The sequence below is a fragment of the Theobroma cacao genome, chromosome 1, assembly GCF_000208745.1.
Source record: "Theobroma cacao cultivar B97-61/B2 chromosome 1, Criollo_cocoa_genome_V2, whole genome shotgun sequence".
Classification (NCBI taxonomy): Eukaryota; Viridiplantae; Streptophyta; class Magnoliopsida; order Malvales; family Malvaceae; genus Theobroma; species Theobroma cacao.
Genome location: NC_030850.1, coordinates 14039852 through 14107889, shown reverse-complemented (window position 1 = coordinate 14107889; position 68038 = coordinate 14039852). Strand labels below are relative to the sequence as shown.

Genomic DNA, 68038 nt, shown 5'->3' with positions numbered 1-68038 from the left:
TAAAATATTAATATTTAAACTATCAATTTTTAATATTTTAAATAAATTATACATTATTAATGTTTAAAAATAAAATAATTTAAAAATAAATAATCATTATAAAATTTAAATTATAAATAAAATATTAGTATTTTGTAATATTAATGATTAGATTATAAATAAATAATTAATATTTAAAAATAAAAATTAAATAATCATTATATAATAAAGGGTATTTTTGTCTTTTTTATTTTTATTCTTTTCTTATTCTAAAGTTATTTTTACCAACCAAACACTGTAATACGTCATAATAATCATTCATGCTCTATTCCATTTATCATACCAAAGTACGTAATACTTATTCTATTCTATTCTCATCTCATTCTATTTCCACATAATAACTATTCTATTCAATTCCTGTCTATTCCGTGCAAACCAAACGTGCTATAATTGTTAGATACCAAGAACAACCAATACAACTGCAAGCATGCGAAGGGGAAACACAGTCACAGTTCAATCAACTAACAAAGATCTCAAAGGTTATAGTAGCATATTTGCTAGCAATGGAATCAAAAACGTTTATGGTATGATTTTGCTTATGTACTTCTATATTATTAATATGAATTGCAATTTACATATTTCTAATTAACCAAGAATGTAGCTGCTAATGATATGGATATAACATTATTTTTATGTATGATAGATCACCGAGTTTGAGGTAATAGTTACTATTGTGACTGTAAAGGCACCAAATGGATGGTATTACAGTGTTTGCGACCAATGTGCAGAACTTTACAATTTTGTGTTGGAAAATTTTGCTGCCCAATACATGATGAAAAAACACCAGTTCTGATGTAAGAATACTAAAATTCATTTGTCATCAAACTTAACAAGAAGTAATCCATTTTACAAGGTAACGCTAACAGAAACTTTATAAACTTCCTACGGAATGGTTTTGGAACTAATAGTAGAGGATTCAACTGGTAGAATTTAACTGCTAGCATTTGGTCAACAAGCAGAAAAATTAATTGGAGCCACCATTGCTGAGCTAGCTGCAATTCGAATGATATACAAACTGACTCTTCCAGCTCTTGTTAAAGCATTGACAAACATTGAAGGAACATTAAAGGTAAGACTGATAGGACAAGCCATTGATCATGGATTGACAGTGTTTAAGATTTTTGACTGTAACACTGTCAAAAAGACTTTGGCTAGAAGTTCTAGACTGGAAGAAGGTACCTATTGAGCAAGCCAAGAACCCAAACTCTCTAAAACCTTGTTACTGACTATTAAACAGGCCCAAATGGACGTGCCAGCATCTTCAACAAAGGTACAAGTGATAAAGAAATTGTTCCCAGAAGAGTCTCCTGAAAAAAAAACTCAAAACCAAATAGGTAAATTATGTTAATCAATATACTTCTTACTAGAATTAGAATAGAATAACAGTCAATATACTAAACACGTTTCATGATATTTTTTCAACAGGAAGCCCAAGAAACTAGCAAGGAGGGTAGGCATGCCAAGAAAGGTTATGAAAAACGGATCAAGAAATTTTTACCACAGTTGGAGCAATGTTTTTTGTAACTCCATACTCTTACAATATCTATGGTAAAAATGAGAACACAAAGGAATAGGAATGTCATTTTGTACGAGACAACTAACTGCCATATTGTTCTGACCGTTCAAACAATGTCTTTTTGACACTTGATTGTATAGAGAACGTATGGCTGACTATGTGGAGGCTGTTTTTGTATGCTTATGGTAATCTCATTCTGTAAATCAATGGTCCTATAAAACAGGTTAATTGTATTGACAACATATGCAGGACTACGTGGAAGATGTGTTTGGAGCTCTGTTTTAAACACATCTATTGGTGAATGCTTTTGTACAACACTAATATATACACAATGTTTATATATGTGAATGATCAAATGTTGGTCTGTATTGAAGATATTTTAGATATTACTGTTTGTTTTTTAGACTGTTGCTAATGATGTGCCAGTTGATTCATTTACGGTTCTCTTCCCAAGCTCCTGATACAGCTTTTTAATTATTTTACTTATTACACGGTTCAATTTTTGCATAGATATTCTGGTTATTCTATTGTCCTTTATTGTATAAACTTTTGTGAGCGAAGTCCTTGGTATGTAATGTTCATTGTGTAAACAATATCATTTTATGGAGGTTTTCATGATGATATATGCAAACACCATCTATTATCCTGTTGTTTATTTATCACTGGACAGCTAAAATAATAAACAGTAGCATTATATAATTATTTTTCCATTTATTTGGCTATTTCCATTTATCAATATTATTCTAAATATTATAATATATTATATAATTATTTTCCATTTATTTGGCTATTTCCATTTATCAATATTATTCTAAATATTATAATATATTTACAAATAAATCGTACACTTTTTTTTTTACTATTTAAATAATTTTCACCAATTAACTAATCAGTACCATCGCGCGAACCTTTTACCTAATATTTATAACGACAACACAAATAAAAAGAAAAAAACTCTCCAAAAACTTCGTAATTAGTTACTATAACTTATTAAATAACAAGAAATGATTATTTCATCATATTTTTTCTTCAGATTTCACCTTCCTATCATGCAATATCCCTTTTGAATCGCCAACATCTTCCTCCTTCCAAGTCCTTGAAAATCCTATCAAACTCCTCACGAATAAAATCAATTTTCTTAATCGAAATCTGGCCTGAAAGTACACAACTGTGGTGTTTGGCCACATTAACACCAACTTTTGCACACTTTAACCTCAAGATTGAGGCTCCCCAGCATGTTTCAGACAAACGAAAGGCTAATGGCATGGACAAGGGAGTGATGAACTGGGGTATCCATATCATCTTCAAAAAATTCATCAACTTTTACTTTTACATATTTATGAAGTAGTACTCTATGATTAAGTGATTAAGTGATAATATAAACGTATTATATATTGACTATGTATAAATTGATAGACCAATTTCAGTTTATGATAAAGTATAAAAAAAAAAAAACCCTTTATCAAAAAAGCATAAAGACAATCTCAGTGCACCTTTTAAATTTTATTTTGAAAATTTTAAACTCATAAAATTAAAACGTATTTATTATTGAATTAAATTATCAAATGTTCCAAACTATTCATTTATCCTCTAAAAATTCATACATGAAAAGGGTTTTATTTTTTCAGCATCTTGCATAGCCAAAATTAATCATCATAAAATTCATGTGCAAGGACCAAAGACTAAAAACAACAATTATCATATTGGAGACTAAGTAATTAAAATATATATACAAAACAATAGGCAAAGATATATATATATATATATATATTGAGAAATTAATTAAGAAGGCTTCAAGAAGGATCTGTTTAATTTATGAATCCTTGTCATGTGAAACAGTAAAGCTTCTAAAGTAATATTAACAGCAAAAGACAGAAACATAACCTCAAAATTAAATCTGTCTTGATCCAATCAAATCAACATAATTTATCGCCGAGTTTATCAAACTCTTCATCGAAAATGAAATCAACTTTCGTAATCTCCACCTCAGCCACCGTTATTACAGTTCTCTCCGAACTATTTTCCATTGCACCACGACGTTTGGCTACATCAACGGCAAACTCCGCGATCTTCGGACTCAAGTAGTCGCACGCGTTAGCATCAACATCCAGGCTCTGGAGCATGTTCCAGACGTGGGTTATGCTTAGTTCTGGGAAAAGAAAGGTCAAAGGCATCGAGAAGGGATTGGAAAGCTCTGGGGTGATCACATCTTCTATCAACTCTTCCACTCCGTAGGCTTTGATGCGGAGTTGATACCTTAATCTAATGCGGATTTCGATGACACCAGCGGCGGTGGAGGATGCACCTTTTGCTTCAGCTTCGTAGATGTTTAAGGAGCAGGCAACTGTGATTGGTGCCATTGATATTAGCAGAAGAAGGTTTTTCAATTTGCCTTGCTCTTTCTTGGGGTTCGGCTTTGGACCTGTGTTTTCTGTCGCTACATATTATAGACAAGGGATTCTACATTCAAATATGGAAAGTGCTTTAATTATTTCTTTGAACCCTTATTGCTGTAAACATTATCTGCTAATACCAATTATATCAATAGACTTAAATGTGGGTTATAATTGCTGAAATTGAGAAAATCATGAACTCTTTTTTCTTTAATTATATATAAATGTAGGATCTGAAAGAATTTGCTTCAAATTTTGTACATGGTGAGTAATTGGTTAAGTAGGTTAATTCGGTCAGAAAATTTAATTAATCGATTTTTCATAAATTCGTAACCAAATTGACTGAGTTTTCTCTCTTAACTGACTTAACCGTTAACCAACTCTAGTCAATTAATTGGTTTATTAATATTAATAATTTTTAACTTTTTAAATTTATTTTATAAAATTATTGGCATTATATTTGTTTTCTGATTAATATAGCCTTATTTTTGGAAAACGAATTTTTTTTTGTTATCAAAAATCATAATTTTTTTAAGCTTTCAATATGAAATCTAAAAATTATGTGGAAGATTAAATGCTTGGGTTATTAATATATCTTCAATTAGAAATTTAAATTTTAAAATGAAAAATCAAAAGCATTAACAAAATGGAATAAATTATAGTATATTAATAGGTATATATAGCAATATACTATATGTATGGTATATAGCATTATACTATATATTAATATGGCATATCAATATATGGTATATTATATATGGTATATTAATAAGTATATATAACAAGATATCATATACATATATATATAGCAATATGCTATACATCACTATATATTGTTAATATATAGTATATTAGTATACTAATAAGTAATTAATATATGTTATTGACTAATTAGTTTATCAATAAGTGTACTATATTTAGTATATTGTTATGTATTATACTATAGTAATATTATTATTAATAATATATAGTAAATTAATAAGTTACTATATTAATATAAATTATATTACTATATTATAGCAAAATTAATACAGTAACTTATATTAATTCACTAAATTACTATAGCAATAAGTTATATTTATTATCATAAGTTATATTAATATATTAATAACTTAAAATTTTCATTTGATTTTCTTTATATTTTGCATTATTTTAATTTATATAAATGTTTTTGTCACGTCCCAAAATCGAGACAGGAAATGGCCATATTACCTTGGGACTAAGCCTGAAGCCTTACTATCTTTCATTCTTATAAAAGTCCTCAAATGAGTCATTCCGATTATTTCATGCTTACATTATTGTTTATGTAACTATTACAATCCTACTAAAGTCTTTAAGATGAAAAGTAAATAAACAACTAGAAACTGATATATCAATTATAGGTGGTAAAATCTTAAGATAACTAACAATGTCTTGACACCAAAGTAAAATGTTCAAATTGTTCTCTTAGCTCCCATAGCTTTAAAGTTATCATCTCTAGTCATATGCAAAATTGTAAATAAAGGGATGAGCTCAGCAAGTATAGCCACGCACACCTTACCAAATCAAACATCATTCTCAATATATCATATGCATCATCCAAGAGCATTTCACTAAATCATGCTTTCAAAATAGTCAAATTCATTATATTCAAAGCAAATAATTTCATAAATTCATAAATCATTGATTATCAAATACCATTTTTGAAATTATATTCAAGCAAATCATAATTTCAATCTTTGAAACTCGTAAAATTTCATCATGTTAGTTATGGTCACTATTATATCCCGTGACAAGGGTTGTATCGACTAATCATTCTTACGATTTTTATTGCTTAACTATTATATCCCGTTAGTAGGGCTATGTGCTAACTATTATGTCCTATTAGCAGGGTTGTAGAACTAATTCTGATGTCTATTATCCCACTTCCCAGAGATTATTTCATAGTTCTTAAAACATTCTTTAAAAATGATCAAGATTTCGTTTCATTCATAAATCGATATCCATTATATGAATAAATTAAAACATTGATAAAACAATGTTCATCATATGTATAAATCAAATCATTCATAAATCTAATTCATCATATTATTAAGCGAAAAATAGAAAATAATCATATGTCTGACCTTATTTTCATATACTAAAATAATGAAATAAAACGTTTAATTCTTTCAAAAAATATACATATAGGAAAGTTTCAAAACAAGTAAAGTGTATGAAAATATATTTACCTTCCTTTGTTCTAACAAACTCTTATCCCAAAATAATCAAAAGCCTAATAACAATCATTTAAACATATTAGAGACAATCTAACTTTTTAAAATCAATTTATCACTTGAAACTACACAAAATAATCCAAACTTTCCCAAATCAAAAATCTAGACAGTTTGCACATCATTCACTGAAATAACTATATCTTAAGCTATGAAACTCGAAATCGAGATTCGTTTAATGCATTGAAAACTAGATTAAATAGGCCTTCTATCCATATAAACTTTAACATTTAGTTCACTGTAGAAAAAGTGTAGAATATTTTCAAAATTGCCTCTAGTGTTACTACTAGATAGTTTTGCACTGTCTTTACAAAAAAAAAATTATATCTTTACGTAGGAAACTTGGAATATTCTTCCATTCAATTCATTAGAAAATAGACTCGTGTAAGTTTCCAACCATATAAAACTCAAATAGCAAAACTTCATAAATCAATGCAGAACTAGAGTTAAAGTGACGATATAGTGTACAAAACTTGATTTTTTTCAACAGATTTCATTTTTAGTATTAATCTAAATTCTTCTAAATCAATCAAATATTTTTCTTCAATTTAAAAAAGTATTTTTACTCACATTGTGGTGATAAATCCAGCAACAACCTTTGTTTGTTTATTCTTCAAGTTGCTTTTGTGAAATTCTTCTGAGCCTTTAGATTTTCTTCATGAAGGTCGCTACCTATATTTAGATTATATATTTATATTAACCCTAATTGTTTTCCAATAAACTTCAGCATTAAAGAACGGTTTAGACTCAATTATTTTAAAGGCCTATTTGTTTCACTGAAAGATATGTCAACATCTTAATTCAAATATTATTTGGGCTAAGGTATTACAGTTTTGTATGATTATATCAATGATATTAATGTTTAAATAAAAATTTATTATATAAATTGATTTTTGTACATTAAAATTTTGAATATAGACTTGGATTATATATTTATATACAAAAAAATGAAATAAAATAAATTAAAATACTAATGAGATTATGGTATTTATTATTTGTATTTTATTTTTTGTTGTCTGATGTCTTAATGATAAAATCTACACTCTTTATTCATATATAAATAAGAAAAAAATATGTGAAAGCGTACATGAATGAGATCTTTTAAAATCTATTAAATTCAAAGTCAACTCTTTTAAAATCTATTAAATTCAAAGTCAACTAAGTTGGTTAACTGACTTCAAATTATCTTAATCGAACCAATCCGATTTAATTGAGCTGAGTTAACTGAATTTCAACAATTAATTTGATTAAGTAAATTTTAACTAATTTTTGCTCACTCTTAAATTTTAAGCTTTAGTACGTAGTTTTACAATTTCACTACTTCTATCAAAGCAGATGTAATTGATTAATTAATTGTAAAAAAACAGATTTAATTTAAGGATTGAGGAATATTTTACATTTATTGCAATAGAAATGAATGCATTTAAGGTAACTAATTACATTAATCCTAAAATATTATATTAACCTTAATAGTTAGAAAAGGAATGGAAAACTTTCACGTGATTTCTCTCCTATTTCGTTTTGTTCCTTTTCCCAGCCCCTTCATTATTCTATAATTATTGAAATGCATCTCCCCTTAATTTTTTTTAAATTAAAAATATATACGTGCATTTTATTTATTATTAAATCAAATATTCACGTAAGAGACCAATATTGCTTTTCATTGCATCCATCTTGCATTTTATTATGCTCTTATCCAATTGATTGTACATGATTTACCTTAAGCAATTCAAGACAGTTACATGGATGAACAAGATTATAAAATTCATCAGAAAGGGTAACTCCATACTAGTTTTCATTCTTATTTATGGGCAGACAGAAGGAGTTACTATCCCTTTTGTGTTTTTTGTGGTGAGTACAGTAACTAGTCTTTGCAAGGATGAAAAGTCTTGAAACTTACGAGTGAAAGTGGCTTTGGTATTTACACAGTTTTACCTAAAAAGCGCCAGGAAAACCTTGAAGATTGTCATAGTTGAAGCCAGCATCGAGGTTCTTTGGTTCAGTATCATCCCAATTCAAAAAGGCTTCTATGGGATCCTCTTCGGCAGGCCGGACCCTTTTCTTCCCACTGCTAGCAAGTGGAGGGAACGGCTCCGGATATGAACTTACAGAATATCCGAATGAAGTCGAGGAGCCTTCAGGTCCAGGATGAAGAGAGGTTTGGGGCTGACAACCAAGAAGTACCTCTTGAAGGCCGAGATCAGCTTGGGCTGTCAATGTGTCACATGTAGGATATGGATTATGCTGGTTGAAATAAAACTGTGGCATTGTGCCCGTATTTCCCAAATCAGATGGGCCAGGTGTTGTTGTGAAAGCTCCTAAACTAGCCGAGGCTTGCCCATACAGAAATGCATTTTCTGTGGCTGCATCGCCTAAATACTGATCAGCAAGCTTCTTGCATGCGCGGTCTAGTGCAGTGTCTAGGTACCTCCTTTGTGCCTCCAAACACCTCTGAATGTGCTTCTCAGCCTGCAATTATGGTTTTAATATTATGGACACTGAACAAGAATTATATAAGACTTCCTTGCAGATTTGAGTTGAATTATTGAAATTCCACTTTCTACAAGATTATTGCTTTATCATGTTCAACATTTGTGGAATAGTATAGTATTTAGCTCTTTTTATGGGCAATGGTTGGCTGAATGACTGCAAATTTCAGAAATATATAAAGGATGGTCAATTCATCAAGGAGAGATCACACCACTGAGAATCCTATTATCGACAGGCAAAACTTAAAAACTCCCAACTTTAAGACTCTGATTACTTCCAACTAGTCAAAAAGAGATATTTCTGCTAAGAAATATTTGCTTCCTGCGCATGCTCAGCAGTCAGCACTAAAGTGGACTTAATGAGGAAACAGATCTTTCTAACTAGAATATACATATATCTCCTCATAATTTCGTAATCAACTTACCTCAATTTGCAGATAGAGTTTTCCTTGAATTTCCTCTTGGGGTTTTGGAGTTTGTTTAGCTCTATGACCTCTGCATATTGTATGTCAATAATCCACAATAGAAAGTAGCATTTATTAGCTCATTGTCATTTAGAAAATAAAACTTTAAACCAGTTAAGCAAAAAAAAAAGCACCTCACTGTAAAGAAGAGCATACCTGTTATACCCATTTGTGCGGGATGGTGCCAAGTTCAATGAAGTAACACCGCGTGAACCTCCAACAACTTGAGAAACTGAGGTTCCTCACATTCAGTAGCATTTGGAAACATATGGTCAGCTTGAGTACCAACATTTCATTCAAAAGTTGCTCATCTAAGTTAAACATCAGTGGAAATAAAAGAAGATAGGCCTTAATTTAGCCCCAGTTGCTCCCAATATACTTTATCTGTCATTTTGCTCTCTGAAATTTATAGTTATTATCAGAGATTTGGGGATGTTATCTTCACTAATACCAGGAGAATGTCCCACTCGCAACGGCCGAATGATCATGCATATTCTCCCTATTTGCTTACTTCAGAAATTCAACTCTTTCGTAAGTTTCTTAAACTTTCAGTTAAACAACCACATTAAGTTTTTTCATCCATTACAGAGGAAAAATACATATTTACACCAGATGTGCTTGAGTTTGGTATGTCTTGCTTTGATTGTATATTGCAGCTGAATGCGTTTCCTCAGAAGAACACTTCAATTTTTAGGTTACATGACCAGTAATGGATATGTGATGTTAGTTTTAAATTTTCAATTATCTTATTTAATTTCCTGCTTAACTATGACTCCATTAAAGTAAAGTTAAGAATATATGCATTGCAGTAGTAAATCATCACACTTCGTGGTGGCTGATATTTGATCATTATTGCACCAGAAATCTTTTCCATTATATGTCTGCTGATACACATATTGAACAATATAGCATTGGGAATAAGGCCAAGAAATATCATAAAATATTTTCCCGTCCATCACATCTTTTTCAAGTTTTCAATTAGAGAAAACAGCATAATACATGGTGAAGATCCCATAGAAGATTTCAGTTTGGCTTCTAGGTCTGGGATTTCAGTTTGGCTTCTAGGTCTGTACAATTTGGAACATTCAATCTAAAAATGTGCACTACAATAAGAATATTACTTGTCTTTCAATATCAAAATTATAATTACTTTTGTAATGAGTGAATAAATGTTTTAGTATTAATTGTTAGGAAATTTTTATGTCTTCACACAGCTTCGTTTCACTCTTTGACTCTCTTTCCCTACTAACCCTGTATAGGAGTTGTTTTTACTTTCTTTTCTTTTCTAATTGTTTCATGCATCGTATCGTTTCAGATTCTGTTTCCTTTAGTGAATGAAAATGTTCCCATCTTTGAAAGTTGGAGGCTTGAAAACCATGAGATACTCCTGTGTTTTCCCTAATGAAAAATGTCATACATTCTTGTGTAATTAATAGGAAAACTTACTGTATTTCTATCTTTCTTTGGTATGTACATATATTGAACAAGTTGTTAAATAAGCATGTAATGAAATTAGTTAATTTTCATGCTTAAAACGAAATAAGAATGAGGGCAGGTGGATATAACAAAACCTACCATTTTTGGCCGTGTCCTGCCACTCCTTCACAGAAAATTTGCCCAGTCTATATTTCTGGAATACATTGATGATCATTAAATGATATGGAAACTTTTAACAGATTGGATTCAAGTGCTGAAAAGGAAATGCTTAATACTTACCTGCAGATGACTTTTGACATGGAAAAGACTGAGCCCATCTATATCCATCACCTCCAGAACAGCCTTTGGTGTTGCTTCTGCAAATAAGACTTATGGTCAGATTATTGGGAAGTAATGGTAACTGCTAAGTGAGTCGTTGGTTACACTAAACTCATATTGGCATGGAATTCAGTAATTTACTAAGAAATAATATTCACATACTTGAGTTGAGAGATCCAAAAACACATACAAAATTCAGTTCATGCACTAGGAGCAGCTGGCAGTACTGGCAAAAGAGCCTTAAAAAGGACAAAAATTCTATTACTAAGGGAAATAGTCATTATATCTAAATAATTACACAGACAACAACCATAAAAGCTATGAAATAGTGGTATTATTAAAAAGAGGTAAAAGACTATTATTTTGGTTGGTCGTCACGTGTACAATCACGCTTTATGCACTCACATTCTTCTTTTTCTTTAATCTCAGATATTTGGGGTTTGATTAAAGAATTTAGGTTCATCATTCTCTTCAAACTACAGCCTAAGATAATGGTTAATTCATAGAACAAAAGTTACTTGCAACTGCAGCTCACATCCAGTTGCAAGGTTAAACTTATATATACATATATATATATATATATTTATGAATGCTTAACAAAAATCTAACATATAAAAGCAAGAGAAATACTAGGAGTTTTGGTTACAATCGTGACTGATTCCATCATAAACTGAATTAAAACGAAATGATTCAAAATGGCTAATACAAGCAGAAATGCTAATTCTAGCACTGCACGTGCATGAAACTGAAGAAGGGGGGATTGCAAAATGAAAAGAGTGCATAAACTGCATTTGTGCCATCTGCAGAATCATATAGATGCCCTATTTTCTCGTGATGTCACCAAGTTAGAACAATGGAAACATATCCAAAGTCCCCAATGCATGTGTGCAATGCTATTCAAGCCAACAAACTTGAATTCGGTACCATCAAATATATTATTGAAGAAGTCACATAATTCAGAATGCATCATCAATGCTACGTAAAACCATGAGAACACGACATAAGGCATTAAATGGAGGTATGTTTGAAAAGAGCACGACAAAATACAAGTCGACAAAACTTCCACAATCGTCTGTCAGAATATAAACAACATTCCTAGAAGGCAATGTAACAGAACTATAAGAATATAAACTAGAAAGGAAAAGTTTAACATCTGTAATACAGTCACTAATCGACAAATATTTCGTCAGCAGCCACCAAGATGCTTCACAGACTGCCGAGATTACAGTTAACTCAATCTATTTGAATGTCATACATAGAAAGGGAGAAAGACACTACTAAAACTAAATTGAAGCATGCCGTACGCAAAGTGGCAATGATTTTAAGAATGCTCCTCAATCAAATCTACAAGGACATCTTACATATAAAAAGAGATAGCAAGGAAGCAAAAATTTAGGAGAAACAGTGTGTCAATTTTGGAGCTAATCTTATTTGAAAATGGTCAAAAGAAGATCATTTCTTAAAAGCACATACATATGAGGTAAGCAGTGGGATATGGTCTGAATTTACACAAGGTGGGGGAGAGGGGAGAATAGCATCTGTCATAGATGATTTAATTTGATCTTATCCAACCAAAATTACCAACTTATGCAAAAAACTAATTGCATATACCTATATTCAAACAAAGAAAGCGAACTAGTAGCATGCAGTTAAAACACACAGAAACTATATGATGAAAAAAATGAAAAATATATATTGCTGCATTAAAGCATATAAATTTCTTAAAACTTAGTGGGAAAAAAATTAGAAAAGGTCCATTTCCATAAATAAGGATGAATGACTTCCACTAAAAATAAATTGATACTCTAAAATTTGATCCGGAGGTTATGCATATTGCTAGAATGGCCTTGGAAAGTGGTAACATATGCTCACAGCAGACCATTAACCAAGCAGAATTCCCTTCCAAAGAAACAAGAATCAGTATACAACGAAAATAATAGAAAAGAAATTTCAGAGTTTGAGCAAGAAAAATGCAGCTAGAGGAGAATTCAAATACTCAATGTAATAGGAGTAAAAGTCACTGAGCCAGCCTAAGTGCTAGATGCATGTTAGATATGGATGAAGAGAAGAAACACTCCTTTAGACATCTTGTTAAGCGCTTAATGAGGCATGCAGGTAATTTTCCCATTGAAAAGAGAATTCAAGCTATTTTTTGAGTCAATCTCTTGTGCCTACTACATATCCACAAAAACGAACATGAGGAAATCATTCAAGCATCAGATGTTCCATCCATTTCAGAAACCAATTCAACAGTTATCATTTGACATAACAATTTTGTTTTAAAAAAGAAAACTGGATATCACACAAAAACTATTCTGAGACAATGAAGTAGACTACTAGAGGATAAGAGGAAATGAACACTGACTATGAGGACCACCAAGCTGATTGACAGCATCGACAAAATACGCATGAAGTTCATGAGTCCACCGAAGACGAGGTTTAAGATCATTAGTCACCATAATCTTAGGTTTCTCCTTCACTTTTTCCACCACCTCATTACCAACAACATGATTGCCATTAATCTTTACAGGAGTCGAGGGTCCCTGAATTTCTTGCAAAGCAAGCAATGTGTTATTATCACCACCCTGAAGTTGCTGGTCATCTTGGCTATGCCCATTGGCATCAGTACGTTGACCAGCCATTTGTTTTCCTAGTACTACCCTCTTAAGCTCATCATAATTCTGACTCGGAACGTTGTTTTCCATTAAAACACTCTGCATTTCACTCACTATCTCAGCCATTTCTCTTCTAATTATACGGTTCTACTCTGCTCCTTTCTAACAGTACTCTTACGCTCTTGCAGGTTTGCAACAGAAACCAAGACTACCCCAGATATAGAACAGAAAAATAAAGCATGGCATACCCCACAAAAACCAAACAAAACTGAGGACCCCACCAGGAAAGTTTTGTGGGGGCCACAGAACTAATAACACAAACAAAGAAAAATAATAGTAATAAATAAAAGTTAGAACAATCCAAAGGCAGACACAACGGCTGCTTTGTAATTATCTTGATATTGGTAAAAAAGAGTGGAAGTGAGACTTTTGAACCAGGACAAGCAAGGAGAAGAAATCGAGGAGAGCGGGGGAAGGGGGGAGTGGGGGTGGGAGTGGGGGAGGGAGATTGATATGCTTACCTGAGAAGTGATGGAACATGCACACGTGGGGGCGTACATGAGGTGTACGGAGGGCGGAGGTGTCGTGGAGTGAATGGAAGCGGTGGTGTTGCAGTGAATCACCTACAGGGAGACTTCTGGTTTCAGTTGAGTCTGATGCATGAAAGGAAACGTGGAAGCAGGCAGCTCTTCAGTGCTTGGTTTTTGTTTGTAATCACAGTCCGCAGGGTGTGGTTTTCTCTGGGTTTAAGTACGGTTCTCAAACTTCAAATGGGAATTGTTTGGCCTTTAAAAAGTCAGCGTCAAGGCAAAGGCCATTATTACCAAAAAGATTTTCTTTATATTGTGAAATACATTGATTAAATTATTGCTCTCACACTTTCTATCTTTCTCATTGTCAATTTCTTTCCTGGGAGGAGCTTAAAAGTGGAGACAATGAAGTGAAGGAAGTACATTGTACCAGAGACTATGAACAGTGATTGATTGATTAGAGAGTGAGGTGTAAAATTTGGTACTGCATAGCAGCAACGGCAAGGTTCTTCTCCTTTTCTATTCTTATGTCATATGTATTTTGCGTTCTGCACGTGGACTGTGGATTGTTGTTTTCAACGTTACATATATCTATATATACCACATGCCAACTACTTTTTCTTTTTTTAATAATGTTATGGAAAAGAGAAATTTAAATCCGATATATATTTTTAAATAGAGATACCTGTATTCATTATTGAACATATTATTTTATATTTGGCATCCACAATTTATATTCCAAAAAGAGAATACCAATTTTATAAAAACTTTGGGATTAACATTATATTTGTTACCATATTATGAGTTAATGTTGAATTTTGTCATTATACTTTAATTTCATTAAATTTTGTTACTATAGTTTTAATTTTGTTGATTTATGGAGAAAAAGTATGAATCGATTAAAATTTATCACTTAAATAAATAGAATATTTCAAGAAATATTTTAATTCGGTAACGTTTTGTCCAAAAGTCAATGAAATTGAAAATATGATGATAAAATTTAGGGATGTGAATGGGTACTTTATTATAGGATACCCGCGAGTACCCTATCCGGTTACACAGGGTTAGGGTATTTCATAAAAGGGTTCGGATAGTGATTTCACTACTTGAATCGGGTTCGGGTATCACCCCTTGGGTAATAGTTACTTGAACCCAATTAATATTTATTAATTTTTTATTATTAGTTTAATAATTAAATTAAAAATTTACAATTTCTATTAACTTTACAAGCAATTTTTTTTTGTTAAAAACTAATAAATATATGAAAAGTATGGTTATTCTAATTATTAATATGATGACATTAATATATTTAAATTAAAAAATTATTAAATTGTTAATTATATTTAAATAATTTGAATATTATATTATATTATAAAGGAATATAAGTACTATTATATATATACTTTTAACATAAACATATTTACTTTTATTTGTATTAACATTATAAAAATTATGTCTTATAAAATTATTAATTATAATATGTATACCATTATTTATATAATCTTGTAATATATATACTTAAAGAAAGCTTTTGAGATTGGAATAGTTTTAGAACCTAAATATATTTTTTTTAATTTCATTAAATTAAGAACAAAATTTTATAATTAATTAAATTAATTCACGAAACTATTATTATTAATTAACCTGTAATGTCTTTTAATATATATAATTTTGTTTTTATATATTTTTTAGTTTATATATGATTTATGATTGAAATCATTTATTTTAAATTATAAATTGTTTAAAAATTTTTATTAATTTCATTTTGATTAATAANTTTTAAATATAAATATATTTACTTTTTATTTTGTATTAACATTGCAAAAATTATAACTCATAAAATTATTAATTACAGTATATAAACCTTTATTTATATAAACTTATAACATATAAATCTAAAAAGAAGTTATGAAATTAGAAAAGTTAATTGTGTAATTGGATATATAGAAGATTTTAATAATCTTTTTATTTAATAGGGTATTTAAACGGGTTAAGGTAATTATAGGATAGTAGGAATGTATTAAGATTAAGGTTAAGGTAGTAATTTTTAAATTATTCGAGTAGTTAATAAGATTATGGTAATTAATTTTTAATAGGATTAGGGTTCGGGTACCTTAAAATTATAGAGTACCCAGACCCGTTGACATCCCTAATAAAATTCAATGAAATTAAACTTGTTTATCGCAAGAGAAGGACAAGATTATGATTTAATTGTACCTGGGCAGGTGTTGACCCAAATTTATCATGTTTTGTGTGAACAATTTGTCATTTTGCTTTTGTGTTGTTTGAGCTGTTTAAGTCATTAAAGACGTGATGCTTCTGTGCATCCACTTACTCTTCTACGGAATCAATTCAAAACCAATATGGCGAAGAAAGGAAGAAGAAGGAGAAAAATGCACAAGTAAGAATGTCCCAAATAATATCACGAACATGGTTGGGAGCACTAGATCGATGCTTCCCATAAATTTGTTTTTTGGTAAACAAATTTTATGTAATAGTAATTTTTACAATTAATAAAGAGTAAAATTATTATTTTAATAATATCACATCATTAAATTAATAGAAATATTAACAGTTGGCTAACGGTTAAATTTATATGTTTAAAAGAATATATTTTTTTTGTACAAAACGTCTATTTCAAAAACTAATAAACCCGTCTAGATTTACAGTTAAAAGTTAAGAAGTGAGAGTATTTTACTTTTATATTTTTGTATTTTCCATGATGTTGGATTGATTGCAAATTTGGATAGTTAAGCTCGAGGTTCATTTATTCAATAACTAATCCAATTAAAATTCAACTAAAAATAAGTCTAAAAAATTAAAAATTAAAAATTAAATTAATTATAAAAAAATGACCTTAATCTAATTTAATTTCAAAATTTACAAAAATAAATCTGAACAAAATGAAATATCTACCTATCACATTAGTTTAATAGCTCTAACTAATATATGGAAAATGTAAACAAGTTCGTAAGCTACTAGTTTTATCATAATTAAGTTTTTCTTTTTGTTTTCAAGTAAGTGATTGACTATGGAATATTATATATTATAATATTATAACTTTCATGCATAAAATGAAAAGAAAAGTAGATTTTTTTTTAAAGTTAATTAAAGTACTATTTAATAGTATTATTCTTGTATTAAATACAAAAATAAACTATTAATGTAACGATTTTTCAATGTCTTAAAATAAAATATAATATATAATTTTGTAATATTAAAGAGTTTCCTTAAACTACTTGATAATAAAATCTAAAAATAAATACAATATCAATTGATTTACTTTTAAAAATGAACCTTAGTAGAATTTTTTAAAAAGAAAAAAGAAAAGAAAATTAAGGTGTAGAGGAACAATTTATACGGGTATTATCAAAGTCGGAAAGAGAGAATTAGACATAAAAGAGTCCTTTACAAGGAAAGCGGAAAAAAAAAAAAAAAAGGTCAAACTAGCCGTTACCATTTTCGAAAGATCCCAAAAAGAAAGCAGAAAGACCGCTCCTTTCATTTTCCTTTCCTTTTTGCCTTGCTTCAACTCTCAGCTCCTATTTCTCTTCTTCCTCAGTGCCTCCGATCTTAACTCAAAGCTCCCTCTTTCTCTGTCAGCTAAGAAGACAGGGCTGATAATGTTCACCGAAGGCTTAGACGAATCAGCAATCAACTGGATCAACCAGGTATTTTCTTTTTTCCCTTTTGCTTCTCTTTCACTTCTGTTGCCTTTGGTTTTCCAATAAAATTTGACTGCTTTTGCAGGGCAAAGAAACAGATCAAGAACCAAGAATTAGATCGCCATTAACAGAAAAACTATCACCTCACGACTCATTCCCCAAATCCCCTCTTATTTACAACACTGCCCCTCTTTTTTCCCCCCATATTTTGCCTCCTCCTCTCAAATTCCGCTCTGGCTTGCTTGGACCTCATAGTCTGATAGACGAGGACGACGACGAAAGCGTAGCTTCAGTTTCTGACGATATTGGCGGTGGAGATTCTGCGAATGGGAATTTTTCAGACGAAGAGGATGTGTTTAGGAGTAATAAGTGTAGCTCGAATTTGAGTAGAGGGTTTTCAAAGCAGAATTTGAAAGTTGAATTGCCCGATACTAATAGGAGATTTACTGATGGTGATTTGGGTGTTAGAGATTTTGCTGAGAAAAATTATACTTCTGCTGGTATTGGAGGTATTTTTGGACTCCGGGAACGAGTTCAAGTACATAATGCCCATGTAAGGAGAAAGTTTTGGTATCTTTTTTGGCTTCCTTTGCTTGTTACTTTTACTTCTTTTTTTTTTTTTTTTTGTTGCTTTGCCTTCTTCTTTGTCTTGTTACTTTTACTATTTTTTTTTTGTGCTTTTCGAAGTGAAAAGCAAGACATACATTAACAGAAAAGGATGGTTTTTTATGTCTTGATTGGTGTTAAAATTTAAACATTTGCTTATTTTTAACCCAATATGATTTTGCTGCTTTTACTTTACATAATCTTTTATTTTCTTAATATGAATTTGGTATGATTGGTTTTGCTTTGGAACGAAGACATGCGTTAATAAAAAAGGATGGTTTTTTATGTCTTGATTGGTGTTAAAATTTAAACATTTGCTCATTTTTAACCAAATATGATTTTGCTGCTTTTACTTTACATAATCTTTAATTTTTCTTAATATGGATTTGGAATGACTGGTTTTGCTTTGAAAAGAAGATTTTTGGTTGCTTCTGTGGATTAACTAAAACTTAGCTTTTTCTTGGGATTTTTTTTGGTTGATGCTGACTGTAGGGAACAACTATTCCTAGTCATGTTAAGAGTACATTTAAAGAGGTTGAAGATTTGGGCACACCAAGTGCACCTCCTATATTGGATATTGGAAGAGAAGGGAGTGACATGGAGGTTGAAGAAGAAACTGAGCAAATTCAGGATGGAATATACAAATCAGTGCAAGCAGATCATTTTGATGGCAATAAAGAAGGCTTAGCAGATTCTAAATCTCGATCATTTAATTGCGCTGAGCTTGGTGAAGAAAGGTGCTGTAGTCTTCAATTTCATTATGCACAATTCACGTGGAAGCCTGTGATGAAAAACCTTTTCCTTCTTTCTTTTTGGTTTTAGATCATGCTATCATTTCTAAAATTTCTTTACCATTGTCTTGTGCAGAGTAAATGAGACCGTGAATGGAGACAAAGAAGAAAAAATCCCTTATTGGCAAAGTAACACATCTGATGACTTACATCATTATAATGCCAGGTGCAATCTATATTGAGTTTTTATTAATACTAAGATGATGTTTGTTGAAAATGTTAGTGTTATGAACCACTTAGTCTTATATTCTTCATCCTGTAAATATGTTATTGCAGTGGTCAATATGCCTGGCAGACTTTAATCGCTTATGATGCATGCATACGGTTGTGTCTATATGAATGGGCAAGAGGTTGCCCCGAGGCGCCTGAGTTTCTGCGTGATGAGTGCCTTCTACTCCGAAGTGCCTTTGGGTAGGTTCTGTCTATTGTTTTGAAATTAAAGTTGTCCCATTAGCCTTTCAAGGATCTCTCAAGGTTTTTCTTTTTCTTGTAATTTATAGTCTACACAAATTTTTGTTGCAACCACGAGGTGTACAACCAGTAGAAGTGAGCACTACTAAGAATGTGGAACAATTTTCATTGAAGGCAAAGAAGGTTGCTGGAAAAATAAGAGTGGAAGGTAAGGCCAAAGGTTATATGGCAACTATATATACAAATTTGATATTTGGAAGGATGGGCAGGCTTATGGAATTTCTGTCCATTACAATACATTTACAAATTCATTATTTTTAAATATTTCATTCCATATGTTTTCAGTCTCTTGCAATTTGAGGATTCTTTTTGCAGAAAAACTTCTCTTATATAAAACCTAAGTTGTAGATGTTGGATAATTGCAGTGAAGAAACTTCGCATAATCCCAAGGCGGAAACTTAAAAGCACATATTCACAGCGAAGTGCAATGTACATGCAAGTGGGAGCGGACTATGTCCGACACGTCTCATCACTTGTGAAAACTGGCATGAATTCTCTTAAAATAGCCTCATTTTCAGTGACATCTGAAGGTTTGTATTTGCTATGAATATATTGAATTGAACCTATATTAGTTAATTAATGAGTGATAAAATAATCTTATATTTTGAGCTTACGATGAAACTTCCATCTATAACAAGTGACGACTTGACTGTTGCTGCTTTGAATTTTGAAGTTATCATTGTTCTGATTAAACTCTTTTAAAAATTTAATTTTATTATGACTTTCTCAATAAAATCTGCCCACCGACTAAACAAAAATTTTTCAGTCATTGCTCCTACTCTTAACAAAGACATGAACTACATACTTCTTTGTAACTTCCCTACCTTAATGTTCTTGCACAACTAATCTGTTGTCTCTTCATATTTGCAGAACCATTATCTTGCTTATTCCAGCTAAAGAGTACTACGGAAGACACCAAAGTTGAACCAAGTTCCACAATCTGCTTGCACCCTGGGTGTGGTGACTACCATGTCTTGTAAGTTGCTATCTTATATTTTAGACCTGGGCTGGTAGTCTTTGGCTGGCAGCAAGTTTAATCACTTATAATAACTCATAAGCTATAAAGTTAGTTTTATGTGCCCATATCATACTTGAATTCATTCTTGATATTCTAAGATGAGTTATGCTCTGAATGGTAGAAAAATCTTACAATTGCATGTACTTTTAGTTTCCCAGAGACTGAAGCTGATGCTCTTTTGGTGGAAGTCCAAGATAAAAAGAAATCAGTCCAGGGCCGAACAACAATTCCAGTTTCATCCTTGACTGATAATCCCGTATGTGTTGTCTGCTATCTTCAACAATCTGGTTTTTTAAGGGATAAACACCATCCACCTATAACATAATGTGATTGACTAATCAGTATAATTGGATTTGATTGACTATCCTGTACAGAATGATAGAATCAGATGGTGGCCCATATACCATGACGATGAAGAATGTGTTGGGAAGATCCAGCTATCTATTGGAAGTACAATTACTTGTGATGAGACGAGTCAGATAAAGGTATTTTTCATCATCTACTCTGGTGAACATATTTCATTAGAACTACTTAGAGGATTTTGATTCTTCCAGTTTTCAAATATCATAACAATTTAATTGACTTAATTATAAGTGACAATTGGTGATAAAAGAACTAGATGTGCTGCATGGAATTTGATTGAAAATAGTCTTTTTAGTCTCCAATGTATTGAAGTCTGATTTTATAAAAGCAGTTGTGTGCATTTAAGGTGTAAAATTTTCATCTATAGAATTTTATGATTATTAAAATTTCTGGAGTTATTTTTGGGGTGGTTCAACTTTTCTGTACGTTAAATGCTAGATATGTGGTTCCTCTGAGTTTTAGAAGCTGAATGATATTACAGATTTGATTGATTTAATTTGTTTAAGCATCAGATGCTTAATGATAATTCTTGAACGCTGACTAGCACAGTGATTTTTTTATTTTAATTTGGCTACTATTTAAATAGTAGTTAGTTACTCAGTTTTCAAGATCTACAGCAAGAATTTCTGTTCGTATTGCATGGGCAGTTCTGTGGAACTGGACTTCATTGTTTAAGTATGTCTATAAGTGTGTAAACATATGGGTGAGCATGCATGAGTTTTCTTCACCTATTTTGTTTTCCTTTTTTAGAGTGCACCCGTTGTGGAGACGCTAGCCTACGATCTACTCCTGGAGGCTTCAATGCGTGCACAGCATTTCCATTCCCAAAACTTGAGGTTACAAGGACCTTGGCAGTGGCTATTGACTGAGTTTGCAGACTACTATGGCGTTTCTGATTCATATACAAAATTGAGGTAGTTCTAAGTATAACTTTTGTTTGCAATCATCATTATTTCTATCATGCTCCTTGCAATTTCCTTGTAATGTATTAACTCTTTTTGGTTTCTTTGTAGGTATCTGTTACATGTCATGAATGTGGCCACACCAACAAAAGACTGTTTAGAGCTCGTGCATGAGTTGCTTGTACCTATTTTAAAGGCAAGGAGTGAGAAAAGCTTGACAAGACAGGAGGTAGGCATCTCTGATTACAGATTGCATCAATTACTTTAAAAATGAACTCATAGATGATATTATTGTGGTTCAAATTATCTCTGACATGATGTGGCTAAAGAATGATGATAATTAGAGGTTCCTTTAGAGCATCGCTTCACTTGTCTTGAGCTACTGGTCCATTTCCCAATTCCCATGGCATAAGAATGTATTTGCCAAGGGTAACATACAATGCTCTTTAGCAATTACCTATGCTACTAATAATGATAAGTTATATTGAGGTTTCACAAGCCATGACTTTGTCATATATGAAGAAAATCACTTGTGTGGGTCCTTATCTAAAAAGGGACATCAATTCAATCAACCTTGAATCCTTGATTTGTTGAACGATTAGATAATCAGATGGTGCTTACGGTTTTATATCAATGTTGGGTTTTAAATAATTACAGTGATCATATATTTGACATGAATCATTGTGACCAACGGAATTAATTTGCCAGCTAAATCTAACTTTGCTCTCTATGCCCTTGGAGCAAGAATCATTTGTGTGCTGCCAGTTTTTATGTCCTGAAGTTTTAACAGTAATCTAGGAAAAGTTATCTGAGAGGATCTTTCATTTGTCAAATTTTTAGGCCGGGAATCTAGCATCACTGTGATTTTTTTTTTGAAAGTAAAATTTTCAGATGTGTCCTAATTTGTTGATTAATTAAATAGTTACAGTGATCATATATTTGACATGAATCATTGTGACTGACTGAATTAATTTGACACCTAAATCTAACTGTGCTCTCTATGTCCTTGAAGCAAGAAGCTATTGTGGGCTGCCAGTTTTCCATATCCTGAATTTTTAACACAATTTAGGAAAAGTTAATTTATTTATCCTGGAATCTTGCTTCGCTGTCATTTTTTGGAAGTCAAAACTTCAGATGTGTCCTTAATTTTTAGTTTTCTTCTATTGTCATGGAAAGTGTATCACCATTTTGTGAAATCACTATTGGAGAGTGGTTGGATTTGCTGCATCTCCAAATGATATACAGTAGGATTATGTGCTTCCATTCATTCTGCAAATGAAATGTGTTTGATACTTGTATGCTTCAGAAATTTTAATGTAACTATGTTTTTCTGAGATGGCTCACGCTGTATAACCCCTGCCTGCTCTCTTCCAGAAAAGCATATTGCTTGATTGTGAAACACAAATTGAGAGTCTCTTGGCAAATGCTTTTGAGAACTACAAGTCATTAGATGAAAAATCTCCTACAGGGCTAGCAGACTTGTTTGGCCCAACCCAAGAGACTGCAGCACCAGCTCTAGCTCCTGCTGTTAAAGTATACACTCTTCTTCATGATATACTATCTCCTGATGCTCAGACTATGTTGAGAAACTATTTGCAGGTAATTTCAGTTTGTCAATAATGACTGAACTTTCTATTACACAGAATCAAATTGCCACCATTTTTGGATAATGTGATGTGAATGAAAGGTTCATCCACAACCAGCCTAGCATTCTTGTTTAAAGCGGCCTTTTGTTCTGTTAACTCATTTAATTAATTAGATACACGGGGATTTAAATATTAATGTATGTGATTAATGGAAAGGAAAATTGCTTATGCAGCATTACTGGAATGTCCTTGTAAATTATTTTACTAATATTTTCTATGCCTCCATGATAGTTTACCAGAAAATTTAGATATGGCTGCAGTAAAGGAAGACATTGTCGAATTCTGATGTTTATTTTCTTCCATGTATTAAAGCAATAGCAGGATTGTCTTGTTCTGCTCTTTGTTTTGATACACTAAACAAATTTATAATGCTAGTGATGATAACATTTTGCAGACTGCAGCAAAAAAAAGGTGTCGGAAGCACATGATTGAGACTGATGAGTTTGTTTCAAGCAACTCTGAAGGTTTTCTCTTGGACACAATTACCATCTCAACAGCTTATCTGAAGATGAAGAATCTGTGTATAAACATTAGTAAAGAGATTCAGGCAGACATCAAGATCCACAATCAGCATATACTCCCCAGGTACAGGCACGTTTTATGGATAAAAATTAAAAAGCTTATTCATGAAGGTTTTGAAATCATGTGAGATACTAATAGATTTCGTGTGCAACTCATGAAATGGCATTCATTGATTATTATTACTTTTTTCAAATGTGTGCTAAAATTTCAGTTAGCTTTTAGTCAGTAGCTAGTTTATTGTATGATGCGTTCTAACACACATTCCTCTGTTCCAGTTCAATTGACCTGTCAAACATCACAGCTGCAGTATACAGCACGGAGTTGTGTAACAGGCTTACTGGTTTCCTTGCTGCATGGCCTCCATCTAGTCCTGCATCACATGTTAATGAACTTTTGATTGCAATTGCAGATTTTGAGAGGGATCTTGAGTCATGGAACATCAGGTGTGTGATTAAAATCCCTCTTTGTATATGCTAGAATAAAATACTTTAGTTTTGCCATCTGATGCCCTGGAACTTGTATGAATTCGGATTATGACCTAATATAGAGTTGAAGGTCTGTGTCTTACACGCTATCTTCTGCCTGCTTCAGTTCTGTGCAGGAAGGTGTAGACTCAAAGACTTTGTTTCACAATTACATAATGGTGTGGGTAGAGGATATGCAGCTTAAGTTACTTGATCTTTGCAAGTCTGAAAAGGTATACTTAATTTTTTTTAAAAAAAAATTTTACTTATGTTCATGAGATATGTAATCTCCAAATCAATGTTTGATGTATATTTAAAAAGTAAAGAACCTTTCTCTCTCTTTTTTATACCTCCACCCGCATGCCTTTGCCCCCTATCCTAACCCCAATGCCAAAGGAAAGAAAATTAATTCTTTTTTTTTTTTGGATACATGCATCAATGAGCGTGTACACTATCAAGGAACTGGATCAACTTATTTGGTACGGTTGTGTTGGACTTTGTGATATAATCAGGTGCCATGGTCTGGAGTAACAACAAATCATTCCACCTCTCCGTTTGCTGAAGAAATGTATGAGAAGATCAAAGATTCTCTTAGTGGATATGAGGTGGTGATCAATCGATGGCCTCAGTACTCACTGGTCTTGGAAAATGTAATTTCTAAATCTTTTTGACAGTTGCTAGCTCCTCTTTCTCTCAGTGTGCATGTGCAATTATTTTATGTTTGGCAAACACAAACATTCATATCGTCTGTGTGGTGGATCCTGTTTCTTTGCACTTGGCGCTTTTTTACACACATTTAATTCCATATGAGGTCATTACTTCTTCATCTACTGACATTTCATAATTATGGTTTCCTGAAGGCTGTTGCCAATGTGGAAAGAGCAATCGTAAAAGCACTAGAGAAACAATACAATGACATCTTGACTCCTTTGAAAGATAGCATTCCAAAAAGGCTTAATATGCATGTCCAGAAGCTGACAAGAAGGCAGTCAACAGCACTCTATTCAGTTCCCAGCCAGGTGAGTGCACCATAATCCTTATAATTAATAGCATGGAAGCAGTTGCCTATTAGGTCAACAGAATATTGAACTCAAGTCAATTGAGCCAGCAATGTGTGTGGTTCTTACATATCTTACCAAAGTTAGTCCTTTTTCCAGTTAGGAATCTTCCTCAACACCGTCAAGAGAATTCTTGATGTCTTGCACTGTAAAGTGGAGGATATCTTAAAATCTTGGGCATCCTATCTGCCTCTCATGGGAGACAAGAAGTTGCTGTTTGGTGAGCAGATGAATGGAATCACTGTCATGTTGAGGACAAAGTATAAAAATTACTTGCAGGCAACAGTGGAGAAACTTGTTAACAATGTAAGTCCTAATTAATATGATTTCTGTGTTAAAATTTTAATTTATTGAACATAGTCAAGATTATATTGCTGTTGAACTCCAAGCATTGTTCAAGGGTATGTGCGCAAGTGATGTCAGGTTAGTAGTTCATTAAAATGATATATCAGACTCTTGAAATTAGTTTTGTTGCACCTGGATTTGATTGATTATTCTGGTTTAAAAAGGCATTTTGAATTTTATTTCTATGATTTGAAAGAAAAAACCAATTTACCCTATTCTTCCTTTTGCTACTTGTTCATCCTTAAGCTCTGAAAAAAACTATAACTGTTTCAGACACAAGCTAATCGAAACACAAGACTAAAGAGGATTCTGGAGGAGATAAAGGAAGAAGATGGAGAGGCTGAGATCCGTGAGAGAATGCAGATGCTCAGTTCACAACTGATTGACTCTATCTCTAACTTACATGAGGTCTTCACAAGTCGAATATTTGTAGCAACCTGCCGTGGATTTTGGGATAGGATGGGACAGGTGAAGACAAATAATTATTGTTGATTGGACCCTTTGCTACTTAGCTTTGTCTTATATCTTCTAACATTGTTTTAATTAACTACTTGCACCAGATTGTACTGAAATTTCTTGAAGGCAGGAAGGAAAACAGAGTGTGGTATAATGGATCATATTTTGCTCTGGGGGCAAGTGCTCAAGTCCAACTTTATTCAACTTGTTATATGTTAAATGAGAGATTATTTGTAGTTGAAAAGGGATAGCATTTCAATCTGGTTTAGATGCAGATTTGCAGTGCAGTTTCTCATAACATTCTTTCTCTCATCTCTTTTTGTAGATACTGGATGACACCTTTGCTTCCCAAATGCAGCGACTGCAAGGAAATTTGCTCCAAGAAAAAGATCTTGAGCCTCCTCGTTCTGTGATTGAAGCTCGGTCTATCCTCTGCAGAGACACAGCTAATGCAACAGATGCATCCACCTACTTCTATGTCTGAGAAGCTGCAAACCAACCGAATTTTTATGCACAGAGTGTACAGTCACGAGATTTCAGTGCCAAATTCTATTTTTATTCTTTTTGTATATGTAAAAATACCCAGCACTATGCTGGGAACCAACGCACCATGAAAGCAGTCTTATTTCTGTATGTCATCTTCAAAATTCTTCAATTCTTTGTGGACATTGCCTTTGAAATATTTCAGTGATTCCAAAGATCCACTTTTGTGTAGTTGCACAATCTCCAAATTAATTGAACTTGCTTATCAATATAAGCTTCTATGTTCAGTCTGCTTTCATAAAGACATTTTCCATGGAACATTTTTCTGCAAGAAATCATTTTCAGCAGAACAGACAATGCTAGAAAAAATAGATCAATGCATAGAGAGAAAACTATGCTTTTGCAACTTCAGAAAGGTAGATATCAACATGGCTGGTCTTCTTCTTCGACTTGTTAACTAAGTAAAACAGGAAACACATAGCAAGCAGCTTGCTCACTAAACAAATCTACGAACATAAAGCAATGTAATTAGCTGACGAGGAAATACCAAAAGTGTGTGCCGCTTCACCCTCCTTATGCACAATTGCTAAAAACTATGGCCAACCCTTGAAAAACAAACCTGCGAAATTTCGTTAAGCTAACTGCTAAAAGTAACAACACATCTGGGACCTGTTCAAGTCCCTTTCCCCTGTTGAATTTGTTGAAGAAGAGCTGCTGCCAGCTGTAATGTTGCTTGCAAGCGTTTCTGTGGATCTGCATCGCCTTCTTCCTGCATACCATTACCTTGCAATTGTTGACTTCTTTGGGCTGCTTGAGGCACTGCTGCAACTGCATTTGAGGTCTGCTGCTGCAACTGTTGCACTTGAGAAAACTGAGATGTTGAAAGCTCAGGAGTTGCCTGATTATTTTGTAAAGCATATCTCTGTGATTGTCTCAACATGTCGGACTGGTCCATTGTGTTTGTGTGCCGAAAATTCTCCCCCATAGATACATTTGAAGTATTTCCTACCTGCCTCTGCTGCCCAACAAGACATGACGCCAGTTGTGCTAGTTGTTCTGGTTGAAGGGCTGAAATAGGCATAGATAGAGGGACTGAAGATTTGATTTCCTGCAAAGTCGGTTTGCTGTTTCCAGATAATGGAATACCTGAAATTCCACCAGTACTAGAATATGTTTCTTGCACTGCCCTTGGCACAATTGACTGATGTCCCTGAACTGCAGGATCATAAGCACTACTGGAAACTTGAGATGGAGTATTTCTGGCACCAGAAACTGGATTCTGCTGATCATGAGAAGACCAGCTTGGTCCAAATATAGCATTTCGCTGGAGAGCATGATCACGTCTGTGCTCATTATACAAGTCAGACACATTTCCAACAGAATGAGCTGACCCAGAAAGTGAAAGAGGTGGAGCTGATGGAGCCCCATTCCCTGGAAAGGAGATGTCTTTATTTCCTGATCTACTTAATTCTGGATAAGATGTCATTGAAGGAAATGGCCCTGAAGGGGTTGATGGCTTTGCAAAAGATGTGTCACCATGAAAAGGTAACAAGCTTGCATCTTTTCTTTCATTTGGATGAGAAGACCCGAAACTGGAACCAGAATGCTCTAATCTCAAAACAACACCTGAAATGCTCAGTTTCCCAGGTACTTTCAGTACTTTCTCTGAAAAATCTGATGGTGGTACAAGAAATAAGGTGGTCTTATCATCTAATTTAGCAACAGCTGCCCGCTGCTTCTCTTCCAAGTAATGCATGAATTCATTGTAGAATCCCATGTCAGCATCACTTTCAGGGACAAAGAAAACAACCCAAGCACTAGATGCTTGATAGTAGTGCTTTGCAAGCATGTCTAGACCAGTCCTTGCTGTGCAATCTAAAAATTCAGGCCTGCAGCATCATGGTCAGGCTAATCAGTAATTTTAGTGAAGTCCAAAGGGTAGGAGTGCAGATGTACTATGTGACGCCCCATTAAATCAACAAGGTTCAGTCATTTTTCATAAAATAAATGAAAAAAATCAAATTTTTTTGTCAAGAAATCTAAAAATATTAAACAACAAATACGTGCATTACAAATACTTGCAGAGATCCTTCTACTTTATATTGTACCAGTAAAATAGGAAAATAAACAATTAAATCTCAATCTATCTACTGAAAAATGATACATTATTCAGTCAATTTGTGGCTTGAAACCATTACTTGAATAAGGGAAACAAAATGGAACCATCCCATTTCATAGGACACCTAATGCACCTAGGATGAATAAAGTTACTTAAAGAAAATGAAGGACTAAATGACAGCAACTAATCATTAATCAGTATAGTGCCATGTTATCTATGAGAAAGGATACTGAAAAAAAAAAAAAAAACCTATGAGAAAGGATTTTTTACTACTTACAGCATGATGTCAAGGACTTTTCCAACAGGAAAGCATCGAGCACGACAGACAGGAGTTCCACCCTTGGCTATTGTCCCCTCCCACTTCCACTCTTTCAAAGATGGCGGATCCAGTTCAGGAGTAAATCTTTTCCTTTCAATTACATTTGATTGTAGAGAACCAGATCCTACTTGAAAACCATCGTAAGATGGTTTCCAGTGATCATTCCTTTCCTCATGAGTTGGAGCTAAATTCATTGGCCGATCGGGAATCTGTTTATACCCAAAAGCTCCAGGTTCAAAGTTCTTATCAAAAGCCTCAGATTGAGTAAAATCAGAGAGCATCCTTGGAAAAGCATGTTTTTCATGTTCAAGATCAGATAAAGGATACTCCGGTAGCTCTTTCTCAGGAGGAAAGGAGCCAGTTTTCAATTTCTTGGTTCCATGGGTGGAATAGGTGTCTTCAGGCATATCCCATGGTTCTTCATAGTATGCAGTTTTCTGGGGTAATTTTGGAGGAAAGTCATGGAATCTCATTGGACTTTTACTATGTTCATACAAATCTTGTGGTAGTCGAGGATCAGGCCCCCCTTCTCCAAACCTCCAGGGTTCATATGTACTTCCAGCACTCCGTGAACTACCTTGCCTATTGAAACTGTAGACATCAGAATCACCAGAATCAAAATTTGGCATATAAGGAGATCGGATGCTTGCATCTTCTGTTAAGTCTGAAAACTTCCTATCCTGCAGAAAGTTCTCAGAAGACCCCGAGCGACCATTTAACCTGAAATGTGGAGAGTTGGGGGCATTCACTGAGCCTCTTCCACTGTTGGATGGCCCGCCCTCACTCTTTGCAAAACAAATATGCACACGGGGGTTCCCAAATAACTTCCCCTGAAGAGTTTCTTTTGCCCTGCAAGCTGAAATTACACTCCTAAACCGAACAAAAGCATAACTACGACCTGGAAACACAGTAATCTTCTCTAGCTCACCAAATGGCGAAAAAGCCTTCCTTAAAATCACTTCATCCACTTTCAATAGAGCTGGAAATCCTATCCATAGGACCTCACTGGGCTCTGCACTTCTATCATTCATCTTTGATTTGTCAGGGGCAAAATGTTCAGGACTAGCATGATGTGCTCTAGGGTCCCTTGGTGAGAAAGGGGACCCTCTTACTGTAGAACGCTGCTCATCTCGACGTTGCAAGTAGTCCTCATCATGTAATGATGTCAATGACTTGTCCTGTGATCAAGAATATCACTAGGTAAGGGGAAGACCAACCCTTACTTTAAGCAGTCTTATATGATTTTAATCTAGATTGATTAAGTTTAAAAAAGCAAGGGTATAGACATCGAGTGGTTGGATATGGAGAAAGAATTCAGTTATGCCTCCATACCATTGTATGCAAGAATAGCCATTTCTACTAGCAAACACACTCTATAGACATGTTGGACTATGGTGTGGCAAACTTCCAGAGCTAATGAAAAATAGCCAGCCACTGTAACAATTCACCTCAAGATCCTACTGCCTCTGTAATCAAGGTGGAAGTAAAAACACCACCTAAGGGGGCATTGTGTTGGAGGATTTTGACTAACTTTGTCAAATAAGGTATCTCTTTTTGATCATGAGGGAAATGCTGTAGAGAACAAGGCTTTAAAATTGTAACTTGGCATTCAAAAGTTTTTCACACCCCCATGTATTATCAGAGTTGCAATTCATGAAGTGAAAAACACTGCCATGTAAAAAACATACAAAGTACAAGAATAGAAAGCAAAAGAAATACAAGCTATACGAAAGCAAATAAATATGGAGTGCTAATTGTAGGACCTTCCAGTTGTATCAAGCCAAATGCCAGATTACAGAACATTATCATGTTGTGTTTACCTAAACTTGCAGCTTCTAAATGCCTCGAGTTAATTATCTGCACAGAAAAATCCCTATTTTTCAATCACAGGAACCACTTCATGTGTTTAAAGTATCTACTGTCACTTGAATAAAAGACCGCAATTAGGTAGATCAAACTAACCAAATGTAAGTTTCTAACATCTGCAACTTTTCAAACATGATCCAGTTGAACTAGATTCTACCAGTTTACTAGTTCAAAAGCAGAATCATTTGCCTCAAGTTCCAGTTGCTGCACAACCAGAAGATAGTCATAATCCTGAACAGATTCTAAACCTGGTTTTACTTATGACCACAACATAACCATCCATGTGTTGACGGTTCCCCCCCCCCCCCCCGCCAGAGACATATATATATAATAATCAAGCTTCCATAGACTGTCAAAAATTTAATCACAGGCAATTTCATTTCATTTTGAGCACCTCTTCTACTAACTCACGTGCATACTCCAAATCTCCAATAAATATAAGAAAAGCAACAAAACCTCCACCAAGCAAGCCCCAGCAGAGAAATCTGCCTGGTCAATAATGATGAGAGTACAGGCTAAAGGCATTGGTAAGAAGCCAACAAAACTCTCCATTATGCAGAAATGGCACCTCCCTCCTCTAACTAAGAACTACAAAATATTCACACACCCCCACACACACATCTCATCATAAAAGCGAAAAACTACACAATGGTTCACAGCACAGAAACACACATAATTGAATCATAAGCTGCCACAAGCACAAGTACTCATAGTTTGCTGAGAAGACAAACAAGTTCAAACATTTATTGGACCAAAAGTCAAACATATAAACCATGCTGTGAAACTGACAGATGCATCTTTACAAGTAGAACAGATCAATGTTGTGAAAATATATAGGCTTTCAACACCTCTGAAGTGAATATGATCACTTAGATTTACAGAACAGCCAGTCAATAATTGAATCACAAAGGTTCCCGAGTCTAATCCTGCAAAACTTGCCAGAAAAACTCTTATCACAAAGACCTTTTCTTCTTGGAGAGTTGAGTTCTGAGAAGACTAAATATGGAAAAGAAAAGCTAGCCTGCTCAATGTATACCTCTTGGCTGAATATTCAAATTCTCTATTGTTTATATGAACAATCATTCAATTATAATCTCGATCAAGGACTACTTAGAACTTCTATGACCAGATATAAAGAGAAGACAGTTTTTAAGCAATAAAGCATTGAGGCTTGCTTTATTTATTTATGTTATTCTAATTTTGTTATCTATTCTTTCTCTGTTGTCTCTTTCGGAGGGAATTGAATCTTGAAAAATAAGGCAGGCATGCAAGATAACAATTACAACATTTAGTAATCACTTTAACACAGAAACGCCTCTTTTAACAGTCATACTTCATAATAATTAAGTAACAATTTGAAATTAAACTAAGAATGGTCGTTTAAGATTGCATATGGTCAACAGGCAGCATGAAAGTTATACTGAAGGTGATGACTAATTATTATGGGATTATAAGTTTACAAGACATTCCCCTCAATAATTTTAATGCTCACAAAATTAGCAATGTGTGCTGTGGTAAATCAATGGCAAGAGGAAGAACGAGTAATCATTTTCATCTTATATTCCAATATGTCGCAAGTTGAGAATACTTCTTGATTTACTGTCACAGCTAAAATGGAAACATTTCAGAGAAAAGAAAGATATTGACCTTGAAAGCAAGCTTGGCCATTTGTTAGCATTTGAGAAACATGTTGCTTACCAAGATTGGCTACTTGAAGTTATATTTTATGCTCTCTATCTTATACATAGTCATCGTGCAATACATTCAGATATTTGAAGAGACTGTTGGTTATGTAATGGCCAGTTTCATGGCTCTTGTTGGCACAGTTTATACCATCTGCTCCAAGTTGCTAGCTATTAGAAGAGTCTATAATGTTCACTATTTAATCAATCATCCTCCTTTAATTGAGGAAGGCACTCTGGTGCTGATTATGATTGGCTTGGTTAAACTGCAAAGGATACTTAACAACAGTATCAATTTATCCTAAAAACAATGTCAATGATCTTCCTTCTACAGCTTTCACCTTCCAATACAGTCCAAGATTCAATATTTGAAGGTCAAATTTCAACTTAGATTGGTGCTTCTATTCAAAATCTAGTAATTGTCAATTCCAGTCATTCTCCTCTTTCTCTCAGTTCCTTCTTTCCTTTATCTGACTTTATCTTTGAGATGTTATATTATTTCATTATTCTTTATATATCTTTCAACAAGGATATCATAGTAGAACTCAACTAAGATCAGTTATTGCTAGCAAAGAAAAAGGTTGATGGCTGCTGCAACTTGTTATATTTATATTATGGTCAGTTATTCACTCAGACTTAACTCCTATGCAAAATAAGAAGCTGGAATGTGAGTAATCTAGATCAAGTAGCACCAAAAGGATTCTAAAATAATTATTAGAAAACAACCTACTTCACCAGAGAACATATGTTGTTCATGTTCAAGTGTCTGCTGGTATGAGCATCTTTATAGGTTGTGGAAGTTGAGGGAGATAGATTTATTGGCAGCAGAGGAAAAGCTCTGTCTTAAGTAAATTTTCTTTTCTTTCATGGAGAAAATTTTCAAAGTGCTGCACAAGATACAATTCCTGTATCAACATAATTAATGATGACCCTATATGTACCCATTCAGCTACTGACATTAGAAAAGGATTGTAAAAAAACTAAAAGGTCAAGCCTTTTCATCATACCATTAAGGAGAACCACTGGATTTGAACAACAAAATCATATGGAGTTTACACAGACACAATGTTCTGCAGCCAACCTGTATGGCAGACATGTTCTGCATGCTTAATGAGGTAGCAACAAAATTATGATACAGAGATCGTTTTTGATTTACCACCTCAATGCAAGATCTTCAATGTAAAAGTAATGTTTCTTTGTTCAATTCAAATGTGTTGGGAATGATAATTTTCCAGGACAATAAAGTTTATCCATCATATTCAACAATTTTAACTTTCAAAAGTCCACTTCCCAGCATGGTTAAGTGCAATGAATGGATCTGAAGAAGCATTGCAGCAAAGAGTTTCCATAGAGAAAATCTATTCGTTGTACCTGTTTTGCTTGGGAATATGCATGGAAGAATTGCACGAGATAGCATTAAAAGTGAATTATATTGAATGCATAACTAGGCTCCAGGAAGATAGGAGCCACTGATTCACTTACAAACACATTTACCGTGAAGTAAAAATTCCATATACAAGTCACTGATTATTTGGTCTAAACTTGGGGAGCAGTTGACTTCTAATCAACCTTTTCAAGTTGCCATAAATTATAACTTGAAATTCTATGGATGTTAACAGTTGCATTTCATGCTGAGTGCTTGGCAAGAATAGAGAAATTAACAAAGCAAGGAAGAAAGCTTATTGACAAAATAGAACATCCATCGTAATAGAGAACCCTCTTTGAGTTTTATGGTCAAACAAAAATCTCTAGAAACCCGAGTGGTGCATTGGAAGTAAATAGCAGTGTTCCACAGACTATGTATCTTGGATGAAAATGCAACTAAAATGTTGTAATCATGCGAGTGGACAGCAAGTATTTTACTTTTGCTTTTCATTTATTATGTCATTATTCTTGAAATAATTGAGATTTCTGAACCTGATTAGATGTTTAAAGTGTTGGTAATGATTAGTCTTGAGGCATAATACTAATTGCCAAATCAAGAAAAGTGTATAGCCTGTTGTATGCAATTAAGAAGACCATGCTGAGCCTTATCAAAATCTTAACTCCATGGTGCTTACTTTAGTTTTACCAGTTACTTACTATGAATGCAACCTTTGCAGATAAAATTGTGCTGTGGAGGAGGATATAGTTTCTTAGAGTTGCTGCTACTGGGAGAAAGATGCAAATTAAAAGGACTTCCACATAAAGAATCATATAATTTGCTTTGAGGCAGTGAACTTGAGTCTTGAATATGTTGATTCACACTTATTCCCAATATGTTATTTGTTGTTATGGCATGAATCTCCAAGAATATAAACGTAGGAGGTCAGTTGCCAACCTATAATTGTTCCATATTTCTAACCAGGTATTTTGATGAAACTGCAGGGAACTCACAATCAATTGTTCAATTAAGTGGACTGCAACACTATTTTCTTCATTTATTTTGGCTCTTTTGGTTGGTGCCTTTGCTGTTTGCTTTGCATTCTTAAAAGTTGCTAAAAGGCGGAAGGATAAATAGTAAAACGTAAAATTGCATTTGATTAGAAATGACCAATTGGCAAAGATATAAAACATAGTCAAAATTAATTGTTCCATATAATAAACGTTAGAAGACCACACATTTTATTATTAAAAACAAACCAATTAAATTTTAGGAATTCAAAAACAGGCTTTTCTGTTTTTCATTTCCAGAAGTTAAAAAGCAAGCAGCAAATTAGTAACAACCAGTCAGAGCCTTAATTTGGCCAAGTTAATATTCATTTTGGATTCTAAACTTAAGCTTCTAGTTGGTTTTTCAGATTCCTTTAATGGTGAATTATGTTTATTTAAAAATCTTAATCTTCTCTTAATTTCCCTGCCAATCATCTGCTACTAAACACACAAGTTTTGGAAAACTCACTCAAATTCAAATTCATTCCAGAAAATATCAACAGTATCGAAAGACTAAGAAATAATAGTAATGGTTCAAGACTAACCGCCTTGGCAAATTCAATCCTAAGCGGATTCCCCGCTACAGGGAAACCCTGGAGCGCCTTCATGGCGGAAATAGCATCTTCTTCGTTTTTGAAATTGATAAAAGCGTAGCTTCGACCTGGCTGGAAAGCCACGCTCTCTAGTTCCCCAAACTGTAAGAAATGGTCCGTGAGGTCCGGCTCTAATATACTGTGCGATAGATTCCCCAACCAAAGGTGTCTCGACGGCGGTGCATTGCTCCTCCCCAAACTTCCCGACGGCGGGTGGTCACGTCGCGATCGGTCCCTGACTCCGCGGCCAGTCTGAAAGTAATTATTTAAAAAAAAAAAAGATGATAGAAGATTTGAGTGAAAATAAGCGAAGAGAGATGAGAATGGAATTGAAAGAGAGCTGAGTGACTGACCATGGCTACCCTTTCTCTTCTCTAAGAAGAATTTGAAGAGTGATTCTTTTTCCTTCTCGGATCGATTAAGGTTTTGCAAATCTAGCTTGACTCTTCAATGAACTGCGAGAGATGTGGGGATAATCTTGTTAATTATTTATTTATTTATTTTCTTCTCATTTTAGGGTTTGCTATTTGCGGAAAAATAAAGAAATCCGAATGATGACGTGGTAATGCATTACTAATACTACCAACTTTATCGTCACACTCTTCCTTCTTCTTCTTCTTTTTATTTTTTTATATTTTCTATTTTTAATGTCGAAAAACAGTATAGATAGCTCATAATTATTATTTTTAAGGAAATAAAAATTCGAATTTTATTGTTTAAATAAAAAAATTACATATAAATTACTGAAATTAAATATTAGGATGTCCATTTGTTATTATTTAAGTAAATAAAGTTGGAGTATTTAATATTTTACTCAAAAGTTTATGAGCCGAATTAACTTGTATAAATATATTTGTTTATCAATTATGTACATATGTGATATAAATTAAAATAGTTAAATTTAAAGCAGTCAATCTCAAACTTGTGTTTACGAGTTTCATATGATAATAATAGTTTATTATATGTTCTTGAATTTGAAAATCAATAAGTATCAAATTTTAAGTACCATATGCTAAATTTGGAGAAATTTTGAAAAAAATTTTCGTTGGAAAATAAATTACCAATGAACAAAACAAGTCCTAGTCCATTGGCAGAGATGTTAGACATGGTTAGCAATGTTTGACAAGGTGTTTAATGATGTAGTATGTAATCATATTTTGTTGTATAATATTAGTAATAAAAAAATTACATAATTCTCGAATAAGTCTCTAAATTAATTAAAAAAATTGCAATAAGATCTTTATTTTTTTTATTATGTTCGATTAAGATTTTGTACTTTTATTTCGAATCAAATAAATTTTTATGATTAATTATTGATTATTTGTCATTAATCAAAATACTGTTTATCATTTTATATCGACATAGCATTGAAATAGTATTGATATAGAGGGTAAAAAATACACATGATCATATTTGCATGCCAAATTAATATGTTACGTTATTATCAATTATAATGTGTCAGCAAAACACATCGTCATCAATTATGATATATTAGCAGTGTACCAAGTCAGCGTTATACAACATATAATGATAATGAGTAAGTCAAGTATTAGTTATAAAAATTTATTTAATTCAAAATAAAAATATAAAATTTTATTTGACTTAAAATAAAAATATAAAAACTTTTATTGAACGTGATCAAAATATAAAGACTTATTTGAATTTTTCTGAAATTTTTTTGATATTACACTTAAAAAATTTATTAAGATAATTTAATTAGTATAATGTAAGTGGAGCATGAACATAGAGATCAAACCGGCCGATTGCTCTACACGCTACCCTAATCTCAATCCTCCTCTCTGCCGCTTCTACTTCATCCTGTTTCACTCCTTGTAATCAGAAGTCCCATTTACAAACATCAATATATAGTAACCTACGTGGATAGAACAACTGGAAATATTTGCAGTTGTTTTGATCCCGACAGAGCCTAGCTAGGCCATCCGAGCAACAAAGTTCCATATATACTTGATTAATTTTGCCTATATTGATTTAGAATTGAATATGCACTCATCTCTTTTTAGCTCTAAAGGATCAAATTTTAAGAGCCAGTTTCAACGTAATTTTAGGAACTCATGATATAATAATTACATAAATTTCCTGGAGAAAGAGACTTTAGACTTTGCGCCAGCCCCTTGTGTTTGTGTCGTTAGCTTTCCTTGGTATTTAGCTTCTAATACAGTTTGCCAAGTGGCAAAAATTGAAGGAAATGATTAAATGGATCTTGATATGGTACAGCTTTAGAAGATGAATATATAGACCACTGCGGGCTGATCAGCTTCAAGGCAAGAACCGAAGCTGCCCAAAGTTTTCAGGCACCCTGACCCAGGGACGTACCCTCACAGCTTAAAACTACTCATCACAATAATGGATTACGGCAAAATATTACACTAAAAAACAATCAGAGTATCAAAATGACTCTGTTTAGAAGCACGCACAAGAGAACAAAAACAAACAGAAGCACTAAGAGAGGATCATGGTTTGGTAGCTGTCTACGCCAGTCCGCCTAGCTAGATGGTCTAATTAATCACCACCACAACCTCCACATCCGCCACCATCGCCACCATCGCCACCATCGCCAGTGCTGCAACAACCACCATCACAACAGCCGATAGTGACCTGATTCGGCGGAGGCTTGTCTTTCTCGTTATCCTTTTTCTCTTTGTTTTCGTTGTCGTTGTTTGCACCATCCACGCAACCAAAAATAATCATTGATATGATTGAAATTGCAATGAAAAGTTGGCACAGTAGCAGTATGCCACCAGAGAGATTAACAATACTCTCATCATTCTCCATGGCTTCAAATATTCGAGCCATCGTTAGTTACGAAACTCTCCTCCTGCAACTAGCTATGATCCCTTATACATGCTGATGTCCATTCATTGCTTCCTTCTTATATATATGTGAAGGGCCTCTGTGATTTCCTAGTTTCTTTCTAATGAGGGAACTTGAAGGAAAAGCATCCTCGCCTTGGTTTCTTCCCAGCACTTTCCTTCACAACAATAAAAATTTCTAAATAATACCATGTTTTTATCTATGTGTTTCTTTCTGCCGTCTCATTTGCCAAGTCAAGGTTTCATATCCAAGCCAGATAAACACACAAATGTGTATATTCTAAGCTCCTAAATGATTCCCTGATACCGGATATTCTCAGAAGATTAAGGATCTATTTTCAAAGTCAGTTTAATGATCCAAATTAATTATAACTGTTGAATTCTTATTAAGGCTAATACTTTAACTTAATACTAACTGTTGACAAAATTGTGGTCTCCTGGTTATCTTGTGTGACCTAACTTCAATACGTTCACACTTGGATAGAGAAAAAATGGGATATATCGAGATGAAAAGGATAGGGAAGATTGATTGTCCTTTTGATGGTTCAATTCCTAAAGTACTTCGGCTAGAGAATAGATGATGCCACATTAGTGGTGTACATTTATATGTAAAGGATCGCTATTTATCTTCCTTTGTGGGTATGGTTTTGTTCTGTTGGAGAACAGAGTATTAGAAACAAATAATGCTGAATCATGAGACATTGAAACCTACCAAGGCAAAATAAAACCCTTTCAGGTCTGATGCAAATCTTAATCGATGGGTTGGTTTGAAAATATTTACTTCTCTTTTGTACTTATAATGGTAAGATACTAGCAGTTCAAGTTGCAGGCACATGCCACATGGAGAGTCACCTCCAGGTTCCAGAATAAGAAAACAAAAGCCAAAGATATGAGATTTGAGATCAAGAAATTGGTTTTAACCAGATTTTCCTCTCACTATCACTTTCTGTAATAACCATCCTTAAGTCAAGAATATGGTCCTTGTTACCTCAGGCTCCAATATTCTAGGACAAAAATTCTAGAAGCAGAGAAGAAAAGGTCTAAGATCAGTTCTAATTAACAGAGCTTGATAGAAACATTACTCAAATTTGTTGAAAAGTTAAAGGCTGAGCTTTGAAAGGCAGCTATTTTAATGTTTATCTAGGTTATCACTTTCTTATAGTTAATGTTTTTTGTCTCAACTATTTGGTTCCACTGATGTGCATCTGCTACTCTGCTGATTTCATAGTAAAAACATATATCAAGTTCTGCTGTCTCACCAAATGAGCTAAATATTCACCTAAGTATCCAGTCAAAACTCAAGTTACTTACCCATCAAAGTAATGCATTAAGAGAAATAATGTGGAACTTGGATGTGAAAAAGGGAGAGAAAGAGATGAGAGTTGAGAAATAGCAAATTAAGATAATTTTTCTCTTCTGACACATGGCTTAATACAATTCATGTCAGTGCAATAGACAGCAGATAAACATCTATCTAAGCTAGACCTTGCCAGATGGTGTGCAGACAAAAGGGGGCAAAAATTGAAAAAAAAAAATTCAAACAAACCCATGAAATATCTCAGTTAGATGAAGTTTTATTGTGTATTTCTTCAGATTTTCTTAAATTTGACACGTGCTACTCCTAATCTCTAAATTACAATGTAAAACTAACATCTATGCAACCATTTCCCATAATACAACCTTCGGCCAAGGAGGAAGAAAGTATCCACTGGCTGCCTCTGCAAGGAAGTGCACCAAACAGCACTATCTATGAACCTAAAATTAGAAAGTGGACTTCTTTAACTTACTATACATGGACAAAACAAACCTTTTACTTAGGCAGAGGTATATCTTTGAACCTTCTATTAGACTCTAAGTTCTACAGGGAAAAACCATCTTCCTTCTCATTGAATGTACCAGTTGATTTGGCCAGTCCACCACATGTAACTACTTCCTTTATTCTCCCTTTTTGTGGGGTTTGTCCACTGCTAAAACACATGTAGATCAAGTTATGTACATAATTTGTGTATGCATAACTGTGGTGGTAGTTTCACTGGTTGAAAAGTTACTTGAAATAAAATTGACATTCTATATTTGCATGTAGGTTGAAGACAATGGTAAATATGATACAATGGATCAATTTAGTGCAAGTAAAAAAAGATAAAAAATTAGAGTTGAAAACCATGTCCAAAGTATAAAATTTATCAAAAGTACTTGAGCTTCCATTTGACCAAATGACAGTAGAAGGGAAGAATAACTTACCGACTGAATCAATGTCTGTATGTACGAAGAAACTTGCTGCTACTATCAAATAGCAAAGAATGAGCATGAGTCCTTTAAAGTAGTTAGAAGTTCCCTCCTGCAAGGTCAGCAGAATTAGCAATTAAGAACCATTCATTATAAACAGAAAAGTCTTCCGGAAAAATTGAAACAGTTTGATTGCTGAAAATAAAAAATCTTTCACATTTTATCTTTCGAAAAGTTATTTCTTGGTAAGAAATTGTTTCAAGGCTATGGGATTTGAGATGTTCACATCTAAATATGTTCCACACTCTTCGTTATCAAGATCAAATGCAGGCTGTACAAGATAGTTTTTCCTGCTATCTGCAGGCACAGGAAAATACTGCCATATTTACATGTGTTCTAGAAGACCAATTTTCTGAAATAGCAAACCTGCAACATGAAAGCCACCACTATCACAGCAAGAAAAAGCGTAGCTGTCTCAAAAAGTTGAAAATTTAAGTCCAAAGGCTGCCCCATGATCCATGCAATTATGACGCAAAACGGAATCTGCAGTCATTACAAGAATATACTAAGAATCTATAATGAGGAAGCAAAAGTCACATATTTCATGTCACTGTAAATATGAATAGAACATTATAAAAATGCAAGGCAGAAATTACTCAAGCATAACTAATTCTTTATGGCCATTATCTTTTTTTTTTTCTTCTTTTAAATGGTTGACTAATGATGATGACAACTGAGGCAGGTGTCTTTGCAATTTGTGCAAGTTAAGTTCTCCACCTTGCCTTGAAGCACAGAACAAAGCCTAGTAGGATACAACTACAACATAGCATATCTTCTACTAATTAGATAAGAATGTTCATTCTTCAATAATTCCTTTTTGCTATGTGTGTAGGAGTGAAATATTGTCTAACAGTCATTTCTTTGAAGTTTACTAATTCTTTTAGTAGCCTCAAACAGAGGCAAACACAATATCAATTATAAGGGGTCCTGTTCAGCAGCTAAAAAAGAAATTATGCTGAGTCCTACTGTTTCATCTGCAGCTGCTTTCATAAGAACTGACAACTTCTGCACCAGGAAAAATTTAATACATTTCTCCCTAATTTCTGCATTCTTCCTGGTAAAGGAAACACAGTATATAATAAGAGCTTTTTCTGTCCATTTGTACCAACAACTGAGGTATAACTGATAGTACCAAAATTAGAAAGCACAAGATGAAGCATATGAGGCGATTAACATGCATCTTCAATTGATAATAGGTTGCATGACTTTGTATAAAGTTTGCACCTACCCCAAACATGGCTATCTGTGTCGATGAGCCTATTGCCACTCCCAAAGAAATGTCCTGCACAAGAGATTGATTTTGTCTTGCTGAAGATTATGCTAACAAATTAATTATGCAGAGTTTACCGCAGGTGGACATACTTACAAGTTTATCTTTCATGGCAAACATAATAGCACCTGCATGCTCTGCAGCATTTCCAACAATGGGCAGCAAGATAACACTGATAAATGCTACGGGAATTTTCAAGGCAGTAGATGCTCCCTGAAAACAGCAATCATATACATTGTAAGAGCATTTCAAAAAGCACAATATACCTTGTAATATATAAACTTTTACTAGCATAATACTAGAATTCCGCACCTTGTATGATATGTGGAGAAAACATCTAAATTTTTACTGAATAGAAAAAAGGAAGCTTGGACACTTCAGAAATTTTTTTCTGAAAGCTACTTTTACAATCTCACAATTCAGAACGGAGTCAACAGACTACAATTACAGGCCAATGCTGAGTAAGCAAATTTTATCTCTTCCTTCTACGAGCTCGGGTTATGGAAGAAGGAGAAGAAGGAACCGAGAAGAAGGTATCAGCAACAACTGGGTTTATTGCGGGACAGCTCATGATGTTCATATCGATCTACTATGCGCCTCTGCATTTAGCATTGGGTAGACCTCATACAATAACTGTCCTAGCTCTACCCTATCTTTTGTTTCATTTCTTCTGGAATAATCACAAAGACTTTTTTGATTATAAATCTACTACCAGAAATTCAGTGCATATTCCTGAATAATCTCATTTTTCAATTATTCAACCATTTCATTTTACCAAGTTCAATGTTAGCCAGATTAGTCAAGGCAGAAAGGACAGAGCTTTCATCTAAAGAAGAAACCACAAACTTTCCTCATAAAAAACTTGGTCATTGCCAAAGGCATACCAAGTCACTAATCATGTAATACAGGACTTGATATGGTAACTGGAAGATAAATTACCTCTATGGCATCAACCAAATATTCTGAGAGTACTGCAATCCACACAGTCAGAATAGATAGCCATACTATTGCTTCCCACATGGAGATCTCAGGGGCTTCATCATCCTCTGAAATTTCAGTCTCACTCTCTCCCTGAAAATCATGACATCTATCAGATATGCTATAAATGAAAGATCCAAGAAGATCAAGAAAAACTAAAACAAGGCTTCAAGACCATTTATGCTTTCCAAAACGATTTTCCTCTGTTACAAAGGCAAATTCAATTAGCAAAAGCTATTAAAGGATCACTGCTTACAGGGATCAAGTTCAGTAAATCATGTCTTAGAGCCAAGATAACAGCACATAAGTAACAACTCTAATCAAGACCAACCTCATTGTCCTTGACCATAGCATATAGTTTCTTCTGGCTCTTCAACTGAAAGTAGAGATAGGCAGCATATGCTAAAAGCATGACACAGCTACTGAACCTTGAAAGAGCCAACTCAGACTTCCCAAAATGCAGTTCTGTACGTGTAGAATGCAAGACAGCAGGGAATAACAGTCCCATGACTGACATCAACAACAACCCAGAGTTCACTCCAGCAGCTGCCTATAAAGAACATTAGCATTATTCAATCCTTTCCCGAACAAATTACAAAAGTACAACAACTAACGGAAATGTAAGTAAGCGCTTTATTTCTTGATCTAAAATTTAACTGTTACGTAGTGTCAACATACCTTATTAAACACTTGTTCCCTCTTCATAATGACAAGTCCTCCACTGAAAAATGCACAACCAAGCACTAGCAACATGTTGGACAAAATCGAGCCCAGTAGTGACTGTTGAACAACACGAATCATGCCATTTCTCAACGCAAAAATTGATATGATCAACTCAGTTGCATTTCCAAAAGTAGCATTTAAAAGCCCACCAACTGCAAAGCTCAGTTCAAAGTACAACAAGTTACTGCAAATGCAAATTAGTTAGTCGTAGAAGAAATTCAGGTTAATGTGTGACATCTGTTAGGTTTTGGATATTTCAGTTATCCCTATAATGAGGCAGATGACCATACTTTCAAATTCATGCTTCACAGAAAATGCAAAATTGCATTTGATAGGAAGGTTGTTTAAGAAAAATTTCACATAGTCATTGGATTTCAATCAGTTTTTCATAAATGCAAAAAGTGACTGAATTCATGAATGATTTCCGATCATTTTGAAATTGTTATCCTCTATACTTTTGCACTGTCAATGCATAAAGCTTAAAAAGTAGAGGCAATAGGTTCTCACTAATGAAATCTGGCATATTGATATAAACCAAAACTTTGATGCTGAACAAATTTGAATGTTTACTTCTAAAGAATGGAAAAGAGGGAGACTTCATTAAAATTAAAAATAAAATCACCTGTGGGTCCAGTGAAACAAGCCAGCTGCCTACATAAAAAATAACCCCATCTGTATTAGGCACTAATCAATCCACATAATTGCAGCATAAACTAAGTGCATTTTAGAAGGGAGTGCATGCCACAATTTAACAAATGGTCCAAGAACCTAAACTAATTTCTCCTCCTCATAAAAAATCAATAAATGAACCTTTTGACACTTTTAGACAAATACTATAGGGTTCAATTCATTTGCTGAAGCAGCAGTGTTTGGAATATCCATTACCAACAGAGATGTTGTCCAGAATCAAACAAGTCAAGAAATCACAGAACTTTACATGTGAACAAAAAAAAAAAAGGATACAAATGAGAGAGCAATGAAGCTTACTCTGTAGCATAGCCAAGCCGCTCAGCCAGTGGTATGATCCCCAACAAGCTCAAAGGAAAAACTAGACCCTGAAACACACTTGAAAAAATAAGGCTACGCTTGGTTGTTACTAATTTCTTTCCCAATTTGCTTTTGTTTCCTAGATGTTGCTATAAAGCAAAACCGTTAATAGAAAGCAAAATCATAATTGATTAGAATGTGACATCAATTTTAACATAATTATGATGCATATAAAAGCAAAGCAGATACATATAAAAATTATTAACCTTCAAAAATATTGTTTATATTTGCATTAAAAAATAACGATCACACCAAACCTAAATGAACATGCAATCAGTATATCTATGATATGGGAAATACTGGCAGAGAATGAAATGAGGAGAAAACTCACATGATAACCAGTAGCTTTTTCGACAAAGATGGCTGCAGGGCCAAAAATCATAAGAATATTAAGTTTGGTAGAGAAGACAACAATCCTGATGCTATTCCACACATTATTGTTGCACTTCATGTCAATTATATCGCTGCAATGTGTTGTCTCTTTAAAGAAATGCTTCTTCATCGTTATTGAGTCAGCACTTGCCAGTTTTTCATCTTCAAGTTCCAGCACTGCTCTTTCCTCCAATGATAGAATCTATTCAAACAATACCCTTGTTTTTCTCAAAAATCACCATTCAACAAAACAAAAACAGAAAAACACACAAAAACTTGCATCCAAAGAAATTAAAGAAAGAAAGAAAGAAAGAACCTCAGCATGGGATTGAATCCGAACAAAGGGTCGATTGTTGCCGAGGTCAATGCTTTTGTTGATGTGATGGTTGGTTTCTGGGTCATCCATGGAGTAGTTTCAGTTTCAAACAGAGAAAAGAATGAAATTTCCATGTCCAAACAGGTAATTCATGTTCCACACAAAACCATTGATTCTTCCTGAACACTTGGAAGAAAAAAAGAAAATGGATTGTCCGTTGGGGATTGTTCTTTCCACGTTTTTGTGTTTGTCTTTGTCTTGAAAGAATGGAAACTTCAAGGAAAGCGAAGAAACGACCTCTAGAAACTTATAAGTTGTAAAAAGTCAATGCGTTTGGTTTTCTTCACCATCCAAAATGACGGAGCAAAGGAAAAAGAAAGGGAAGACGGAAGAGAAATGGGGTTTGAGAGGGAAACAAAAAAAGAACGACTCAAACGAGGAATGAATCAAGCGGCATTGTCGGTAAACTTTTCACGGCTATTTTTCAGAGAGAGAGACTCTGCGTCTCCGTTCGAACAGGGGAATGCCCTTCGAATTTTACAACACAAATTAGAAAGGCGCCGTTTTTGAGTCTTTTCGTCTTTGCAATGCAAAGTCAAATAGTCAATTTTGTATGCGGTTTCCCACTTCGACCGTTACCTTTGGTTTTTCTCCTCATCCAGATTTTGTTTTTTGTCGTCCTGTTATAAAACAAATTTGGCCAAAAAATGTACTAATAAAATTGTGAATTAATTAATTACCCTATTTATTACAATTACAAAATGCATTAAATCAAAATAATTTGTCAAATTTCAATTCATTTGTAATAACAAAACCATATTGTGGAATATATATTTATTAATCATGATACTCCTAATCATTATGAAAATTTATTTATTTTTATATCTATATAAATTTATATTTATATTTAAAACCGTATGTATTCAAATATAAATAAATAAATAAATTATACGATAGGAAAGAGTAATAATAAAAAGATAAATCGTGTATTTGTATAATCATTTAATCATAACACGACAAATTATAATAGAAAATCTTATCAATCAAAACACTCAAACAAATTCTATTATTTTTTTAAAAAAAAATGGTAACAATAACAAAAGCGATAATAACATCATGTTGCTTGCATATCCAACTATAAATTAGGTTTCATATGGTTGATATTAATTCTTTATTTTTTAAAAAAATATTAAAAATAAAGAAAAATAATAAAAAATAAAATATTATTTGTTTATACATAAGAACGGGAAAAAACCTGCCTAACTTCTCATACTAAGAGAGCCTATCATGTCGTTAACAAGTAACGAACGCAAATCTAAAGGTAGATTGATCAAAGTAGCCGTTCCCAACGAACAATGCTGAGACACATTAACAAGAAAATTTGTACGCATGTTAACTTCTCTTAAAATATGACTAATATCTCTCACCCAGCCCTCTCGGATCAAAACAATACAATCATGACCTAGAGTAGTGTATGAATGAGATGTCACCACGCCCTCCCTAAAAAATTGAACTGCCACTGCCGCTGCCACATCCAATTCCACAACTAGATTGTTTAATTGCAATCTCTTTGCCAACAACAAACCCTCTCTAATGCTCCAAAGTTTCGCTGAAAAACTATCCATAGAGTCAATGTTGAGGATGAAACCACCAGTCCATTTCCCATTATTATCTCGTATCAATCCACTTGCAGATGCACACCCTAAAATCGATTGATAAGCACCATCCGTATTAAAAATAAAGTAATACGATTATTCATGTGGCTTCTACTTTACCCATCTTGACCACCCTATTGCTACATTGCTTCCTTTCCATGGCTTATCTAATTTCTCTAATAAAATGCCGAGACTTATTCCACAACCTACTAGGAGTTTGTTTGGTCTGACTTTTTTCTAACTTAAAAGTTATTATGAAGTTCTTATGAAAAATAATAATTTTTAAAATTAAGTTAAAATTGTTTGATAAATTTTTTTTTATAAGTTTTTTTTATAAATTATAATTTTTGTTAAAATTATCATAAAAAAGTATTTCTTTTTTTTTGAGAGGGTAATATTGTAATTATTTGTAATAAATGAAGATATTTTTGAAACAAAAATAAAAATTATTTTATATTTTTAAAAGAAGAGAATAAAAAGCTCATCTTTAGAGTTTTTTTTAAGCTTTTTTTTTAAAAAATTTTATTCTAAAAAAAAAGTTATTTTTTAAAGAATTTATCAAAAAATCATGTTTAACTTGACTTTTACTTTTAAAAAATAGATAAGTTGAAAAAAAGTTAGACCAAACATACACTAGGACATAAAACAAGACCAAACATACACTAAGACATAAAACAAGTTGCTGAAAAATCAAAGTATCCATACCTTTCCAAAATTCTCAAAATATCATAATAAATTGCGCACTCCACAACACATTATCAATAAAACTAATTTTACTAGAATAGTTTCTCCAAAGCCATTCCTTTCACTCTAAATTAAAAAAATTGATCTCATCAATATCAAAACGTAACCCATAACTCCAAACCTCTTTTGCATAAAGGCAGTCTCTAAATGAGTGCAAAGCTGATTCAATACCATGTAGGCATCGGAAACAAGTCGCATCCTCCACGATCTTTTTCTTCATTCATATTGAGTTTATCATGAAACAAAGTTCACGTGAAAAACTGAACATTCTTTGTATAGTCCAGATGTCAAATCCACTTGAGATTATCCAGTTACAAGTTTTCCAATCTGTTGAATTTGTATTAGTCTATAGGTGGAGCTAGCTAAGAAACCTCCATTACACCCATCACACCAAATATTTTGGTCCACTCAAGCATTAATTTTTGAAATTGAGATTGCTCTTATTTTCAATAACTTAATTAAAGAAAGTAGGTGTCCAGTAGAATCAAGTTGCCATTCCTTACTGCCATCAAGAAATTCAACAACCTTTCGAAAAAGCAACTTATTTTCAACGATACTAAAAATATAACGAATGAAAGAACTATCACCCATTTATTAATTATTTCAAAAACTAACTTTATCATCACCAATAATTCATTATTTATCTAAGTTCAATAATGTCCTGCACTTCAAAATACCTCTCCAAGTGAAAAAAACAGCAGAGGTACAGACCTCCAAACACGATATAAACTATAGAGTCTTAAAAAAAATTTAAATCCGACGTCCATGGAATGAAAAATAAATAACAAAAAGCTTTAACAATAGTGAAAAAAGGCTTAGTTGGGCTTAATTAGAAATAGGGGCCCATTTTAAACATTTAAAAATGGGCTAAAGCAGGATATAAATGCAGCCCAGGATAGCAAATCCCAATGCTTTTATTGCCCGTAGGCCCAGCCTGCAGGCAGGTTTTCTTCCCTCTCAATTCTCAAACGATCAGAAAACAAACAGGCACCCCCTAGTTTCTAGTCGTTCGTAAATCGGCAAGAACACAGAAAAACAGCCGAAGGAGAAGCCAAAAACAAAGAAAGAATGGGAACAAAATCTCGAGGCGTTAAGTCCAGACCTTGCAATTCGATACCTCCTTCAAATCCCTCCCTCATCTCCCCTCCTCTCCTCCATCAGGTACCTTTCCCTCTCCTTTTTTCCACCTTCTGTTTGTTTCTCGGAAATCCACGACATAAAAGAAAAACAACTGTAGAGAATATTTTCTTTTCTTTTTTTGCACTTAATCGCTTTAAATTTTTGAACTTTTCTTTCGTAATTATATAAAATGTGACTAGGGAGTAGGAACAATCTCGAAAATATCTAAAAATCATGCCGTATTTAAAGATAATGATAAAATTAGTAGAACTTACTCTGTTTGTGTCTCGAGAAAATTGAAATTATGTCAAAAATGCTTTACCTCCTTAAGCATTGAAGCGTTTCCTATGTATTGTGGAAATGTAGATTAATCTAAATGCTGTCAAAATGTTAGTGTAATATGACTTAGTTCTGCTATTCTTTTTTAACAAACTTTTGCCATAGGATGAAGCTAATGAAGAATATCGTGTAGATGGTACTGATTGTGGAGCATCGGAGGGTGCTGGCTCCAGTCAAGATAATGATAATAATGATGATGATGTTGTAGTTCCTGATTCTGTTGAAGAGGTGGATAGATGTGCAGGAGAAAACCATGGTGCAGGGCCTAGCAGAGAATGTATTTTTGTAGATTGGTTAGAACAAGAGTCTTGTATTAGATGCAATAGCCGAACTGGTCAGGTTTTGGTTTGCAGTGAAAATGGCTGCCCGGTTACTATACATGAAGTGTGCATGAATTGTAATCCTAAATTTGACAATATGGGTAAATTTTACTGCCCTTACTGCTGGTACAAGCGAGAACTAGTGAGGACCAAAGAGTTGAGAAGGAAAGCTATGTTGGCAAGGAAGGAATTGTCAAACTTTATATGTTTGAAGAGAGATGGTGGAAATGAGGAAATGCAGGTAGATGAAACAGAAACCATGAAAGCTGCCAGTGTATCAACAATGGCGGGGAAGATAAATACTGGTGATTCTGAAAATGGGCTGAATGATAAAAATAATGAGAGAATACATCATGATCAGGAGGAAACACCGGGTGTTGAGTCCATAAGCAAATCTGATGAGGAAAGAAACTCTAGAGCTCGTGGGTCTGAAAATTTTGGGGATGGAGAAAGGATACAAGATGAGGATATAGAAAATGCTTCTGATAGTGAAGATGATGAAATTGATGAGGATCAATGGCAAATACAACCAATTAGTTCAAGCCATTTAGAAATAGAGAAAGGTGCACTTCCTGTATCAACTAAAGAAACTTCTGACAATGTAGGTGTATTAGAAGAGAACAAGGAAGAGCCAGTGCTCCCAAATGCAGTTGGAACTACTATGGCACTAATAACCAGTGATGCTACATCCAAGGTGCCTGCAATTAAAAGTTTTGAGTTTGTATTACCTGATTTGAATACTGAGACACTCGTAGTGCGTCAAAAGCGTGTCAAACGAACAGCTCAGAAGGAGTGGCCTCAGAAAGTTGATTCACCAAAGATGCCATCCTCTGAACCAAGTACTAGTGCAAAGGATAAGAAGATGAACCAACAAGGAAAAGCTACAGCAGCAAAAAATTCTGTGCAATGCCAAGAATTAAACAAGCGATTGTAAGTTGTTAAGGGTTTTACATTTTGGCTAAAAGTATCCATGTTGAGCATGTTATATTTTGTTGCGAAGTCATAGTTAGTGCCTTGGTTTTTTGTTAACTAGTTACTACTATAGTAAAATTACCTTATATTTTCATCTAAATTGCAGTGTGAGTTCGAAATTGGGTACTGAAAAGCGTAGGCGATTACACTGGACAGCTGAAGAGGAAGAAATGCTGAAGGTATGATTAGGGACGCTATGTTCCTCCCTTTTTCTATATTTTGTATTTGCTAACATGCTATGCTTTAACTTTTGGGATCGATTCTACATGATTTTTTCTACATATCTGTTTCTTTATTTAAATATATTTGAAACAATATTTTCATTGGTTAACATATATACTGCTTGGGGAACCAATCATTTTTTCTATAGATGTGTATAGTATTTTGTAAAAGTTTCCCACTGACATCCTATGCTAACTTGTTAAACAGGACATTCCTATTAATTAATAATTTTTTAAGTTGTAAGCTTCAGACACTCATATAAAACACACAGTTTCCTTAATAGTGTTGATGACTAACAAAAAAAGTTTCTACATGTCCTGCCCTATGCTATTTTCTAACTATTGGTAAGAATCAGTGCCGAATATCTTGAACAGATGAGGCATGCCTTTCTTTTGCCTTTTGCCTTTACAGGCACATGCCCCAGAAAGGTGCCTTGCCAGGAGTCACCAGACTCATAGGTGCTTTTGCTAGATTGAGCTAAGCCATAGTGTCTAGGCATGCATGTGTTTTGACTATCCTGATGTGATGGACAAGTTAGCAGGAATTCAATATTTAATTTTCTCTGTTCCATCAATTTTTTTCTTTATTGCCATATATTTTTATACTGCAGGAGGGAGTGCGTAGATTTTCAAGTATAGTGAATAAAAATATCCCCTGGAGGAAAATTTTGGAGTTTGGTCATCATGTTTTCCATTCAACTCGTACTCCAGTTGACCTTAAGGATAAATGGAAGAATATTATAGCCAAAGAGGCCCCAAAGTAACAGGGGAGCATGATTAAATCTGGAGGTATAAGGTAATGTTTTTAGTTGTTGATATGTCTGTCTTGCTGAAATTATCTCTTATAGAGGAGGTGGGTGGCTAGGTGCCTGATATGTGAAAAGTAGTAGTTATTGTTCTATAATGCATTTGGATGTTTTTAAATTGTTCTATAAATTGGATTTTGTTTCTTTGACCCCCCTTTTTATTAAGGTGATGCCCAAGTTGCCACATGGTTGTACATTTTTGACAAATGGGTGACTCTGGAATTTAACATTTCCTAAAATCTTTGAGTGACCAACTTTCACTTTGATTTGGTGTTTTTGATTCCCTAACAGGACATTAAAAGTATAAATGATATTTGAGATGGGTCAGCAGTTAGGATTTGTTCAAAAGTTCTCAGTCATGGTAATATTAGCCATCAAAATGTCATACCCTTTACCCTATCAGACTTTTAACCAAATTAAGGCCAGCTTTCTGAACTGGTTCATGCCAGTATATGGATTATCTTGGTAACTTTAAAACAGTGAAATCAAGCTTGGGATCAGGGTATCTAGTTTCAGAACTACTAGATCATAAAAATCTCTTGGCATTTGGCCAAAGAATTTTGTTTAGTGATGCAATAATATGCATTTTGTTCCAAAATGCCTTCGTCAACCCAACACTACTCTCCACCCAACAAAAAAAATAAAAATAAAAATAAAAAAAAATGAAAAAGAAGTAAATTTAGGACACAACAAACATACAACATATTTGCAGACTTTGTTGTCATCAGGTGCTTCTTATATTTTCTCTTTCAGACAATGGGCAGCGTCTGAGCTCGGGGATGTAATCTCTGCTGTGTTATAAGGTCAAATTTCCTTTTGATTTCACCTGGCCTGATTGCATTCTTGGTCCAAGGAAATGGAGAAAATAGGCCTTTGCAGGGAATGATATGGAAAGTGTATATATATATATATATTCTTTTTATTCAACTTGAATATTTTAAGCAGTGTAGATGTTTTGACATTTTCAGCTTCAGTCACTTGTTCTATATTGTAGTCCACTTATTTCCATTGTTAGACTATTTTTCAGACTCTCACAAGCAAGTCATGCAAACCACATATTCATGTTTTATACATTGCACTTGCATCGATTGCAAGCAAGTCATGTCAATTAGATTTATATGTTTTTAAGCCCCTAGATTTAAAATATATCCTTGTAATTCAAGATGCTTAAATTTTTTTTCCTTTTATTTTTATAATTGATTTGATGTGGCATAGCTCATCATCTATGAAAATGTAGTAAAACTCTTGTAATGTTTTCACTTTTCTGCCAAATTATATTCTTTAAACAATTAAATTTGTTATCTCCAAATATAAGCTTTCCTTTCTCCTATTCCTTTCGCTGCTACGGGTGTAAAGACTGACCACTGCTCTGTCTAAGTAACTTTTATATAGTGTAGACATTCTCCTCCCCTTGGGTGGACCAACATTTAATGTAATGGCATATGAGAATAACAATGATTTGGTTATCAAGGAGTGAAGGAAGTGATTGCCTGCTGAAGAGCGAGTGTAAATCAGCTTACAATCGATCATGTTGTGAGCATCGATTTGTAGTTTTAGTAGTGTTCAGTACGTACACAGATTTGCCAACTTACATTCAGACATGTGTCAGGATGGGAAATGGGAGGGGGGAAGGGGTGTGGAAAAATGTTAACGAGGTTCTTGATTTTGTCGAAACAATAGTCTGTACCAACAAAAAATAAAGAAACAATACCTTTTTGGCAGTCTGTGTTTAAGCTAGTTTCTGAGTATTCAATGCTAATGATGAAGGCGATCATAAACTTTTAGGCGTGCGTTTCAAGGTTGTAGGTCTATTGTTGGAGTTTGTCTTTCCAGCGGGTGCAGCAGCAACTTATCAACTTCATATAATAATGCGATTGTTGCAGCAATCACAAATCCTTTGTTAGCTTAAGGGTAAGGGTGTTCTATTTATATAATATAGCACAAGAGGACCTGTTTATGAGCAACAGAACGCGTGGTTTCTTTGCTAGTAAGCACAAGAGTATCTAGTATTATCTGAGTTGATGGCAAGGTAATCCAAGGTGCAATTTAGTCTTCAGTTTATGATTTGGGTTGGTAGTAAATTAGAAAGCAATAATTGGATTTTATCTTATATTACGTGGATTATCTAAGTTATCTTTTTTGTGTCTAGCAATAGTCTTGTACTCATTCATATTATTAATTATTTGTCAGCATATGAATTTAAAGGCACCAGACAGGCGGCCTGAACTTGAATTTATATATATATATATAAAAAAAAAACAAAGGGTGTACTCTACAGGAAGAACTACCGACATTCTTAGGCATTAAAACTCATATGAAATGCACATGATAGGTTTATCGAAATGTAAAATTGCAAGGAAACTACAAAATGATGAAAGAATGCAATGATCAAATATGGAACTTCACCTCCCATATTTAAAGATTTAGAACATAAATAATATCACAGTTTTACCAGAAAAATCCATAAACATGTAAGGCAATAGATATGATACTAACTCAAAAATAATTTCAAGAATTTTTTTAAAATTTACATTTTATAAAATTTTAAATCTCTAAATATAATTCATATATTTATTTGTTCCAAAGAAGCAAAATTTTCATCTAGTTAACAATTTTGAACCAACCATAATCAAATATTCACATCAAAGCCTATACAAGATAAAAGACATGCTAACCAAAACTCTTGTCAAATAAATCAAATTTCTCAAAGATGCAAAAATATTGAAATCTGTAAAATTGGAGAAAAATAAAAAAAATGAGTACAACCACTTAGCAAGTAATCGATATCTCTTCAACTAAGTATGCTTAAAACATTTAAGTCAACATAATCAATAATAGAGATATCAAAGCAAAATTTTGTAATTTCATTCATAAACATATTTTCTCTAAAACTTATACTTTTAAATAATAGAATTAAATATAATTTCACAAATATTATAAATTTTAGTGGTCCTTATATTATGTTGTGGACACATTTAACCCTAGTGACATAGGTTAGAATTAGAATGAAAACCATAATTAACTCTAACGACATAAGTCAAAAATATATGAGAAGTAATTGACGACTACATAAAACAAATATCACAAAAATCACTGTTTTCTAATTGATGGTGTGGTTTGAAATAGATTTCTTATGGCATAATATTTTAAAAAATCTTCTAAAATATTCAAAAAAATTTAAACAAGTTGTTATTCTTTTATTATGTTCAATCAAGCTCCTATACTTTTATTTTGAGTCAACTAAGCGCTTATACTTTTATATTGAGTCACATAAGTTTTTATGACTAATAGATGACTTAGTTAAAATGTCACTTGACATTGACATGGCGCTAATGTGATATGTTGACATGTTATAATAGATGATGATGTGACATGCTAATATAGCATGATGATATATATGACTATGTGACAATTTTCATCTTTCACATTAGTACTATGTTAGCATCATATGAGTATAAAATAACAAGTGATATTTTGATTAATTTTAATTAATCAGTCATTAGTTATAAGGACTTATTTGGCTCAAAATAAAAATATAAGAGCTTAAATATTGAACACAACAGAAGAATAATAACTTATTTGAATTTTCTTGAATAGTTCATGGGTTTTTTTGAACATTATGTCATTTTTCTTATCACAAAATACATGTTGGCATGACTAACATTTAACCTCTATTTGGCAATGTTAGAACATACTTATACTAAAGACACAACAAAATATATTTTTAGATTACCATAATGTACAAAAACATCATTTATTCATTTATTACAAAACTAATTTCATATATTCAATTCAAGATATCTGATGTAATAACTTAGTCTCAAAGATATATTAATTATAGATCCCGAACAAAATTGGGAGTTCAAAACAAGAAAATGATAAATGGACAAATCACATTTGAAAACTAGAGCAAAGAAATCATCTATATATATATAAATATAATATTTGCATACTTAACCCGATTTAATAAAACAAAAGACAAAATATTATACATAATTCATCAAAACTAAATTCACTTTGAAGCTAATCTATCAGGTGTGAAAATATTAAAAAGATATCAAATCACTTATCTAATTCGCTAAGTCTACACTATTTAACAATGATTCTTCTAACATCCTAATATCTCAAGAAAATATATAAAAAGACTAAAAACTAGTATACATATAACTCAATAAGACACAACTTGTCATTATTTTAACGCATTTAAGGTGTGTAGAATTTTTTTTTTAAATTGGAAACATTTTCCAATAATAAAAACAATTTTTCATTTTATAAAAGAAAATATAAAAAATTACAAAAAAATTGAAAAATAAAGCTTAAATAATAAAGTCAATAACAATTATAATTTTTTTATGGAAATCTAGTGCTAATTTCAAGTAAATATCATATTCATAAATTTTTCCTCAAATCAAATGGATTTTTATAAAAGTCTACTAGCATGAAAAATAATTTTATAAAAATATTTTTATTTATGTTAAAATTTAATAAAAATTACATAGCTAAAACTTATAAAATTTTATAGCAAAATTGGTCAAATATTGTTCAAAAATAATTTTGAAATAATTAAAATGAAATTTTTTAATTTTTGAAATTCTAAAGTCTAGTTTAAGCACTTATAACGTCTGATCCAAGTTAATTCCAACGAAGAACTAAAAATCAATTTGAATTATTCATGTCAAAATATAACATAAAAATTTGTTTTAATCAAAAAGATTACAAAATGCACAAGTTTTAAAGGTCAAAATTTTAAAAATTATCATTGTAATACCCAAAATTTCTAAATTTTAATTTCAATTAATATATTTTGATCATATGATTCTTTCATCTCACTTATCTGTTAGACGACCCACTAAGACCAAAATGCTACCAGATATTATACTTCAAAAAACATCTATAAATTGAGAAAAAGGTCAATGAAATGTGAGTTGTCAATGATCCAAAGTTGAGTTATTAAAACTATAAAAAATAATTTGTCAACTAATTTAAAAAATTATATCTCTCTAATTACTCAATTAAATGAAGTTCTACAAAAATCATTTAAAAATTATTTTTTCAAGACCTTTTCATCGCTACCCACTATACCCCTGAAAAGTCACTAGAGCGGTGCCAGTATTGTTAGAAAGTTGAAAAAACTTGAAAAAAATAATTATACAAAATTCAAGAATTTCATAAAATTAAAATATAATCTTATCTTATTCTTTCAATTGAAGGGAATTTTTCTCAATTTTCAGTCTCTTTTTCTTTTAAGTTTAGGGTTTAGAGTTTAGGAAAAAAAGGAAAGAAAAGCAACTGCTAAGTGTTAAATGAACTATTTATACTAGCCTTAATTTATTCTCTAATAAACCCTTAATATAAAGAAATATTCTATCATAAACCCAACTATTTATAATTTAATAAGGAACTTATTTATCACATTTTAAGATTTTATAAATATATTAATGTAAATGTTATTTAGATTAAGGTATTATATACAAAATGATTCCAACTGAACCTGATTGCTATTTCTTACCATTAAAAGTAAGAAGAATGGACTTAATCTAAATGGAACCGTTTCGACGGACTTAAAAATTCAATTTGGTTTTGTCCTTTTTAGTTTTGCCTGTTGGAATCTGAGGGCAGCTCCTGGATTGATCAAAAGAACCTGACATCAAGCTCAGGACATGGAGACAACATGGCTTAAAGGTCCAAGAGATTATTTCCAATGCATATATGCCTCGTATAATCACCGTTTTAAAATCCCATAATCCAAGATTGACTGAAATATATCATGCATATGTAATTGTAACTTTAGTTATCCCCCCCAAAAAAAAAGAAAGAAAGAAAATAGGAGAGTGCAACAGCTAAGAAATTGAGTTCGTGAAAACCAAAATAAGGTACTTAAGATGGAGTGACCCAGAACATCATCTTTACAATCGGAATATCAGCATCAGGACAAAGTAATTCCAAGCTGAAAACAAAAATTGCTTGCAAACAACTATTCTGCTTGTAATTTGGAGTCTATCTGGTTAAGAAAGAGAAGACCAAGTTCTGAATATTGCTCGTGAGATCACCAAGTAAATAGGCATGCATCTAGAGAAAATGATATCACGTAAGATTGCTCTGTTGCTTAGAGTTTTTCAAGCCAGTTTGCTGACACTATCCGCCATCAATAAGTTATACAAGGGTTTTTCTGTTTTAGTGTTTGAATTGAATAACGACATGTTCAGCATAGATTTATATATAATATTGCTTTTTTCCAAATGTTTAGTCAATCTGATGAGTTATTTCGAGAAATATGGTGATCAGTTAAGCTCAAGTGATGTAAATGAATTTGTGTTTTGTATGGTAACCAAAGTTAGTTTATTGAAAAAGAAAAAAACAGAAAAGTACTCAACCCAACAAAAATGCAGAATGATTTTTAGTAATTTGATTGATAGATTTTACTTAAGGAATTTTGTAAGTAATGTGGTTGTTATAGACATAATTCCATTGATAACTATTAATGAAATTTCATTGGTAATTTAATTATTACTGACAAAATTCTGTTGGGAATGTATTTCTAACAATTTTCTGTTGATAATTTTTAATGATATTTTTCATCGTTTATACATTTTCAATGAAAAATAATGCATTTTCAATGAAATTTCATGGAAAATTTCGAATAAAAATTTTCATTGGAAATATATTTCCAACAATACTAATGGGACTTTCAACAATGAAATTTCTAACGAAATTTTTCGTTGAAAATTGGTGATTTGTTTCTTCCAAAAAGAAAATTCTAGGAGAAAATATCTAATCTTTTAAAATTTTCCTTAGTAAAAATTTACTAATAACCAAAATTCCATCTAAAATAGCACAAAATAATACCGTCAAAGATTCTCTTAATAAGACACAAAAACCTCGAACAAAGCAGAAAAAGGTCCGTAACCTTACTTAAGTAGTTGTCACTCTTAGCAGGAAAAGCTGACTGACCATTACAAGGAAGCAGCAGATTAACATCAAGGTCAAGTCTCTAACACAAAAAGCAAGCCCTTTATGACAGAATAAAATTGACCCAGGAGAGAGGTCTGCCGTGCCATTGCTTCTTGATTCCACCTTGTCACGATCGACGACGCTGAGAAATGAAATCCAACGTAGAATTTAAAGAATAGCAAAAACCTTGCAAGTGCTAAGAAAGCCATACTTGGATAATTAAGAAAAATAAATAGTAGGCTCTCATCGTCATAATTTCGAGATGAAATTTATGAGTAGACTTTGATTGATAGGATACACTTTTTCTTATTTTCTACGTGCATATTGTATAGATGAGGTATAATCAAGTATGTCCAATTTATTTAATTTTTTGATTGCGTACATAATCATTTAGCTATCAAAGGTGCAACTCTTTATAACTTCAGCATCTGTATATTGCTTTAATATTTGATAGGATACACTTTTATATGTCCAATATTCTTACTAGATTATTCTTTGCAGTAAGTTGCATATTATTGCATACATATACACTACTCTCTTTTTTTTCTTTTTGATGTGAACATTTACAGTATTTAATTATTTGGCTTTTATGCTCCCAATGACAGAAAATTTGGTCCGTCTAAGTTTAACCCATCGAAGTATGAGGGAAGACCCACCACCAGGCGGTCGCCGTCCATCACTAGATCCAAAGAAGCAAAGTTTTAAGAGTAAATTGTGAGAAATAACATTTCTTGATAAAAATATTTTAAAAATAACTATCAAAATAAATTTAACAGTTTTTAACCATATTTAGTCATAATTTGACGGAAATACCTTTTAAACTATTTCAAATAAATTAAACCATTCATTACAATTTTTCTCTATTTTTCTCCATTTGTGCTTTGGATTTCTCTCTCACCATCCCAGTTTCTCAAATTTTATTGATTTTTTTGCTCGGCATTCATCTGCTATGCTTCCGATTTCTCTCTCTCACATTTTCAGATTTCTCTTTCTTACGCTTTCAAAACACCAAGCAATGGTTTTGACGTGCTTGGGGGGTGATTGTTTGAGAAATTCGATTTTTAGGTATTTTGGATAAAACTAAAATGGTAGAAATAATCACAAATGTATGAAATAGCTTTTAATTGAATCAATTCGAGACCTAGATATCAATAAACTCAAAATTTTGAAATATATAAATCTAGGTTTTCAAAGAATTTTTATTTTTATTTTTAGTCAAATTAGGTGTTTAGATAAAAAAACATTTGTATTTTGATTTATAAAAACATGTTAGAAACACTTTAATCTGTGCCAAATTGTCAAAAAAAAACAAACAAAAAAAAAGAAAAAAGTTGAGAGAATTTGAAGTTTCACAAGTTTTTGTACATGGCGTGTCACAGGTTTTTATACATGACGTGTAACACGCTAACCATGGCTTGTCACAGGTTTTTATACATGGCGTGTCACACGCTAATAATGGCTTGTTACAGGTTTTTGTACATGGTGTGTCACAAGTTTTTATATATGGCGTGTCACATATTTTTGTACATGGCGTGTAACATGCTAACCATGGCTTGTCACAGGTTTTTGTACATGGCCTGTCACATGTTTTTGTACATGACGTGTCACACGCTAACCATGGCTTGTCACAGGTTTTTGTATATGACGTGTCACAGATTTTTGTATATGACGTGTAACATGCAAACCATGACTTGTCACAGATTTTTGTACATGACGTGTAACATCATAGCATGTAACTTCATTAAGGGTAATTTTATCCAACCTGACTAAAAATAGTTAAAACTATAAAGAAAGTTATTTTTAAAAATATCTTATCTTTAAGATATATGACAAAATATTCACAAACACCTTTTTATTAGCATACTCAGAGATCTAAAGGATGGGAAGGACCGGTTTGAATTTTGCTGTTAGCATATTTAGCATTATCACTGACTTGGTGTCCTCTGACAGTATAAGCAAGAATTCCTCAGTTGTCAGCTATCAAAGGTACAACTCTTTATAACTTCAGTATCTGTACATTGATTTAATATTTGATAGGATACACTTTTATATGTCCAATATTCTTACGTAGATTATTCTTTGTAGTAAGTTGCATATTATTGCATGCATATACACTACTCTTTTTTTTTTCTTTTTGATGTGAACATATACAGTATTTAATTATTTGGCTTTTACGCTCCCAATGACAGAAAATTTGGTCCGTTTAAGTTTAACTCGTCGAAGTATGAAGGAAGACCCACCACGCGGTCATTCTCCATTACCAGCTCGATGAAAGGCACAATTTAGCCCAAATATTGGGGCACCTAGAGGAGGATAGGACCATGTGCAATTATGCATCTTCTCAAGAATATAATCGATCAAGTGTTTTGCATGTTACAATTTCTTTTCTTTTCTCTGCTATGAGTGCTTTTCTCATTTGTAATGAAATTATTGCTAATATTTTCATTTGTAAAGTCCCCTTTAGCCGGTTAACACTGTGAAGGAGACTGCCAGATAGAAAGGACTTGATCGGTTAAAGTGAGTTTTAATCGATTAAAGGTTCACTACTAGCACATTTGAATTTAAGCACTAAAAGATAAAATATTAGCTAAAATGGGTTTAGAATTGTTTCTAACGGCTAGAATTTGTCTCCAATGGCTATAAGCTATTTTTTAAGTATTTAAAGGGTCTCCAGTGGTCAAAAAAAGAAAAGAGAAGATACTAAGAGTTTGTGAGAGCAAAAAGAGCAAACAATTTCTCCTTTACACTTGTATTTCACTCTTATCTTTATAAATTATGAAAGCTCTATATATAGTGTCAAAAGTGACGGTTATAAAAAAAAATTTTAATGCATGTAATGAGTCACATTATTTAAAAAAGCTTTAATGTTGGGTAACCTAGAGTTAATGTCGAGTAACGGTTTGAAACTCATTATGTGATCGTTGAAGTAATTAAGTGTAATAAAACTTCTTCTCGAGTAGAAGGTAATAGAAAAAGCTATATGTGAACAGGCACAAGAAAATAAGATAAGAAGAGAAAACACTTGTGTTTCAAGAAAAAGTTAAGAAGATAAATTTCTTTAATATATCCATAAATTAAATATATTTCTTTAGGATTTATTCATTTAAATTCTCTCTCACCAGCAACAACATTTTTCTTTTCTCGTAAAAACATTCCATACACTCTGATCTCTCTTCTTCTGTTTTTTTTTTTGAAATTAAAAGACATGAAACTCAATATTATAATTCTACTTTAAGATCTACATACCATATAAATATAATTACATACTCTTTTTGGATATGTACAGGGAGATACAAGAGAAAATGGAGTTTTGAATTTTAAATCTAAATTCTTTTACACAAAGGGGCTAATAACTCCTAAGCCAAGCATAAATTGTTACATATAAATATAACTACGTATTTCTAGGCCGTAGACCATATAACCCAATTTAATATAGAGTGCTTTTCATGAATGGGCCTCAGGCATAAGACATTTTTGAGAATGATCCTCCTTATAATTTTAACTGTTTTTAGCCAAGAGAAAAAAAATTGGACAAAATTGTCCTTAATGAAACCGACCCATTTGCTAGGCTCCGTACCACAACCCGAAACCTATTAACGGGTCAAGTATGTCCTTTATATGGACCACAACTCTTTGATTTTCATCGACAGACCGTACATATCCTCAAAAGCAAGTCTACAAAAGCATTCCTCGATAGTTCAACTTCCGAGCATTTTGGCAGAGGTAGGAGCCTTTTGGAGTGGTTATTATTTGCACAAAGGTAGTTCACATATTGAGTAGTGTGAGAAAGTTGACATTACGCTGAGAAAGGTATAATATATTTTTATGAATTTTTTTATTTTATTTTGAACCATGTGGAGATTTTTGACATAATGGTTATTGTTCATGTTTAGGGTTAAGGTTTTTGAGCATAAACCTATACATATTGCACGTTCATATTAATATTTTTGTTGTTTGAAATTTTTGAATATAAACATGAAGGTGGTATTGTTGGTGTTGTTGGGGTGGAAAGGTGACCGACCATGCGTGACTAGTTAATATGTATGTGTTAGGAATTTGGTTGAGGGTTTAGATATTGTGTGAGCGAGGGCGTGCTTAGGTGGTTGGCACCTTTTGCGTGAGAGGATTTTGGCATGAGGTCACGTTGGGGTTGCGTGATTGAAAAAGGGTTTAACTTAGCGTGACTGATTAATAGGTCATTGCGTGACTAGTTTCTATGTTATTGCGTGAATATTGTTCAGGCATGGCATTAGTTAGTGTGTGCGTGATTCGATCAATTGTTCTTAGAATTGCGTGACTTGTTTATAAATCATTGCGTGATTTAATGTTAGTAATTGCATGACTAATTGATTAGGCATTGCGTGACTATTGTTGTAGGAAATTGTACGAGTGTCATAACTGTATGAAATTTATCTGCATGGGTTCATTCTGTATTATTTTGGGTCATCTGTAATGCTTTAATGTGTATATGTTGATTTACTTAATAATCCATGCTCCACACTTTGATTAATTATTCTGTTTCAGGGATGTTTAAAAACAGTTAAAAATATTGTTAGGGTTATTTTTTGAGTGAGTTTATGAGGAGGGCCATTTCTCAAAAATTTCTCTAGTTTTTTTGTTAATCTATAATGATGGTATTGACATGATTAAAATGGGAATGTTATCTGTTTTATGTTGCAGATGGCCAACACAGGAACAGAGCAAGAAAACATGGAGTCCTTGCTTTGTGTGCCGAGGCACCGGTGGGGGTTCAATACGGGCATTAACATCCACTGTAAGTGGTCGCATCTGCACGTGATACGTGAGATGCTGTGTCAAGTGAATGAGCTAGAAAACTTTAAGAGAACATGCTTTGGGCACATGATAGATGTCGAAACAGACAAGAGTTTATTCTGTGCCAATTTAGTGCACAATCTAATGCTGCACAGAATCAACGAACCTGACGCCACGGAGGCAGAGTTATGGTTCGCAATAGGGAAAACGAAGGCCCACTTTTCTAAAAAGGAGTTCTGTCTGGTGACAGGACTGAAGTTTGGTCCCCTGCTAGCCTTCATTGTCAATCAGTACGAGGCCCTTCCTGGAGGAATTCACCTAAGATATTAGAGACCGGGGAAGGAGGTGAAGATCCAACAGGTTTTAAATACATTCAAGGGAGGGCAGTTTCAGCAAGAGGGAGACACAAGCAAGATGACCCTCGTCTTGATCGCGATCAATGTTTTATTCAATCAAAACTACAGATGATCTGTGGTTCCATGGTTGTTGTCGCTGGTCGAGAACATTGACAAGTGGAACGCATTCCCATATGGCACATATGTGTGGAGTCTGACCGTGGATTACTTGCTGAGGGGTTTCGAGCCTTCTGCTGTGGGCGAAGCAGAAAAGAAGCGCTACCACCTCTACAGATTCATATGGGTGTTTTAGGTAGTCTGCCATAGCCTAATGTTTATCATTATCATTATTCTTTTGCATAAGAATTTATGAGGTGAGTAAAAATGTTACACAATTGATGTGCAGTTTTGGGCGTTGAAAGCAATACCTGAAATCAAAAGCCTGTTTGGAAGGTAGCGACAGTCCAGATAGGTTTGGCCAAGAATGCTTAAATGGCAATGACGAGAGGCCTTCAAGCTTCCACGCCAATATTGCAAGTTTGGAGAGAGAAGCCAAGGTGAGTAAAGAAACCATATTTTTTTTATTTTATTAATTTTTATTTTTATTGTCATAGGGTAACAAGAGTTATACATAATGGCAATGTATGTTTTGGTGCAGTTGTGGGCAGTGAGGATGTTGGAGCCAACGGTAGAAGAGATGTTGACCGCATACTAGGTGGACATTGACGTCAATATCTCTAAGGGGTAGCGATACATTCCATTATGGAAGTTGGAGGGTTGGCCAGAATTTGATCCCCAACAAAGGAGGAAAATAATGGACCGCAAAGGGAAAAGTCTAATACGACGAGTCGTTAAGCGAAGACGCACCACGGACGAAGAGGTTCATTTCGAGCGAGGTGCTGCTGAGGGACCTCATTCTCCTCCTGCAGCTCTTCATGGTGCATCTTCTGCTGTTCATCATGCTGCTACTCCTGCTGCTGCTCCTTTTACTTCTGTTGCTACCCCTCCTCTTGCTTTGGGTGCTGCCCCTCATGCTGAGCCGTGCAACTAGGCGCTGCGTTCATAAATGACTACAAGCATTAAGGTAGAGTTGCAAAAGATGCAGACGCAGTGGAAGAAAGACCTTCAGTCATTGCAGACGAATATGCAGATGCAGATGCAGATGCAGTCAATGCTGTTGGAGATCCAACGGGTGATGCAGATGCAGATGCAATTAATGCAGTTGGAGATTCAATAGTCAATGTAGTTGGAGATTCAGCGGGGCGATGCAGATGTAGACGCAGTCACTACATAAGCATATCCAACACTCATTGTAAAGGCTGAAGGATCAAATTGTCGATCAACTGATTGACCGTTTTGAGGTATGAGGTTTTATGTTATTCATCGCTTGAGTTATAACATGTACGATGTTTACAGTATTCTAATGTGTTTGATTTTTTTGATCGTTTAAGGTCGAAGCTCACCTCCCGGTAGCTCGATTGAACATCATCCTGCCCCTATCCCATCTTTAGTAGAGGCAACCCAGCATCCTCGGCCCACACCTTATCCAGAGGCTCCACCTACCTCGATTGAAGTCGAAGAGATACCTCATCCTGCGAGTAGTGGAACTATAAATTTCACACGTCCTTCTCCTGTCCCTACTCCAACAGAGGCTGCCTCGCATGGCGAGATCACACCTTCTGCTGAGGCTCCACCTCTACTTGAGCCCAAAGATGCATGTGTGATCTTGGTCAGCAAATATCTTTGAAGCCCGTACGTTAACCTGCTATTAGTCCAACGCAAAGCGAAGGACGATTTGAAAGACAAATATGAGTCCTTCTTAAAAAAGACCAAGCCAAGTAAAATAAAAATAGTAGACCATATTAAGGTGAATAGTTCTAGAATATTTATTAAACAGTCTGTAATACTATAATTTTAATATAACTCTATTTTAAATTTATGGGGTTAACATTTTGGGCATCGAAGGGCAAGAGGGCCTTGATTTTTTCCAGCTATTGGAAATGCCGACAAAGTTGATGGACACCCAACAGATTGATGCATGCATCAGTGTGTTATGTAAGCGGGCGCGCGAGCACCATCCACAACATTACAAACAGAGAATATTGATCGTTGACACCACATTCTATGTAAGTATATTATATTTTACTAAGTTGTAATTATTCAAATGTATGGGGTTTAGGGTTACTTAATTGCATCTAACTATTGTGCATAACGTAATTGACAGCTTATTTTGCTCCATCTAAGTGAAGAAATGCAGCCTTCCCCCACCGAGAAGACATTCAAGCCGAGTGAGGCAGTTATGCCAGACGATCTGCTTAAGTATGCAAGGGGTGGGAGACCTCCGTGGGGTTTGCCATGGCATGAGGTTGACGCAATTCTCATATTGTGCTTTTTTAACAGCCATTGGGTGGTAGTGCACATTAACTTGCTGAAATGGACTGTGATGTTAGTGGACTCATTGTACGGTCGAAAAGAAGTACTGAATTTTGGCTTGCTTGATAAGCAGATGAGTCCACTAACATCATTGTTTCCCATTATATGCCAGCAAGCGAGGTACTTTGTCAGGTTGTGTCGTCACAAGTGAGGTTTAACGCCGATGAAATGTAGGTTAAATGAGAAGACCCCGATATAGCAAGATTCGCACAGTTGCAAGGATTGGGTTATAGCCTCGTTGCAGTGGTTGATCTGCTCGGAGGATCAGACGCTGAAGGTAAACGCCATAAAGGGCATTCAAATAAAGTTTGCCCTTAAGATTTTTGCCAATAGCTCAAGTTGTTAAATTTTTGAATTTGTTTATTCTTTTTCATTCTGTAATTAACATTAACATTATTTGTATCATTTCCATATTATTCTTTGTTGTATTATTTACATATTATTCTTTGTATTCATTCATGTGGTACGCATATGGATCCAATAAGAACAACATTGTTTTTTTCTTATTCATATCGTAAAGTCGGTTAGTATTTTACACAATTTACATGACAACGTTCATTCATTTGCATATGCCAACCCCCATTTGCTTCTTTACTTTATAGCCTATATGACATGTTGAATTGCATTGCGTGACATAGGGTTGTAAGCAGTTGCTATTGAATTGCGTGAATGGTATGGATGGAATTGCGTCACCAAATGATATTGATTCGCAAGAGTATTTGTTATGGAATCACGTGAGTACTAAATTTTGAATCACGTCAGTTGTTAATATGGAATCGTGTCACTAATTCACTTGGAATCGTGTGAGTAGTAAATATGGATCACGTGAACCGTTAAGATTTAGAATCGCGTGAGTATTTGATATTTACTTCCTGTTAGTAGTAAATATGGAGTATCGTTGCTAGTTAATATGGAAGCGCGTGACATGACTTTTTTATGGAATCGCGTCAGTAGTTTATATTGACTCGCTTGAGTAATATATGTGGAGTGGCGTTACTAGTTATTATGGAATGACGTGAGTATTTATTCTAAAATCGCGTGAGTAGAAAAATTGAGTCGTGTGATTGTCTATTATGGAATTGCGTTACTAGTTGATATCGATTCGCGTGAGTAGTATATATGGAGTGACGTTACGAATTCTGATTGAATTGCGTGACTAAGTGATATGGGATCGCGTGACTAGTTGTGTTTGCATCGCGTGACTCACCTATTCTGTGTCATGTTCTTCGAATAAGGGTAAGCCAATTATCATCGACAATATCAAACCATAACTCAACGGGAAGACTGCAATATGAAAGAAACGGTGGGAAGCTATCTTATGCCCTTTATGTTTTTTTATTACAATGGTCGACATTAAGAACAACTATTACTATTATTATCATTATTTTTTGGGAAAAAATATAAACCAGGATGCCAAAATCAATTACGTAAATATTATTAATATTTTGTGCTTCATTTAATGGTTTACAAAAAAAAAACAAATTATGAAGGAGTACAATGAATTTGATGATCCAACAAATGGGCTAAGTACTTTAACTGGAATTTTATGATCCAACTATGCAATGGCATTTTTGTACATAAGGGGAACTGTAGTCAACTACAAGATAAATATCAAATTTTTTTCAGCACTTTTCCTCACTTCCAGCAGCTTCTTTTTCGTCTTCTTCCCATCCTTCTATTTCAATAAACATTCAGTTGTTCCGGACTTGCCTG

At 33.5% G+C, this 68038-nt stretch overlaps 6 protein-coding genes across 8 annotated transcripts; 3 read left to right on the top strand and 3 right to left on the bottom strand.

The window, feature by feature from the left end:
• Nucleotides 7893–14394, bottom strand: LOC18612546 (protein PHR1-LIKE 2). The gene is made up of 6 exons (XM_018120621.1): nucleotides 14045–14394; nucleotides 10870–10946; nucleotides 10729–10783; nucleotides 9310–9385; nucleotides 9115–9184; nucleotides 7893–8669 (listed from the first exon to the last, which is right to left on the bottom strand). Exons 1-6 carry the CDS (start codon nucleotides 14061–14063, stop codon nucleotides 8136–8138), a joined length of 831 nt encoding a protein of 276 aa, XP_017976110.1. The 5' UTR covers nucleotides 14064–14394; the 3' UTR covers nucleotides 7893–8135.
• LOC18612545 lies at nucleotides 17499–27015 on the top strand. 2 transcript variants are annotated; one of them, XM_007049404.2, is made up of 22 exons: nucleotides 17499–17724; nucleotides 17804–18271; nucleotides 18817–19061; nucleotides 19192–19281; nucleotides 19392–19526; nucleotides 19616–19734; nucleotides 19952–20116; nucleotides 20457–20562; nucleotides 20755–20860; nucleotides 20979–21089; nucleotides 21718–21881; nucleotides 21981–22098; nucleotides 23244–23468; nucleotides 23910–24100; nucleotides 24313–24480; nucleotides 24629–24734; nucleotides 25014–25151; nucleotides 25362–25520; nucleotides 25659–25865; nucleotides 26178–26372; nucleotides 26465–26536; nucleotides 26719–27015. In XM_007049404.2, exons 1-22 carry the CDS (start codon nucleotides 17677–17679, stop codon nucleotides 26842–26844), a joined length of 3462 nt encoding a protein of 1153 aa, XP_007049466.2. In that variant the 5' UTR covers nucleotides 17499–17676; the 3' UTR covers nucleotides 26845–27015. The 2 variants fall into 2 exon arrangements, with proteins under 2 accessions (XP_007049466.2, XP_007049465.2); XM_007049403.2 differs by having other exon boundaries at nucleotides 26686–27015.
• On the bottom strand, nucleotides 27204–36340 carry LOC18612544 (flowering time control protein FPA). Its single transcript, XM_007049402.2, has 4 exons — nucleotides 36188–36340; nucleotides 35787–36086; nucleotides 29240–30459; nucleotides 27204–28732 (listed from the first exon to the last, which is right to left on the bottom strand). The coding sequence occupies exons 1-4, from the start codon at nucleotides 36188–36190 to the stop codon at nucleotides 27517–27519; spliced, it is 2739 nt and encodes a 912-aa protein (XP_007049464.2). The 5' UTR covers nucleotides 36191–36340; the 3' UTR covers nucleotides 27204–27516.
• Nucleotides 40224–46184, bottom strand: LOC18612542 (vacuolar cation/proton exchanger 3). The gene is made up of 12 exons (XM_007049400.2): nucleotides 45658–46184; nucleotides 45301–45543; nucleotides 44910–44977; nucleotides 44545–44573; nucleotides 43878–44074; nucleotides 43531–43749; nucleotides 43161–43292; nucleotides 42318–42434; nucleotides 42180–42233; nucleotides 41318–41434; nucleotides 40907–41003; nucleotides 40224–40629 (listed from the first exon to the last, which is right to left on the bottom strand). The coding sequence occupies exons 1-12, from the start codon at nucleotides 45745–45747 to the stop codon at nucleotides 40601–40603; spliced, it is 1392 nt and encodes a 463-aa protein (XP_007049462.2). The 5' UTR covers nucleotides 45748–46184; the 3' UTR covers nucleotides 40224–40600.
• Nucleotides 42539–43124, top strand: LOC108661002 (uncharacterized mitochondrial protein AtMg00370). The gene is given in 3 exon segments (XM_018116600.1): nucleotides 42539–42545; nucleotides 42684–42939; nucleotides 42941–43124. Coding segments are annotated over 3 exon segments (447 nt in total).
• LOC18612541 lies at nucleotides 48999–52900 on the top strand. 2 transcript variants are annotated; one of them, XM_007049397.2, is made up of 5 exons: nucleotides 48999–49217; nucleotides 49620–50764; nucleotides 50913–50985; nucleotides 51639–51816; nucleotides 52587–52900. In XM_007049397.2, the coding sequence occupies exons 1-4, from the start codon at nucleotides 49125–49127 to the stop codon at nucleotides 51789–51791; spliced, it is 1464 nt and encodes a 487-aa protein (XP_007049459.2). In that variant the 5' UTR covers nucleotides 48999–49124; the 3' UTR covers nucleotides 51792–51816; nucleotides 52587–52900. The 2 variants fall into 2 exon arrangements, with proteins under 2 accessions (XP_007049459.2, XP_007049458.2); XM_007049396.2 differs by having other exon boundaries at nucleotides 51639–51823.

Coding starts and splice junctions, on each gene's coding strand:
- LOC18612546 (XM_018120621.1), bottom strand. Junction 10,784..10,869: donor ATGTCAAAAGTCATCTGCAG/GTAAGTATTAAG, acceptor AATGTATTCCAG/AAATATAGACTGGGCAAATT. Junction 9,185..9,309: donor CGCACAAATGGGTATAACAG/GTATGCTCTTCT, acceptor TACAATATGCAG/AGGTCATAGAGCTAAACAAA.
- LOC18612545 (XM_007049403.2), top strand. CDS start 17,677: ATGTTCACCGAAGGCTTAGACGAATCAGCAATCAACTGGATCAACCAG. Junction 23,469..23,909: donor TGTTGAGAAACTATTTGCAG/GTAATTTCAGTT, acceptor AACATTTTGCAG/ACTGCAGCAAAAAAAAGGTG. Junction 25,521..25,658: donor TCTATTCAGTTCCCAGCCAG/GTGAGTGCACCA, acceptor TCCTTTTTCCAG/TTAGGAATCTTCCTCAACAC.
- LOC18612544 (XM_007049402.2), bottom strand. Junction 30,460..35,786: donor GGATTGAATTTGCCAAGGCG/GTTAGTCTTGAA, acceptor TCTTGATCACAG/GACAAGTCATTGACATCATT. Junction 28,733..29,239: donor AAAGTCCTTGACATCATGCT/GTAAGTAGTAAA, acceptor ATGATGCTGCAG/GCCTGAATTTTTAGATTGCA.
- LOC18612542 (XM_007049400.2), bottom strand. CDS start 45,747: ATGGATGACCCAGAAACCAACCATCACATCAACAAAAGCATTGACCTC. Junction 44,075..44,544: donor TTGTTTCACTGGACCCACAG/GTGATTTTATTT, acceptor TGAGCTTTGCAG/TTGGTGGGCTTTTAAATGCT. Junction 42,435..43,160: donor ATTTGGTTGATGCCATAGAG/GTAATTTATCTT, acceptor TGCTGTTTTCAG/GGAGCATCTACTGCCTTGAA.
- LOC18612541 (XM_007049397.2), top strand. CDS start 49,125: ATGGGAACAAAATCTCGAGGCGTTAAGTCCAGACCTTGCAATTCGATA. Junction 49,218..49,619: donor CCCCTCCTCTCCTCCATCAG/GTACCTTTCCCT, acceptor CTTTTGCCATAG/GATGAAGCTAATGAAGAATA. Junction 50,765..50,912: donor CAAGAATTAAACAAGCGATT/GTAAGTTGTTAA, acceptor TCTAAATTGCAG/TGTGAGTTCGAAATTGGGTA.